Source organism: Tachysurus vachellii, chromosome 10 (genome assembly GCF_030014155.1).
Source record: "Tachysurus vachellii isolate PV-2020 chromosome 10, HZAU_Pvac_v1, whole genome shotgun sequence".
NCBI classification, from domain to species: Eukaryota; Metazoa; Chordata; class Actinopteri; order Siluriformes; family Bagridae; genus Tachysurus; species Tachysurus vachellii.
The window spans coordinates 542,501-595,000 of record NC_083469.1 but is presented as its reverse complement, the minus strand read 5'-3'; the positions used below and the strand labels follow the sequence as shown (position 1 = coordinate 595,000).

General features: G+C 39.4%; 3 protein-coding genes across 3 annotated transcripts in view; 2 read left to right on the top strand and 1 right to left on the bottom strand.

Moving 5' to 3' along the window:
* The window catches only part of exo1 (exonuclease 1), an 8,081-nt gene extending 7,183 nt beyond the window's left edge, over nucleotides 1-898 (top strand). The window contains exon 14 of the mRNA XM_060880343.1: nucleotides 599-898. Coding sequence (XP_060736326.1) covers nucleotides 599-668 — 70 coding nt within the window. The 3' untranslated portion in view covers nucleotides 669-898. The remainder of the gene's footprint in view (nucleotides 1-598) is intronic.
* Nucleotides 899-7,021: 6,123 nt separating this feature from the next.
* Nucleotides 7,022-18,483, top strand: si:ch211-125o16.4 (neuroblast differentiation-associated protein AHNAK). Its single transcript, XM_060879233.1, has 6 exons — nucleotides 7,022-7,036; nucleotides 8,673-8,767; nucleotides 13,783-13,836; nucleotides 13,963-14,041; nucleotides 14,175-14,308; nucleotides 14,449-18,483. The coding sequence occupies exons 3-6, from the start codon at nucleotides 13,834-13,836 to the stop codon at nucleotides 17,908-17,910; spliced, it is 3,678 nt and encodes a 1,225-aa protein (XP_060735216.1). The 5' UTR covers nucleotides 7,022-7,036; nucleotides 8,673-8,767; nucleotides 13,783-13,833; the 3' UTR covers nucleotides 17,911-18,483.
* Nucleotides 18,484-18,613: 130 nt separating this feature from the next.
* edaradd (EDAR-associated death domain) lies at nucleotides 18,614-37,463 on the bottom strand. Its single transcript, XM_060879235.1, has 6 exons — nucleotides 37,262-37,463; nucleotides 29,975-30,033; nucleotides 28,729-28,777; nucleotides 25,891-25,961; nucleotides 21,091-21,142; nucleotides 18,614-20,864 (listed from the first exon to the last, which is right to left on the bottom strand). Exons 1-6 carry the CDS (start codon nucleotides 37,293-37,295, stop codon nucleotides 20,476-20,478), a joined length of 654 nt encoding a protein of 217 aa, XP_060735218.1. The 5' UTR covers nucleotides 37,296-37,463; the 3' UTR covers nucleotides 18,614-20,475.
* Nucleotides 37,464-52,500: the final 15,037 nt, after the last annotated feature.

The window sequence follows — 52,500 nt, the reverse complement described above, 5'->3', positions numbered from 1 at the left end:
AAAGTACAGACTATGATGGACTCTGCGGTAGGGCGATAAAACGATAATGATATGTATCGCGATGGACACGTGATCGATATCAATAAAAAATGTGTTCGATAAAACGTTCGATATTTTTTATTCTTCGTCGGATTTCTTCTTTTTCTTTTTTCTTATTCTTTTTCGGATTTCTTATGACGCAATATGTGTTACACTGTTCTGAAATCCCTGGAAATAAGTGCATCACTCGTTAGAAAACAAAGATTGCGAAGCAAGTTTGGTTGCTTTAACAAAGACATTCACTCTCTGGTAACCTAGCAACGTAGGGAGTGACACGCTAACAGCCAATCATGTAACAGTATCATCTGGGGTGTTGAGGCTGCAGTGTTTAACTCCTGTAAATGTTAAAGTGATAAAATATAAAATCATGTCCAGGATTTTTATATTCGTGTCAGCACCGATGTTTGTGGTGTTTTATTGACGTCAGTCTTTTTAAATTGTATCATTTAAAATAATTTTTACTCATTGGTAAATTAGCTGGATTGTGTTTTTCCCTTTTGCTTAATTTCTCTCTTTGTGTGTGTGTGTGTGTGTGTGTGTGTGTGTGTGTGTGTTTCAGGGAGAACCCAAAGTTAAACCCCTGTAAGAAAGGAGAACCCATGTCTCCGGTGAAGGACAATGTGCAGTAACATGATGGTCACTACCTCAGGATGAGTGTGTGAACTGGTGTCATAGAGCTGTAGAGTGGGCATCCCTTAGTGCTCTCACTTACACTTGTGCTCTCTCACACACACACACACTCTCTCTCTCTCTCTCTCTCACACACACACACACACACACACTGTCTCTCTCTCTCTCTTGCACACTCTCTCACACATACACACACACACACACACACTCTTTCTCTCTCTCTCTCTCTCTCTCTCTCTCTCTCTCTCTCTCTCACACACACACTCACTCTCTCTCTCTCTCTCTCTCTCTCTCTCTCTCTCACTCTTGCACACTCACACACACACACACACAATCTCTCTCTCTCTCTCTCTCTCTCCCTCTCTCTCTCTCTCTCTCTCTCACTCTTGCACACTCACACACACACACACACATTCTCCCCATTAGCGTGGACTCTGATCTTAGCTCTACGCCGATTAAACGTGTTAAACATACCGTGTATGTTGAGGACTACTTTTTACACTTTAATAATGAATAAAATATCTGTACTTTTCTGAGTCTCACATTCTTCTTTAATGTTGTCAGAGTTTGATTAAGTGGGCGGGGCCTATCGGGGCGTGGTAGACGCTCTCAGTATTGATACTTACACAACGGTTTGGTTTGATGTCTCACTTCAGTGTTCCCTGTGTTAAAGACACAAACTGCATTCCTCATGGATGAACAGCACATAGTTTTTAGTTTCATTCAGATCGCAGCTCAGGAATGAAGCCCTGCAGCCAAAAAAAATGCGAATTCAGCTAATAAAAATGCTAACTAACGAGTGTTAGGACACCAAATTCCTGGCTAACAAAGAATGAAGGCTAGCAGTTTCAGAGAGCAGAAATTCATGCTAACGGTCATGTTTATTTATATTATTATATATTCATTGTTTTATTGCCAAAAACATTGAAACCACTAGCAAAGAATGAAGCTTAGCACCCACAGAAATTCATGGTAACTAGCATGATTATATTTTAGTTATTTATTTTTTTTTAATCCCATTAAAGTTATAATGAAGGAAGAGGATCTGATACGATTTATATTTTTATTTATTTATCTTCACAAAGCTTTATCACAGCGGTGGTAATCAGATATGAGTTGCTAGGCTTCTCAGTTAGCATGAGTTAAGCTAACAGGCAGGTTTGTTGTTCTGTCACATTGTTGTCATGTTTCTATATTGTATAGCTGTTTTGTAGATGATTGTGATGCAGTTTAAACTCATTGCGTAAACTTTACACTCAGGTTTTTGTGTGTGTGTGTGTGTGTGTGTGTGTGTGTGTGTGGTGAAACCCAGGCATTGTTTTTCAGAACAGAGTGAATGTGATGAGTGATTGTTATCTGTTGGCATGTTGATGATCTTTTCCTAAAACCAGTAGAATTGCTGCCTTGAGATTCTCCGAGTGCTTTCGTCTCGCTTAACCACAAAAACGAGTGACTTCATTAGCAGAAGAATGTCGACGAGGGAAAGACGGAGAACAAAAAAGGTCATGTTCAGCGGGTACTAGCATGAGAATATGTAGAACTCATTCACACTTCTGCTTGCACATCAAACTAAAGTTATTACGTGGTGAGGGTTTCAACAGAAAACCGTCACTAGTGATCACGACAAGTTTTCACCCATCCAGAGGAACGTAATGGAAATTAATTAGTGAATATTCATTTAAATGGGAAGTGTTTTCTCATGAGCTAAGATTTATTTCACTACACAGTTATTTGAGACATGAGACTGATAACTTGTTAAATTAAAAGGGCTTTTATTATAGCGCTTTAGTAAATATGCTAACTCGTGTGCTTGGGGTTCTCTGCCATCATCAGCAACAAAAACTGAAATATAAACATCTAATTAGCATCTGATTAACATATTAATTGTAGTTCATCTTCATTCTTTTTATATATTTGCATTTTATTACTCTTGGCTGCTGTAACAGGGAAATTTCCCCATTGTAGGACGAATAAAGATATATCTTATATTATTTCATTCTGAATGAAGCACAAAAGTCTGTAGGTCTCAGCTTTACACCCGTCACAAACTTTACACACACACTAACACTCTTTTAACACACTAAAAAATTAGATTAGCATTTGCATGTTTTTTCAGTCAGTCTATCATCAGCGTGTGAGCTGTACACGTCCCTGTGAATGAGCTGTTGCTATGGAAACCGTAACGTATCAGAGCAATTACATTAATATAAAGCTGATTTACAAAACACTGGTGTTATCGTCTTCAGTCAGACCACGCTTGTGTGTATACATCGTTGTTAATACTGTAACGTTCTGAAGCAACGTGTTCTGACGACGTGCCATGTGTGTGTCCGTGTTCCTTGTGCTAGTGTTGGCTAACAGTCGCTCTGAATCACAGGAACGATCTGATCCACAGTGACACTGATGTAAACAAAATGCCTTAAAACACCAAACTGTAACTAAATGCTGATGTTTCTGGATCAGTGGAGCACTGTGTGTGTGTGTGTGTTTGTTCAGAGAAGGAGTCTCAGTATCACAATGCGGCTCAGTAACATTCCTTTGTGTTAGTGCGTTTGCGTTCCTGAGTGTGTGCAGCACCGCGCCCTGAGCACTGAGACACTGAGTGACCCTCAGATTTAATATCTAATACGAGCTGCTGGAGTGTGAGGAAGAACAGTGTGTGTGCGTGTGTGCGTGTGTGTGTGTGTGTGTGTGCATGTGTGTGTGTACTAGCCCCAGGTGTTAATATGTCACATTTAGGATGTATTTCTGCCTCTGTTCCCAGTATTGTTGTGTGTGTGAGCTGTGTGTGTTTAATGTAGGACATTTGTGTAGCTAGCTGTGTGTTTGAAGCAGTAAAGTGTGCAGTGTAATTTATATTTACTGATTTAAACTCCTTTAAAACGGCAGTATAAAATTAGGATCATTTGGTTGCTATGACAACTAGATAAATAATTTAAATTTGACTTTTCTTTGTATTTTTTTCTTGCATTTATTAAAATGATAAGTTATTGATAATGTTAAGGATTTTAAAACGCAAGACTTTTTCAGACTTCAGTGCTGAAGTTGCTCGTTTGGATTGTCTCATAAACATGGTGACACAACTATGCTGTTCTTCACATAATGTTCCCAGAACGTTCTGATAATGTTCTCCAAGGGACAGAGGGAAAGATAAATTCTCTCCATCCACCACAGGAAGTGCAACTTAATCAAAAATCCCTGAAGCAGAAGATAATCTGATAACATGCATGAATACTGAAGGATTTATCAATGATTGTTTCTGTAACTAATGTGTTTTACATTCCTAAAATACTCTCACACACACACACACACACACACACACACAATTTGTAGAATCTGAAAAATTCTAACAATTAGTACATGAGTTATATTTTGTTCTTTTGGAGATTTTATTTCATTCTTGTTAAACTGATAAGTTTGATTGCTCACAACATCAGCTTCCACATGACCAACACTTACTAAAGGGTGGAGCCCAGAAGTATGTGCATAAAATGAAATTTAAATTTGACCCCTGACCCTCGGTCCCGTATATGTGTGTTGAACGTCTGGTTTCAGATTGATTTCTCTGAGGTTCTAATCATCTCCACTCTTCTCTTCTGTTGGGTTTGGACTCATATTTATAATCACACCCCCAGTGTCACCCAGATGAGGATGAGGTTCCCCTTTGAGTCTGGTTCCTCTCAAGGTTCCTTCCTTTACCATCTAATGGAGTTTTTCCTCCCCACAGTCACCTGAGTCACCTCAGACTTGTTCATTGGGAATAAATACAAACACATTTAAATATATTTGTATTATATTAATCTTTGTATAATATTAAACATTTTGTATTATGTTGTTTATGTTCTGTAAAGCTGCTCTGAGACAATGCATTGTTAAAAGCGCTATACAAATAAATTTGACTTGAAATGAATTCAACTAATTGGATATTCCATCAGAATTTGAAGAGATATATAACTAGGTATCGTCAGCGTGTGTGTGAGTGTGTATGTATGTGAGTGTGTGTGTACAGTATGTGTGTGTATGTGTGAGTGTGTGTGTATATGAGTGTGTGTGTGTGTCTGAGTGTGTGTGTGTGTGTGTGTGTGTGTATGTGTGAGTGTGTGTATGTGTGAGTGTGTGTGTATATGAGTGTGTGTGTGTGTGTCTGTGAGTGTGTGTGTGTGTATGTGTGAGTGTGTATGTGTGTGAGTGTGTGTGTGTATGTGTGAGTGTGTGTGTATGTATGTGTGTGTCTGTGAGTGTGTGTATGTATGTGTGAGTGTGTGTATGTATGTGTGAGTGTGTGTGAGTGTGTGTGTGTATATGTGTGAGCGTGTGTATGAGTGTGTGTGTGTGAGTGTGTGTGTGTATATGTGTGAGCGTGTGTATGAGTGTGTGTGTGTGAGTGTGTGTATGTGTATGTGTGAGGGTGTGTGTGTGTATATGTAAATGCGTGTATGTGTGTATGTGTGAGTGTGTGTGTATGTGTGAGCATGTGCGTGTGTGAATGTGTGTGTGAATGTGTGTGAATGTGTGTGTGTGTGTGTGAGTGTGAATGTGTGTGTGAATGTGTGTGAATGTGTGTGTGAGTGTGTGAGTGTGTGTGTGTGTGAATGTGTGTGAATGTGTGTGTGTGTGTGTGTGAGTGTGAATGTGTGTGTGTGTGTGAGTGTGAATGTGTGTGTGAATGTGTGTGAATGTGTGTATGTGTGTGTGAGTGTGAATGTGTGTGTGAATGTGTGTGTGTTTGAGGTTTTTATAAAGTTTAATATAATTATTCTTTTGTTTTATTTGTCTGAGCTGGTGTTAAACTTGTTTGTTCAGAAGATTATAAAAGGTTTCCTGAAAGGTTATTTGTAACTAAAGTAATAAAGTTTAATGATGTCATGTGTCTGCTGTGGGTTTTATGATATTTAGGAAGTGTTTGTTACGGAGCTGTAAACTGAGTGTGTATAAAGACTCATGTGTTAATTATGTCTCCACCTCTACAGTGTTCAGGAAGATCACATGATGTTTGAGAAAGAAGCCGATAGTTTGTTCTGCCACAGTTTTACATCTGATTATATTTTATGTCATGAAAAGTGTGTGTGTGTGCATGTGCACTTGAGTGTGTGTGCACGTGCGTGTGTGTGTGTGTGCATGTGTGTGAGGGCGAGTTGGGACCTGATGGCCAGACACCAGACCTGAAACACAAGATCAATTATGGAGGAAAGAGCTGAAGCTTTGATTCTGACATCGCTGCTGGAGGCTAAAGTACTGCACTGACTGCAGACATGCAGGAACACATCCATCACCTACACACACACACACACACACACACACACACACACCAGTGTTCATTCATTAGGATAAGAGCTCATGCTGCTTCTCAGGGATGAAGCTCTTTGTATGACTGGTGTTTACTCTGGTGTTTGCTGAAGGACGACTTCAGTGTCTTGTGTAAACTTGAGGAGACGAGACGAACGTGAGCGCTCACCTCCACATCACTGATCAAATCAGAGCGGTACATGAGCAGAAAGACACTTCTATCAGACATTTTTCAACATTTTTTAAAGACTCCTCACATGTCTCTGTGCACAAACATGTCACTCCGAGGCACAATGAGATCATTTCCTGTTTTAAACACAGTCCTAATGTTCATCTGCAAAGATTTTGTTTCATTCACAACATTAACTTCCTAATCACAGCTTCCTGCTTTGTAACTTCCTGTGTGGGCTGTGAGTGGTAGAATTTAGAGCGATTCTGATGTTAATCATGGCTATAAAATCGGACTGGTTGGACTTTGGGATTGGACTGTAACGAATGACTAATGAAACCTGAGCTGCAGTCATGAACTTGAAATACAGTTAAAATAAAATCACCCTAAACATTAACGCTCAATTGCTCAGCTGTATAAATGAGATAAATGTAAGTCGCTCTGGATAAGAGCATCTGTCAAATGCCATAAATGTGAATGTATTGAGAAATCAGTCAGAGCAGCGGCTGTGCAGTGATAAAAAGGCTATAAAAAGATTTTATTGCTTATTAAAATATCATGATATGTAAATTCAGTCCATGCAGCAGTGCGGTGATGAGTCATGGGTTCAGTACAGTGAAGCTTTAAAAGTGCTGATCTGTTCAGAAGCTTCCGTAACAGCGAGCAGAAATCACTGCTAATTCACCTGCACTAATTATTACTGTTATTAAATTAAAGCATTTGTGTTAACGATGGGAACAAATGTGTCACAGCCAGGTTCATGAGCTCGACTATGTCTCTTTGTTATTGTTTCAGCTGATGTGACTAAGTGGTTTAAAATGAGGACGATGTGAGACACTCCTAAAGCTCCTGCAGTCCAGATCAACCTCAAGAATGCTGAAAGAAACTCCAGACCATTTCATCGTCAGAAAGGTGTGTGACAGAAACAGGTTTGTTATTGTTAGGGTGTAGTGTAGAGACAGGAGAGTGTGAGTGTTGTAGGAGAGGATGATGTTTGAGTGGATGGAGTGAACAGGACAGAGGGATGAGAGTGAGAGTGACACCATCACACTCCCTCACTGCTGCTATTCACAAGCCATCAGGACGAGACTCCAACACCCCGGACACAGGGAGGACAAACCCTCCTGCCCCGCCCCTGACCAGGCTGTACACACACACACACACACACATACACACACCACCCAGTCCATGGAGACTCAACCACAAACACAGTCACACTCACACTCTTACTAAACACCGCAGTCACAAGCAGGCAGATGCTTCTTTAATTATTATCAGGATTTATTAGGATCACCTGACCTGCTGTCACGAGAGGAGGTCAAAGTTCACACTGACTAAAAACATCAGCCCTTTTAATTTATTACATCATTAAAACTTTAACATTTAACACCAAATTATAGATCAGAAATTCTGAATGAATCACAGCAACACGTTATACAGATCTATAAACAATATGCAAATACACATTAGATTATGTGTTAATGAAAATAATATTTTTACCCTTAATTCATTTAGTCATAAAAATATTTATTATTATTATTTCACCTACGGAAAATATATGTATTTTAAAATATACTGCATTTACAGAAATATAAGAAATCAGTGATAATTTAAAGAAAAAACATCGATCTATAAATCATGTCTGTATTTATGATTGTAAAGAGAAACATTACCAACAATTTCATCTGAAATTCTTTTATTATTTCCAACATGGAGAAGTTGCGTATAATTGATTACATAAGACATAATAATGAAATATGAACACAGACACAATTGTGTTTAGATTATAATATATTATAAATTATGAATTAGATGAAATAAATTGAACGGTTTCTGAAATATTTTCATTTTTAATAAACACATATATAAACATATAACATATAATACTTTTCTAAAAAAATCTCACTACACACTCACACTACTATGCTCAGATTAACTGAGTTAGCAAAGATGCTACAACCCTGATTTAGTCTTTATTTAGTCTTTATTTATACCGTCATCACACTGAAAACCATTAAAGAACCTGACTCTGGGTTCTAGATCTGAAGAACAAAAACATCACAACACTTCTCCACTTCTCACACACACAAACATAAACACACACACACACACACACACACACACACACACACACACACACACACACAAACAGACACACTAACCCTAACCCTAAGTTCTTTGTAATCAGTTAGGGTTCTGTTACTCACTACTGGGAAGGTTCTCTGTTATAGGTCTCTGTTATATTTTGTGTTATTTAAGGGTTCTTAGCCCCTTAAATGGGTTCTGCTTGTGTGATAAGACTGTATCTGTATCCGTAATGTATTTCTGGAGAACCGGAGAACTGAAAGGTTCTAAAGTCTGGAGAATGTCATTTATGAATAATATATTCATAAGTGTGATTTTAGTAAACCTTCTAAAGTCTCTCAGGTTTCGGTGTGTGTGTGTGTGTGTGTGTGTGTGTGTGTGTGTGTGTGTGTGTGTGTGTGTGCACATCCTGCAGAACCTGTTCTGTTGCTCAGTTCTGTGTTTCATTCCGCGGCTCTATTAGTGACTGAGCGAGTGAAGGAGGAATCAGATCCAGTCTGAGTTTAAGTGAGTGAACATCTGAAGAGTGGAAGCTTCTCACCTCAGCATCATCAGCAGGTCAGACTCTCTCTCGCTCTCTTACACACACACACACACACACACACACACACAAACACACACACAGATATAAATCCACAAACACAGTTTGTAGTGTGTACATTTTATTTACATTTACTTCTCGTTTATTTTTAAACTCTACCAAATTAAATCTGTTTTAAATTATAAAACGTAGATTTATTTATTGTAGTAATTTATTACAACATGATCTTGACTATAAGAAAGACACCACATAAATTAAACTTACTGTTGTTAGCATGCTGCTGCTGCTGCTGCTGCTTATTACGTGAAATTTCTCCCTCCATGTTGGTGTGAAGTTTCACACTGTGGCAAAGTCGCTCAGTTAAAGTGTTACAGTGTTAATGTTAAAGTGTTGGTGTTACAGTGTTAGTGTTGTGGTGTTGGTGTTATAGTCTTAGTGTTACAGTGTTAGTGTTGTGGTGTTGGTGTTATAGTCTTAATGTTACAGTGTTAGTGTTACAGTGTTAGTGTTGTGGTGTTGGTGTTACAGTGTTAGTGTTACAGTGTTAGTGTTACAGTGTTAGTGTTGTGGTGTTGGTGTTATAGTCTTAATGTTACAGTGTTAGTGTTACAGTGTTAGTGTTGTGGTGTTGGTGTTACAGTGTTAGTGTTACAGTGTTAGTGTTGTGGTGTTACAGTGTTAGTGTTACAGTGTTAGTGTTACATAAAAATCATCATCAGCTTCACAGAGAAATCTGACATGATGTGTGTAGATGAGAGAAGTTCATGCCTGAAAAAGGGAAAAGTGCAGTTCTGTTTTCTCTGTGATCGAGAGCGAGGGATTAAACCTTCAGTCACTAAACTTCACAATCAGCTGCAGTCAAGTGCAAATCAATTATTTTAATAAATATTACTTAAATAAATTATTTTAATAAATATTACTTAAATAAATTATTTTAATAAATATTACTTAAATAAATTATTTTAATCAATGTTACTTTAATAAATTATTTTAATCAATGTTACTTTAATAAATTATTTTAATCAATATTACTTTAATAAATATTACTTTAATAAATTATTTTAATAAATGTTACTTAAATAAATTATTTTAATAAATGTTACTTTAATAAATATTACTTTAATAAATTATTTTAATAAATATTACTTTAATAAATTATTTTAATAAATGTTACTTTAATAAATTATTTTAATAAATATTACTTTAATCAATATTACTTTTACCAGCAGTGATGAATTCTTGTAAAAACATTTAATGGATGTTGGACGACTCTCTAATTAATAGCAAAAGCACTTTTTGTTTTGCACGTGAAGTCTTGCTGTATAAAAGTCCAGTCCTGTAGTGAAGCTAAAAGAAACAGGAGTTTTCTCAAGAATTAAAGAACTAAAACTTTATTTAAATTAATACTGCATTAAGAACAAAGGGACTACTGTTAGCCACGCCCACTTAATGAGATGTAAATCAGCTCATGAATATAACAAGACTCAATGGAATAGATGAATAGAAGTGAGACCAAATGTGCATGTGTCTGTGTGTGTGTGTGTGTGTGTGTGTGTGTGTGTGAGTAAGTATGCAGCAGGGTCAGGTATGCCAGGCTTCACTCATCTGAACCGACGGGTTTTACACCTTTTACCCCAAACCCAACACCATGCTTTACATTCCAGTGACATGAGCTGGTGTATCACCCACACACATATGCACACACACACACACTCACGCACACACACACGCACACACATACACACAAACACACACACAATCTCACACACACACATGCACATGCACACACATACACACACACACACACACACACATGCACACACATACACACACAATCTCACACACACACACACACACACACATGCACACACATACACACACACACATACACACACACACATGCACACTCACTCACACACACTCACACACACACACACACACACACACACACACACACACACACACACAGTAGATAATGACTGTTATCTAAGTCAGCTAGGTCTTTAATGGCTGTTTGTGTTGTGCAGCTTTGTTTTTTTCCATCACTGGATTTTTATAATCCACTGAAGGAATTCCTCTGAAATTCTTCTGACATTTCACAAGGTCAGATGAGAAAACTACACACTCGCCTTCACACCAGTGACTCATGGGGCAGCAGGTAGCTGTTTATTTTTATATGTCAATTACGAAACAAAAAGTGGAAAAAATAGAACAAAAAGTAAAGTGTCCAGTGTCTCTGGTGTCTCCTGTGTCTCCGGTGTCTCTGGTGTCTCTGCTGAGTGAATGTAGCAGGTCCAGTTAACTTATATCTGATTAGTTCTTTATTTAATTCGTCTTTATGTACCAGGTTTCTCATCAGAACTAAAGTAAACACTGGACAGGCCACGCCCACACGCACGCAACAAGTGACTCATCAGCTGTTATCGCAAACATTCAAAATATTAAATGTAAAGAAATCAACATTTCTTATCAATTGAATTAAAATCACATGAAGTGTGAGCTGGTGTTACAAACGGGTAACTGATTGGTCTGTATTTCTAAACTTCCTCCAGAAATCTATGTGCTGATTGTCTTTATCATCCAAACATCCAAACAAACACAATGTTCACTTCCTAAAGACAGAACAAACATTTTAATACAGAACAACTAAAGAGAACAGAAACTCAACACTGATTATCTCATAAACACAGAACCATAAAAGGTCAAATGGTCACGTTCAGAACACACGGATTTGTACAGCACTCTGTAATGATAGACACTAATACACTCTTATACACACATACAGACACATATACACACATATACACACTTATACACACATACAGACACATATACACACTCATACACACATACAGACACATATACACACATATACAGTACACACATATACACACATACACACACATACACGCATAAACACACTCATACACACATACAGACACATATACACACATATACACACTCATACACACATACAGACACATATACACACATATACACACTCATACACACATACAGACACATATACACACATATACAGTACACACATATACACACATACACACACATATACAGTACACACATATACAGTACTCACATATACACACATACACACACATACACACATAAACACACTTATACACACTTACAGACACATATACACACATATACACACATATACACACATATACACACATACACACACATACACGCATAAACACACTTATACACACATACAGACACATATACACACATATACACACTCATACACACATACAGACACATATACACACATATACAGTACACACATATACACACATACACACACATACACGCATAAACACACTTATACACACATACAGACACATATACACACATATACACACATACACACACATACACGCATAAACACACTTATACACACATACAGACACATATACACACATATACACACATACACACACATACACGCATAAACACACTTATACACACATACAGACACATATACACACATATACACACATATACACACATACACACACATACACGCATAAACACACTTATACACACATACAGACACATATACACACATATACAGACACATATACACACATATACACACTCATACACACATACACACACATACATGCATAAACACACTTATACACACATACAGACACATATACACACATACACACACATACACGCATAAACACACTTATACACTCATACAGACACATATACACACATATACACACACATACACACATACACACATACACGCATAAACACACTTATACACACATACACTCTCATAAACACTCATAAACAACACATATATATATACTTATATTGTGTGTATTATCCTCATTGGGGATAAATACAAACACATTTAAATATATCTGATATTAATCTTTATATTATTCTTTATAATAACCTTTTGTTCTATGTTCATGTTCTGTAAAGCTGCTTTGAGACAATGTCAATTGTTAAAAGTGCTATACAAATAAACTTGAATTGAATTGAACTTATACACACATAAACATACACTTATACACACATAAACATACACATACACACACATTTACACACTCATACACACACAGATACACAGATTATATATATATATATATACACACATATATACACACTCATAAACACACATATACACACTCATACACAAACTTTTTCACTTGACTCATATGTGAATGTTATGAACTGCAGCTTTTTGCATATTGTTTCAAAACAATCAAATAGTATTTATTTTTAAATGAATGTTATGAATGTTATTAGCAGAAAAACATTTCAGTGAATAAAAGTTCACTCACATTCTTACTGACGTTAGAAGTTATAACTTCAGGATTAATTTAGATGTAGAAAGAATTGAGCTTGTAATAAACAGAAATCTTTTAAATAATGAACTTCATTAAATAAACAACACAACAATGAAATTATTTGCAGAATGCAGGATGAACGTAAGCCAAGAACTGAAACTCTAAATATTTTATCAGACTTTTAATCAGATTTTTATTAGTGTTAAGACATTTTAGCTCATTCACTCGCTCCAGTTGGACTCAACACTCCGATGTTGTCATTTTTTACTCAGAATCAGGAGCTTTATTGCCAAGGATGATTTCATATACAAGTAATTAGTTTAACTAATTAAAATATATACATTTCCATGCAAAGTAAATGAAAAGAATGTGACTCGTGACTCAACACATTTCTTCATTAAAGGGACGTCTCAGGGTGAAAAGCAGCACATGCACACAAGGAGATATTTCTTTATTTTTTCTTTATTTTTAACTGGTTGTGCAACATTTCTGAACAATAATGACACCCTGCACTGGGTCGAAAGCATGCTAAGCGTGCGAGTGCGTATGAACCTGTAATGCACATGACAGCAGGGAAAGTTATACAGAGAGAAATGTCCAAAAGCAGAAAAAACTTGACTCTGAATTCCAGATGAATAAGTAGTTATGTTTGTGCACCTTTTAATTAAAGTCGATGTTCTGCCATTTTGTCTTGACAGATTACAGGACCTTTTTTGGTGATATGCAGCTGTAGACATAATTAAGAGATAATGGTGAGTTTCGGTCACAGTGTGAGTGCTTTGAATCACTGTCAGCTGACTCAATGTGAATATGTTGGTTTGACAATGTTACTTTAAACATATATAAATAATCCTGTGTTCTATTAATGATCGTTTCAGAATGGGGAAATAGGGACCTCGGCAGTCAGTGATGTGTTTAACATGGGAATCCAAGAACCTGCAATCAACTTAATGCAAGGTAATGATCACGCTTGGGGTTTATTGTGAACTCACAAGGAACCGGTTTGAGCTTACTGAAATCCACAAAGAAACAATTCGATTGTTCATTGTTAAAAAAATGATTACTAACCGCTCATATTTTCCTTGGATAGATGAGAAGATTGACTGTGCGGTTGTTCACTTGGGTCACCTCAGTAAAGATGAAACATCAAAATTACTCCAGTTTCTTCATACTTATGATGAGAACCTTGAAATTAAGACTAAACGTAGTGCAAATGCTGGATTGGTAAGAAAAGTCTTGAAATAAATATTTATTACACAAAACACAATTGTTTAACTTTGAACATTCAGTTTGAAATGGTTTTTAAATATACTGATGATATACTGCAATGCATTTTTGACTTTTCTTTCTTTTCCTTTCCATAGAGATTTGGTGATTTATTTTTAAAGGGTGACACTCCAAATCTTCAAGCCCCATCTTCTGGCATCCATGGGTTGAATGGGAATTTAAGTCTCCCTGGTTTTAAAGGTGACCTCACAGCTCCATCAGTGAATGGAGATCTGAAGGGTTCCACACCAGAGCTGACAGTCGGGGACAGGGGCAAGTTCATCATGCCAACCATTGGCATGACAGGGCCAAAACTTAAAGGTGCTAATCTAGATGGCAGCATCTCTTCTCCAACACTGAACACTCCAGAGGTTGCTGCAGATCTCAAGACGCCAGAACTGTGCTCAACAATGCCTAAGTTCCAGATGCCAAAATTTCAGGGCAGTTCCCTTGATTTAGACCAGATTGAACCTGATGTGAATTTGCCAAATGCTGAACTGAAAGGCTCAAATCTTAATGCAGATCTCCCAGATGCTGACATTGAAGGAAGTTCCAAAATTAAATGGCCTAAATTCAAGAAACCCAAAGGAAAAGTGAAAGGCCAGTTGGGAGACATTGATGCAGATCTGAATATTTCAGACCCCAATATGACAGCACCCAAAGTGAATGCAGACATCAATGCAGGAAATGTTGATATTGATGGCCCTGATGTTGATATTAATGCTCCAAAAGTAAATGTTGGTGCACCGTCTGCAAAATCCAAGTTCCCCACTCTCAAGCTACCAAAGTTCAACTTAAACAAACCAAAGTTGGAAGGGCCCAATCTTGATGCAGACATTAAGAGACCAGACATGGATGTAGGTGTGAACCTGCCCAAAACTAAACTTGAAGGACCAACCATAGATGCCAAAGCACCAAATCTCAAACTCTCTGCACCAAAAGTAGAAGGTGATATTGGTAAAACAGACCTAAACATTAACACTCCAGGCGTAGACATGAAAGCTCCTAAAATTGATGCTGAAGCTCCAGCCGCTAAATTCAAGCTACCCAAGTTGCCCAAATTTACTGCCCCCAGTGCAAAAGTAAAAGGACCAAATGTAGATGCTGATCTTAATGTCCCAGATGTTGATGTCAATGGAGATGTGAACCTGAAAACTCCCACAATTGATGCCCCATCTGCAAAACTCAAAAAGCCACATATTAAGAAGCCTAAATTTAGTCTCACTGCCCCGAGAGTAAAAGTACCAAATGTTAATTCAAATCTGCAAACACCAGATGTAGATGTGAAAATACCATCAGGTGAGCTCAAAGGGCCAAATCTGGACCTAAAAGCACCCAAGATTGATGGTTCTCTGGTGGTTCCAGATGTAGAATTGCCCAAAGCTGAGCTGAAGAATCCAAATCTTAACCTTCATGCAAAATCACCAGATCTCAACCTCACTGCTCCAAATGTAGATCTGAACCTACCAACAGGAGAAATCCATGGCCCTAATGTGGATCTAAATGCCCCGAAAGTTGATGCACCATCTGGAAAATTAAAGATGCCACACTTCAAGATGCCTAAATTCAACCTCTCTGCACCAAAGGTCAAAGGACCAAATGCTGATGTAGACCTAAATGCACCAAACATAGACCTGGATCTACCTAAAGCAGACATGAAAGGACCTGATCTTAACTTCAGTGCACCAAAGGTTGATCTTTCTAGTCCAGATGTAGACCTGAATTTGCCAAAGGGAAGTCTTCAAGGCCCCGATGTAGATCTGAAGGTCCCAGATGCCAACATTGATGCACCTTCTGGAAAATTAAAAGTGCCACACTTCAAGATGCCTAAATTCAACCTCTCTGCACCAAAGGCCAAAGGACCAAATATAGATGCAGACCTGAATGCACCAAACATAGACCTGGATCTACCTAAAGCAGATCTCAAAGGACCTGATTTTAATTTAAGTGCACCAAAGGTTGATCTTTCTAGTCCAGATGTAGACCTGAACTTGCCAAAGGGACGTCTTCAAGGCCCTGATGTAGATCTGAAGGTCCCGGATGCCAACATTGAAGCACCATCTGGAAAATTAAAGATGCCTAACCTGAAGATGCCCAAATTCAACCTCTCTGGACAAAAGGTCAAAGGACCAAATGCTGATGTAGACCTAAATGCACCAAACATAGACCTGGATCTACCTAAAGCAGACATGAAAGGACCTGATCTTAACCTTAGTGCACCAAAGGTTGATCTTTCTAGTCCAGATGTAGACCTGAACTTGCCAAAGGGACGTCTTCAAGGCCCTGATGTAGATCTGAAGGTCCCGGATGCCAACATTGAAGCACCATCTGGAAAATTAAAGATGCCTAACCTGAAGATGCCCAAATTCAACCTCTCTGGTCAAAACATTAATGAGCCTAACCTGAACGCAGATCTGGATGCTTCTTTTCCTAAGATTGATGGAGAACTCCACAAACCAGATGTTGACCTACATCTACCAAATGCTAAATTCAGTGCACCTGATGTTGATGTGAAATTACCAAAAGCTGATGTTAAGGTTCCTGATGTGGATGTTAAGACTCCAGAATTAGAGGCCCCTTCTGGAAAGTTTAAATTATTCAATCTCAAAAAACCCAAAACTGGCGTATCTGTTCCTAAAGTAAAGACACCAGAAATCGATGTCAACGCCTCAGTCAAAAATGCAGACCTCAGCATGTCAGCACCAACAATTGATGCAGACCTTAAAGCTCCAAATGCCAGTGTGAACCTGCCTACAGCTGATCTGAACAGTCCCAATGTTGATGTAGATGCCCCTAAAGGAAAGATCAAATTTCCAACCATGAAACGGTTTAATTTTTCTGGTCCCAAAGTAAAATCACCTGATTTTGATGGACCGGATGTTAGCTTGTCAGCCCCCAAAGTTGAGAGTCCTAATGTCAATCTGAACTCACCCAAAGCAGAGGTTAATGTTGAATCTCCAGATATCAATGTTGATGGGACTAAGAGTAAATTTAAGTGGCCTTTCAAACGGTCAAATAATGGATCCATAGGAGCAACAATAGATACCGTTGATGCAAACATTGCTGACAGTGAGATCAGTGCTGATGCAGATATGAAACTTCCAAAAAGTTTACTCATGTTTAAAACACACCGACTTCCCAACAGCAGATTTGATGAACCCCTGCAAGAAGCTACTGGAGCTGTTGACCTGAACACCAACACTACTAAAGTAGAACCACAGTCTGGGACCTTCTCAGTTCCCACTCTCCCAAGGATCAAAGGTGGGTGGAAATCATCCACAGGAACTCTTGACTCCAACGGACATACACCAACAGTTGACATTAAAGAAAGGCTCCGACTGTTTGCAGCACGTTCCACCAGTGATCTCTCAGTGCCTTCCAGGAGCAACGTTGACCTCCCAGACAATTCCACAAAAGTGAAACGAGGAACGTTTAAAGTAACAAGTCCTGACACAGACAAGGACTATCCTGTAGTGAACTCAAACAGCAAAGAAAAGAAACTTTCTCTGAGTCTCAACAACATGCTTGGGTTGAGCACCAGTTCAGATGCAGAAGATTAGCTTCAAGGCTTAAAACTTTAACCCTCTAAAATTATAAAATTATTATTTTATTATTTCTTTTTTTTATATTATTATTATTATTATTATTATGGCAGTTTTTTCTATATACTATCACTTGACATAAATATAAAGAAATTGTTTATGAGCAGAAGACTTTTACAGAATTATGTAAGAAATAAAGATTTTTTTTAATTTTGTATTTACATGGGTGAAGTTTAATATATTGTAAGATGTAATAACTAATTACAAAACCTCTAATTATTTTGTATAAAGTGCCACTATGTCAATTATTATATAGTTACAAGAATTATGATATGAAGGAAAACATTGTGCATTTTATTTACAACATAAACCACTTTGTGTGCAATTAAAACTAATAGAATTTTGATCTTAAATTACTTAACACATTTTTTCTTCATATATTATTTATCAAAATTGTCATTAATGGGGCAAAATCCTGTTTATTTACAATGATATGACTTTGTTTGTAACAAACCTCACTCTTCTTTAACTGTAAAATATTCACAGATTCACCACTATATAAAGTTTTCAATAAATTAATTTTAAGGTGAATTTCTGTTCATTATTCTCTCATCACCACATCACCATGTTTTCTTTTTCTATTTTTGCTTTCAAGTCACAACAACACGGCTCTAATGTGAACCAACACATTTATTTATGAAAATTGAAACACACTTGTGAATATACAAACACACACAACGTGGCCCACGTGTACAACCGTCTCATTGTTGTAAAGCTGTTAGGATCATATCCAGAATTTCTGACTTGACTTTTGAGTTAAAAAACAAAACAAAACAAAAACAAAATCAGGGTTAAGTGCAATTCAAATGACACCAAAGGACAATTTTACACAACTATTGTGTCAAGAGTAATGGACTTACAGTTTACTCAGTACTGATAATGATTATTTCTATTATTTTTGAAAACATTTTCTATGGTCTGGAACCTGTTTACATATTAAAGTGTTTCAAAATATAAAAGATTATAAAAGTCAAACTGATTGTAATAATCATGAAATTCTCCATGACAAGACATTATCCTGTCAGCATGGTCCAGGTCACATGGTCCAGGTCACATGATCCAGGTCACATGGTCCAGGTCACATGATCCAGGTCACATGATCCAGGTCACATGATCCAGGTCACATGATCCAGGTCACATGATCCAGGTCACATTTAGCCTCTGCATTTTAGTAAAACTTCCTGAAGAAAACGCAAAATTAAAAATAAAAAAATTCTTTCATTTTACCAATTTTATATGACAAATGAAACTGATGATTTATTTCCAAAATGAACTCAAAAGATCCAGTGCAGGATGAAAGGTTCCATCTGGACTCTGCAGGAACACAGCCAGACCCAGACCCAGACCCTAACCCTAACCCTAACCCTAACACATGAAATCTGAATACACATTTATGGAATTCTATGACAATCAAGTGTGAAGCAGTAAAGTAACAAATCCAAACTGTCTGGACGATTCCTCAGCTAATCTGTCCAGGTCCCATTCAAGACTGAGTGTGGTTTCATCTTCTCCTGTTGTACACAAGCTCTCATTAAACATGTACAGGGACTTTAGGAAGAAAAGTAAAGCAGTTACAGAATTCTCTGGAGCCTCTGGTGAGTGAACGTAGCTATAAATGTTAGCTTACTTTGTTAATCTAATGCTGACATGAAGCTGAAGACATACCATGACTCACACAACCGATTTTCACACCGATTAGTGTGTTATTTAATGTGTTGAACTCAATAATTTCTTCTATAACTTCTGTACGAAACACAGCAGGTTTTCTCACCATGACAAATGAAGTGTGAAGAACCATACAGTCCTTCTGAGGTTCTATGAAGAGGCTTCTGATTAGAGTGAACCTTTCAGTATCAAAAGAACCACAGAGGAACTGACCTATAAAATATTGCATGTAGTGTTCTAAATAGAACATTGAGAGATCTTTCAAATCGTCCCTGTAAAGTTTAGGCATAATTCCATAAATCTAGTTCTTCTCTAGGATCCTTTGATGTTCTGTGCAGAACCTTGATTCCTGGAATTGTTTCCTTATCTGAGTCTGACTATCCTGAGAAGAACCTGAGAGAAACCCTTATTTCTAGGAACCTCAGAAGAATCATGTCAGCCTTAGTGTTTGAATAAAATGTTTCATGTTGTATTTTTGTTGTATTTATACTTAATACTGCTCCTTCATTGTATTACCCAGAATGCACTCTGTTATCTGTAGGGGTCTCTCATGGTCAGTGTTCAGTAATAACTGGCAGTCCGTAAATATCTGTGGCATTGTTGTAAGAGGAGGTTCTTTATGAATGGATTTTTACTCATTATTTACAGCATGCCTTCCATTCCCTGATTTACTGATCAACATCACCATGGCAACAGGGGATCATTTGCTGTTAATGTTCATTTAAAAAGATTAAACAAAGAAATAAAATTAGGTTGTGTAATATAGACACTCCAGAAAGCAGCATGTCCATCTCTGGTTCCAGAAAGCACAAGTTTCATGTCAGTCTTTTATTATTATCTGTCCTTTGTTGTATTTTACTAATGCACTCTCTTCCAGCGTGAGGGCCAGTCGTTCTCCACCCACTGCTGAAGAAGCCGTAGTACATCAATACGCTGGTAGAACTGGCAGAGTTTGGTGAGCTCCGTCACTGGTTTCTGGCTGAAGCGGAACAGGAACTCCTGAGTGGGACTGTGGTAGGCGGAGCCACGTGTCTGCTGCTCGAGCATCATTAGCTCATCGTAACTCATGCCCCAGCGGCTGGCAAAGTTCTTCCAGTTCTTGACGGTGTAGTGTGCAGGGTCGAGCTTCAGCCGCAGTGTGTAGAGGAGATCTTCATCGTCCAGCAGGTCGCTGATTTTGGGAGGTGGTATGGAGCAGAGGCACTTCTCACAGGAGCTCGACAAGCACTGGAAATCTGGGGTGAACTCTGAGGTGGAGAAGTTTTAACTGTCATTATGTAATAAATCCATTGGTGGTGGTAATAATAATAATAATAATAATAATAATAATAAACAATAACAATAATAATAATAGTAACAATAATAACAATAATAGTAACAATAATAATAACAACAACAACAACAACAACAATAATAATAGTAACAATAATAATAGTAATTAGCAACACAAGGAGGTAAAAGTGTAACTCGTACCTGCAGTAATGGAACCAGGACAGATTAATGCACTTGCTTCATTTTCAACAGGCTGCCACACAAGAGAACGGAGACAAACTCATATTTAATTAAAAAAATTAAAAATAAATCAACAAACTGTCATGTGACACCATTGACCTGTGGTGAGCAGTGTTAAATTCTCCATCCACTGTAAGCTCTCATGAACATCATGTGTACAATAGTAGAAAGACTTAATGATGGAACTGTTCCATCACCAGGTAACGTTCCACAGCCCTGATTTGAATCATGTGACTAGATCACTGATCTTCTGAGATACAAAACAAATCACAGCTTATTTTCAGAAACCTGTAGATCAAGAAAAAACTGAACATTCAATTCTGAGAGGAATCTCTTTAGGATCTTCACCATTTATTATTCAAGAACTTTATCATATGGATGATTTCTGGACAATGAAATTATGGGTTTATAAAGTTCTTAAAGATGCTGCAGTAAAAAATAAAAGGAATTAAAACAAAGAAAATAACAACAATGTTGAGAAATGATGTTTCATCTAGGGTTCCTCTGGGTTCTAAAATGGTTCTGAGTCCATGTAGAAACCTGCACATAGCTTCCTTTTCTGAAAATGTCCTAAGTAGAAATGATGAAAAGCAAGACCTTGCAAAGAACCTTTGAGGAACCTGTTTTTCCTCAAGTTTTTACGTTTAATGCTGAAGCTTCATGCTGATTTTCACATCACTCCTCAGAAGGGACCCCCACAGAACCCTTCAGGAACCTGTTTTCCTCAGTCTGTAAGCTTATGCTGAAGCCTCAGGTGAAGGAGCACGAGTCACAGTTCAAACTCAAAGCTCTAATGAACACACGCTGTTGCTAACCATCTGTTGTGATGCAGGACGAAGGCGAGCGAGGATCCATTTGCAGACAAACGGTTTAATCATCCAAACACAGGACACAGAAAAACAGACAGAACACAGAGCAGACAGGAAACAGAGCACGGACAGGCAGAACTATAGACATATAGACAACGACTAGCAACAGGGAAGTGAGCAAACAGAGTATATATAGCTGACAGGAACCAATAACAAAGCAGAGACAATCAGAGACAAAGACAACACACCTGAGGGGATGAATGAGTTCAATCAGTGTCCGTGGGAACAAACGAGTGGGCGGAGCAAACAATTAACAGGGAAAGACAGCAGACAGAAACAGGGCAAAAACACAGACAGACTCGTTACAACACCTTAATGATCTCGAAAATTGTTGGAAATTGCATGAATTTCTCTTTAATTTCACAACTCTTTAAGAACGTTTCATCTTTCATCGTGTGCCTTGTTTAAAACTTGGTTCATTTCCATCTCAAAAATGCAGCGGTGAAATAAGTGAAACACAAGAAACAAAACTCCAACTAGATGGAAAACCACCAGAGAATTCTGATTGAAGCAGATTATTATTACAAAATCACACTGAGATTCATTTACACACCAGTAATATCACACGTCTGTGAACGCAAGCAGACCAAATGGCGTAGAAGTTTCTCTGATCCAAAGTGACACAAACATTTGCACGTGACCTCGTTAAGATGTTTAGACCTAATAATATTCAGTCACGTAGCTACAAGCTCAGAAAAATTCTCCATTCTGTTTCTTAGATGTTATTTTTCTCAGTTCTGTGTGGAACCGTGGACCTGAGAGTTTCTCTTTCAGAGCCCCTTTTTTCCGTATTGTGTCCTTTCACCTGTGTTTAGTTATCTGTTGATTTCAGCAATTTCTTTGACATACTGATGAGTTTTCTAAATTTAGCTCAATATAACTCAAAGGTTTTTAGATCTAAAGTGATCATAACTGAACAGTGGATGAAAACAACAGCTGTTCCTGAATAATAAAAAAGGTTCTTCAGAAGATCTGCCACATTACTCAGGTGTTCTCTAACATCAGAGTCACACAATCTTCACTACGTACAGACGTATGTGGTGTTGTTCTGGTTTATAAGTCAAATAACACCTGAACTGATCAGATCACCTGACACCAATCAGCCGGCAGCTTGTTGTTCTTTCATGTCCACGTTAACCATTGTGTTGTCTGTAGCAGGTCATTTCTGAGATCAGGGTTAGGGTTAAACCTTTCTTGTAAATATGCACCATCTCTCCTCCACGACCGCTCACATGAAGTTCGCAGATAAAACAAAAACCATTTCAGACACATTACACATCTGACCTCTGATTTGATCAGATGTTCAGTAGGAACAAAGAGATTTAAGGTGTTTTCACGTTTTGGAGCATTTCTTTCAGAACCTTGTGCGTTTTTCTCCCTGGGTTCAGTTTAGACTCTTATGAACACGGCATTCACACTCGACACATTCACACTCGACACATCCACACTCGACACATCCACACTCGACACATCCACACTCGACACATCCACACTCGACACATCCACACTCGACACATTCACACTCGACACATTCACACTCGACACATCCACACTCGACACATCCACACTCGACACATCCACACTCGACACATCCACACTCGACACATCCACACTCGACACATCCACACTCGACACATTCACACTCGACACATCCACACTCGACACATCCACACTCGACACATTCACACTCGACACATTCACACTCGACACATTCACACTCGACACGTCCACACTCGACACGTCCACACTCGACACGTCCACACTCGACACGTCCACACTCGACACGTTCACACTCGACACGTCCACACTCGACACGTCCACACTCGACACATCCACACTCGACACATCCACACTCGACACATCCACACTCGACACATTCACACTCGACACATCCACACTCGACACATCCACACTCGACACATTCACACTCGACACATTCACACTCGACACATCCACACTCGACACATCCACACTCGACACATTCACACTCGACACATTCACACTCGACACATTCACACTCGACACATTCACACTCGACACATCCACACTCGACACATCCACACTCGACACATCCACACTCGACACATTCACACTCGACACTCGTTCTGAGACAGCCTGGACGAGACCTTCTCCACCCGCATGATAACAAACTTTTATTAGCTAATGAACAACAGCTCAAACATATACAGGTCAACGTGTCTGGAAGATCTTTAACAATGAGGAATTCTGTGTGAGCAGGTTATGGTAATTAAAATCACACCTCCTCGTTTTTAAAACCTATAGACGAGCCCACACAGAGATCTACCCCCCGCCCCCCGCCCCCCTCTTTAATTTAATTCTCTATTGTTGGCAGATAACAAATTTTATGAATTTCAGTCTAATTCTATTGATGAGTTTCTCCTTTTTAATCAGAACGACCTTACATCATCGTCTTTACTTTGGGAGTCACTGAAGGCTTTCCTCAGGGGCAGATCATTTCGTACTCTTCACATTATAATAAAAAACATAAGGCCAAGCTTTACAGAACTCACTTCTGCTATTTGACTTGTGTTTGTTTGCAATAAAAAGACTTTACAAAAAAATAAATAAAACAAATGAACATAAATGACTGAAAGGATAAAAAGGCTGAAGTGTGAGACAGAAATGAGCAGAAGGTTCAGTCTGACGTGCACATACACGCACACACATTACACCCAGAGAAAGTAATTGCAGAGCGAGGTTTTGGCACGTTGGAGGATAAACTTCCTGCAGGAAATGAAGTGGAGTAAACAGTGTGTGTGATCACACGGCTCTGATGAAGAGGAGGAGGAGGAAGAGGAGGAGGAGGAACAAACCTCACCGCCCACAAAGACTAATTAAACCAGAGAAAAACATCATACATACATGTAGAAATGTGTAGAAGGTGTGTGTGTGTGTGTGCATGTATGTGTGTGTATGTGTGTGGGTGTGTGTGGGTGTGTGCGTGTGTGGGATGTGGTAGCTCATTGGTTAAGGTGTTGGGCTACTGATCGAAAGGTCATGAACCCCAGGTCCACCAAGCTGCCACTGCTGGGCCCCTGAGCAAGGCCCTTAACCCTCAGTTTCTCAGTTGTAAGTCACTCTGGAGAAGGGGGTCTGCTAAATGCCGTAAATGTAAATGTGTGTGCGTGTGTGTGTGTGTGTGTGTGTGTGCATGCATGTGCGTGTGTGTGTGTGTGTGTGTGTGTGTGTGTGTGTGTGTGCATGCATGTGCGTGTGTGTGCGTGTGCGCGTGTGTGTGCGCGTGCGTGTGTGTGCGTGCGTGTGCTTTCGTGCGTGCGTGTGTGTGTTCGTGTGTCTGTGTGTGTGTGTGTGTGTGTGTGTGTACACTGCTTGTATCTGATCAGCACAATGTACAGATTTATAAATTGAACTTTAGCACAAATCTCCATAAAGTTCACACAGAAATGACAACATGGTGACTGAGAATCTTCTCTTCTGATATTCACATGTTTATTTTTTAGATTTGCTAAAAAAAATTCCTTAAAGAACTGAATAATAAACAGTTTCTTCTAAGTGAGTTATACACAAACACATCACTATAAACCCTCCTCATCAGTCACTGGACCGTATTTCCTCTTATAAAGAGTTATATTGTGTTATTATATATAATAAAGAGTTATATGGTGTTATTATATAATAAAGAGTTATATGGTGTTATTATATAATAAAGAGTTATATGGTGTTATTATATAATAAAGAGTTATATTGTGTTATTATATATAATAAAGAGTTATATTGTGTTATTATATATAAGACTTTTGTTCTAAATACTGAAGTATGTACTTAAGGATTACATCATTTACTTAACATCAGACAACATTAATCAACATCAGACTTTTTATCCCTTTGTGGTACAGTTGATGTTCCTCACCTGCTGTATTCGGTCCATCAGAGGTGTGAGGTATCCTGGAGGCACTGAACTGAGCTGTAAGGTCACGTTATCTACAGAAAGGAGAATAAACAAAAGCACTTACTCACAAACTAATGTCACGTCACTAACTGATCACATGTGTATGTTAATGAACACTAATCTGTTGGTCACCACGTGTCCACGGATCATTTATGTTAAGCCACGCCCACAAATCTCCATAAAGCTAACAGAGCAAAAGAATAACATGGTGACTGAGCAACGAAAGAACGTCTCCTGTGACCAAAATGTCCCAGTAATGTAGCTCAGCTCTCTCTCACACACACATACACACACTCACACATACACACACTCAAACACAATTACACTCACACACTCAAACACACTAAAACTCTCTCAGACACACTCACACACACTCAACTCTCTCTCACACACACTCAGACACAATCACACTCACACATACTCTCTCTCACATACACACACACACGCAGACACACTCAAACTCTCACACACACTCTCACACACTGACACACTCTCTTTCACACACACACTCTCTCTCTCTCTCACACACACACACACAGACCCACTCACACACACAAACACACACACACACAATCACTCTCTCTCTCTCACACACAAACACACACAGACATACTGACACACACTCAGATATACTCACACCCTCTCACACACACACTCACGCACACGCACATACACACAATCAAACACACACACGCACACACACTTACTCACTCACAAACTGAATGGCTAAAATGATTTATCTTAAAAGCTTTTATCCTTTCATGAACTATGAATTATTTTGATCGGACTTTTTTAAATAAATTTCATTGTTAAAGAAAATCTGTGCTTGGTTTCCACTTTCGGTTCCTTTGATGATCTTTTCAAGTCCCAAAAGGCTTAAGATCCTCCATGAAAGAAGGATTGGAAAGAATAATTACAGGAGCAACCTGTCATACCCCCTCACCCTCACACAGCCCCCACCGCCCTCCCCTCTATGGGGTATTTAGTTGCTCAATAGTTGATGTGTGTTAAGATTAACAACAGAAAGAAACGGATCTGAGTAGCAGAGGGAGGAACCGCCGTGTGTCAACAACAACCACCGTCTACATGTCTGAGACAGGTCCTGGATCCGAGAGCAGGCCTTCAGAGCTGAGTTGAGTTCTAATAAACATCAGAGTTATTAGACTCAGTCTTCTTTATTCAGTGTTGTAAATCAGTGTAAAAAACTATTATTACATGAATAAATATTCCAGAAAATGGTTTATTAATTGGATTAATCACCTAAATGATTTTTAGTAATTGAAATATAAAAATGTATTTGTATTTATTACTTAAAAAATAATTGTTGTAATTAAAAAAAAAAAAAAATTTATTCTTTAGTTTTATTTAAAATCCCCCAAATTATTTAATTATATCTTCATTCTAAAATGTAATTTTTATTTAAATATTATTTAAGTTCCCAAATGGATTTTTAAACATTTGTGTAATAAAATGTATTAATTTGTGTAATAACAGAAATGGTTATTGATTAATTTCAGCTGATTTCATGCAGATCAAATCTAAGACTCGTAATCCACAGTACTGTATAATTATAGCGTAATATATTCATCCTTTCGTCATTAACAGGTTTGTGATCAGTACAATGAACTGATGAGGTTTAGAAATGATCTGCGAGATAATTGAGCAAACATCTGGTTCAAAATCAAACTCACTGATTTAAGACACTGAAGCAGAATTTAAACTCCTACCACCTTCACTGCTAGCTTGGAAGCTGTTATGCTAATCCTTTAAAGTCGTTAGCTTCATAATGAGGTGAAAAATGTACGTAAATGTTGGTGTTCAGTCAGAAACACCAACAAACCAACTAGCTGTAAATATTTATCTTCTAGCAGATGAGTATTAGAGAATAACCTCAAAGATCTAGCTAAGATCGGAGATTAGCCTTTAAGCCCTAAACAAAGCTAGTTATTCAAACACAGCCAGCTAATTTTAATACACACCTTCAGCAACTAATATTAGAGAAAACCTACAAAGCTAGCTAGCAAAATCTAGCCAGTAAGCCACCTAGCATGTAACATTGTCATGCTGTATATTTAGAATTTCAGACAAAACGACTCAAAACATGAGCATTTTTTTTTTATAATAACATCAGTGTACTTAAGCTACTGAGGCAATTTTCCTTGTCACTGCTGCCTGAGTCACCTCAGACTTGCTCATTGGAGATAAATACATACACATTGTGAACTAATATATATATATATATATATATATATATATATATATATATATATATATATATATATATATATATATATATAAATAATCTTGAATTTTTTATTATATTAATTCTTTATATTATTCCTTATGTTTACCTTCGGTTCTATGTTTATGTTCTGTAAAGCTGCTGTGAGACAATGTCTATTGTAAAAAGCGCTATACAAATAAACTTGAATTGAACTGAATTGCCTGTAGTGCAGCTAGCTAGTTTGAGCTAAGTGTATATTTAAAGCAGTGCTTCAACAAAGTATAACTTCTGCTCAGACATTTTTTAAGAATAAGAAAGTCTAACTTTATTTAGTAACATTAGCTAAGCTAGCCATTAGCCTAAACCTAGCATTGTGAACATGTGTTTTAGTATTTAGCTTAGCTTCTTATTTCTTTAGCTAGACAATTTTACCTTCATGTTAGTCTAAGTGGTATATCTCATGTGCAGGCACTAGTGTGCTAGCTAGCACTAGCAGTGTGTAATATCTGTCTGAGATCAGACTGAGGTGGAGATGAGAAGAGGCTGTGGGTTAAACGTGTAGAATCCTGCGTTACCGTGTGGATCAGTGACTTGGACCGGGTAGTTGGACTTCAGAGAGCGAGACTGAGGGAGAGAAAAGACAAGAGTCACAATTTTTATACATCTCTCTCTCTGTCTCACACACACACACACACACACACACACACACACACACACACACACACACACACACACACACACAGACACACACGCACACATGTGCACACACACACACACGTGCACACCCACACAACTACACACACACACACACATGTGCACACACACACCCACACACACATGTGCACACACACACCCACACACCTACACACACACACACACACACACATACACACGCACATGCGCACACCCACACACCTACACACACACACACACACGCACACACACACCCACACACCTACACACACGCACACATATGCACACACACGCACACACGCACACCCACACAACTACACACACGCACACATGTGCACACACACGCACACCCACACACCTACACACACACATACACACACACATGTGCACACACACGCACATGCGCACACCCACACACCTACACACACACACACACGCGCACACCCACACACCTACACACCCACACACCTACACACACGCACACATGTGCACACACACACACCCACACACACGCACACATGTGCACACACACACCCACACACACGCACACATGTGCGCACACACACACACACACACATACACACACACACATGTGCACACACACGCATAAGCGCACACCCACACACCTACACACACACGCGCACACCCACACACCTACACGCCTACACACACACGCACACATGTGCACACACTCGCACACACACACACACCTACACACCCACACCCACACCCACACACACCCCTGACACTGACTCTGTATTTCTCTTATCCCTCTTTTTTCCCTGAGGTGTATTTGAACAGATAAGAGAGTGAGATGAACAAACACTTTCAGGTTAATGAGGTGAGGACAAGCTGAAACACAGCTCCATTCCAGTGCAGCATAAAGAAAGACCTGACTCACTGCCTCCAACCGACTCCACTCACTGCCTGCTCACACTGCCTCTACTCACCACCTCCACCCACAACTGATCATCTGTACTAACCGTCTCCACTCACCTCCTCCACTCACCTTCACTAACCACCATCATCATCCTCTCACACACACACACACCCCTCCAACAAACCCCCCCCCCCACTCTATTTATTAAAGCTTTTTTATGAATAAATAAATTAAGTAAAACTTTATACCGTGTCTGTAATAAAGCTGCTGGGATCAACATCTTCGACTGGTTCAGAGATGATCCTCCCTGTGAATGACAACACACACACACACACACAGTAGTTTCACTTCAGCTCCATCCTGAGACTTTGTGACCATTGTGAGAAATTATGAAAAGAAAAATGTTCTCTAACATTGAAACTAAGAGCTGTAAGAGCTCAGAGTATATCAGCTAGCATATCAGCTGGGGTCCACCCTCAGGTTTCTGTCATGGTGCAGATTCTCTACAGGTTCCTCTGGGTTTTCCAGTTTTTTCCAACTTTATAAAAACAAGACTGCAGGTGGAGTAGTGGCTCTACAGGTTGTGTATGAGTGTGTGACGATGGATCAGAGTCACATAACGTTCAATATAACATTAACACACCGTACAGTTCCTCCATCATCATGAACTTTCGTCTCTCTGTACTGTGCAGTGTGGATGCATCACTCATTCATCTTATCAGGTGTTATGTCTTTGATTTGTTCTTCCATGAGTTTAATCTACAGATGAACCGATTAGATTTTAGAGGCGATTCAAACAGGGTCAAGGTTACAGCAAGGTCACATGTCTGACATCCAGTAGCTTCCTTCCTGTTCCGTTGTACACAGAACTAAGAAGAAGGTGTAGATGTGTCAGTGATGGAGATGTTTCTGCCCACACACTGGAACTGCTCGTTCACACTCAGCTTAACTCCAGTTTAAACCCTGCTTCTGCTCCGAAGCAGGTTCAGTATATACACAAATGTATAAATAAGAAGGAGGCTGATCCAAGCTTTAGGAATGTACAGTGTGAAGCATCAGATTATGAAGATCCAGGTTTAACTGTGAACCCCAGTAAAGACGTAGGAGCAGTATTTTGTGTATGCTGTGCAGGAAACAGCTTCAGTCTTTTAATCAAGCTTCAACTTTCCACCAGGTCCAACCTTCAGGTCTGATGTGTATCACCTGGAATACTAACAGCTCATTAAAATAACCCTTTAACATGGCGGATCACAAGAGTCCAGTCTGACCATCTGGGGAAAATTACACTGATGACACAAGAAACACTGTGCTCCATCTTATACAACTGGAACATCAGCATTTTAATCAAAATTAGAACTTTCTGAAAGATGATCGATTGATTCCTAACCCATCAGTGCTGCTCAGATGATGATGATGTATACTGGAGACATGAACATGGGTGGAGTCCATGGAACACTCCACTCTGAAAATCCACTCAGACTCACTGTCCTGTCTCGACTACCTGTGTTTACAATAAACTCTTACGTGCTGTCAGTTAATTTCATTTTAAGTTTGCACAGTGTATGTGTGTGTGTCTGTGTGGGTGTGTGTGTATGTGTAATATATATGTGTGTGTGTCTGTGTGTATAGTTCATTACATTATATTCTACATATCGTCGCTGTCAGACGGAATCCTCGTATCTCCAAAACCGTTATTTTTCAGGACATTAAAAAAACGCCGTACCTTATCTGCAGTACACAGGGTTTAGTCCGCGTTGCAGTGGATTGTCTTGCACTAAATTCCTGTCCTCAGACGAGCACCAGAACTAGCGGGGGTCAAGATTTTTTTTTCTTTGAGCCCAGTGTTTTGAAGACATTTACCTCAGAAGACGTGTTGATTCGTTGCGACTCTTCTTGAGGAGAAATATGACGTGAAGCTCTCCCACGGAGTGAGGAAGAGGTGGACAGTTGAAGTGTCCAATGGAGTTATGAGATTTGCGCTCAAGCTATTTTCAAGACTTTAGATTGGTTAATAACTTGTAAAAATAACAGACCACGTGGGGACTGACCAATAGCATCGATATGTGAAAAAATATGAAATTGACAAAATTTGGACATACGAGGTTTCCGCCCGACAGCCGATAAACATTAAATGAATATGCAAATGAGCTGAGAATGTGAATTGTGGTGACTTCTCATAAAATTCTGAGTTTATACGACACCAGAGACAGCAAACACACACAGACGCAACTTGTTTTTTCTCTGATATGAGAGAGAGATGATCTAGTCATTTTTTTCTCTCCTTTTTAAAGAAAGTCTCTCAGATGAATCGTGACTCCTGAAATCAGGCCGTCATTGTTTCTCTGAGGTGGAGGGAATGTAGCGGCGTGTAGCAGCACGTTCAGGATGAACTTGAGGAGATGAAATGAAAACCACATCATAATATACGACTGCAGGGCTGCCTGTGTGCGCGCACACACACACACACACACACACACACACACACACACACACGGCCACCCATACACACAGTTACAAGAAAATATTTCTGCATTAATAATTGATTTTGTTAATGATTATAGAAAATGTTGAAAGTTGAGTGTGAGTCGTTTCTGAAGTATGTCACTATTCTGATCCTATTCTCACTATTAACCAATAGACCCAACACACACAATCACACTCACTAACACAAGCACACACACACACACTCACACTCACACTCACTCACACACACACTCACACACACTCACACACACACTCACTCACTCACACACACTCACTCACTAACACAAGCACACACACACTCACTCACACACACACTCACACTCACTCACACACACACACTCACTCACTCACACACACACACTCACTCACTCACACACACACACACTCACTCACTCACACACACACACTCACTCACTCACACACTCACACTCACTCACACACACTCACACACACACTCACACACACTCACTCACACACACACTCACTCACACTCACACACACACACACTCTCTCTCTCACACACACACACTCTCTCATACACACTCCCACACACACACTCACACACACGCACAAACTCTCACACACACGCACACACACACTCACACACACACACACACACACACACACACACACTCTCTCTCTCTCTCACACACACACTCACTCACACACACACACTCTCTCTCTCTCTCTCTCTCTCTCTCTCTCTCTCTCTCTCTCTCTCTCTCTCTCACACACACACACACACACACACTATCTCTCATACACACACACACACTCACACACTCACACACACACACACACACTATCTCTCATACACACACACACACACTCACACACTCCCACACACACACACACACACTCTCACACACACTCACACTCACTCACACTCACACACACACACACACTCACTCACACACACTCTCTCTCTCACACACACACACTCTCTCATACACACTCCCACACACACGCACATACTCTCACACACGCACACACACTCACTCCCTCACTCTCACACACACACCCTCAGGAAAGTGACCCATTTACATTAAACACAGATTCATAAAAAATATCTCTTGTTCTCAACCCTACACATAATTTTTTATTTTTATTTTTATTTCTAATAATAAAACTTGCTGTGGTTTTATAACACACTCGTTGTTTATTCAGGGGTTTCCTTCCTTTTTAATGCACAAAGGGACAATTTGTCATTTTCTCCAGACCTGGAGCTTTTTTTTTTTTCCTTTTTCTTTATAAATCTCAGTGACGTTTTAAAGCTCTAGGAGGAACAGAGAGTTTTCTCTAAAAAGATTTATTTTCAAAAGCAAGTGAACATGTGAGAGAAAGAAATATTCTGAGAACGAATCTCTGACAGAAACAAGAAGAGATCAGAAACTAAAACTCTTATAACGGGTGTCGGGTTTCTAGATCAGAACCTGGAGATGGCTAGAACATGTTTTTAAGATAAACTAAAACAAAGCTCCTTTATAAAGACACAGAAGACGAAGAAGAAGACGACAGAAGACAGAAGTACAGAACGTTTGTGCTGACTTTCATCCTGTGATGCAGAGTCACGATGTATCTACATGTCGTACAGAGACGACGTGAGGATCACTGGAGTGAATGTGAGAACCACACAAAGGACCCAATCTGTCATTAAAGCCCTCAGGTTTCCTCTGTGACCTTCTGACTCTGAGCAAAATGGGTTTGTCTGATCCTGTGATAAAAACCAACACTTCCTAAAGGTCAAACTGCACTGGGTAGATGATAAAGATTAAAGTTTTAAACATTAATTTTTTTTTCCCTGATCGCATCTCATAAAGAAAAATAAGGTGTAAGTTCATTAACTCACTCCGTCTGACAGAGTTAATGATGTTCTGCTGTTCTATTCACACATTTATAAACCCATACTGAGCTCATGTTGGGCGGAGCTTTTAATCACGGGAGAAAAAACATTACACATTACTACAGAAACCACAAGTTCCACCAGCTTTACCTCTGAAGAACAGAAACAACACGAAGTCATTAGGAAACAGAATCAGAACCTAGTCTTACACACGTGTGTGAACCAGAGAAAAAAACCCCCAATGAACTGAATCCCGTCCTGACGATCACCAGCATTAACATCAGTGTAAAGTTTTCAGTCAATGAACATAGAGAGCTGGAGTTAGCTCCATATGTGTGTGATGTCAGCTAAGCATAGCTAAGTGTAACACACTGACAGATCTTATTTCACATGAAAGTAATCATTCATTCATTCATTCATTCATCTTCTACCGCTTATCCGAACTACCTCGGGTCACGGGGAGCCTGTGCCTATCTCAGGCGTCATCGGGCATCAAGGCAGGATACACCCTGGACGGAGTGCCAACCCATCACAGGGCACACACACACACACACACACACACTCTCATTCACTCACGCACTCACACACTTTCCAGAGATGCACACACACACACAAGGCGGAGGCGGGAATCAAACCCCGACCCTGGAGGTGTGAGGCGAATGTGCTAACCACTAAGCCACCGTGTCCCCTATGAAAGTAATCAAACATTGTTAATTTACTCTGACGGAAAGTGAGAGAAGGCGGGGCTTCAGAAGCTCAGGTAATATCACACATTCACCTGTCAATCATTCCAGACTGACATGCTGATTGGCTCATGAGTTGTTTTTATTATGGAGAAGAGAAGACGGATCATCTGGTGTGTTTCTGAGGCAGAACTTGGTATATAATATAATATAATATAATATAATATAATATAATATAATATAATATAATATAATATAATATAATATAATATAATTATTATTAGACTTTACTGCCTGCAATCAGTGTTGAATTTTTTATCTCTATAAAGTTCAGAACTTTTTCATGTTAGTAATGAACAAAAAGCCTCCTCTGTCTCTCTAAACCTTTCAGATGATTATAACTTGTGCTCTTGTGTTAGCGCTGATGTCTCCAGCAGAACATTTACACTACACACAACCCTGTAACTATAAGATGGCACACAAAACCATTTTAATAAGATAAGAACTTTTACCTACAGATAGATCAGTGTGTCAGGAGGTTTAAGTAGAACCTTAACTATAAATAAGAGAACTAGACATAAGGATCAGTAGAGGTGAGGAATCTGAACCTGATGTTCTCTTGAGTTCTGAAGACATGAAGAGGCGAATACTTCAGGTGTCAGCTTTCACCCAGACCTCATAATAACCATTCTGTGTTCAGTCTAGACCTACTTCAGAGTGTTGTGTACACTGTGTGTGTGTGTGTGTGTATCATAACATGACATCCTTGTTTAACAGTTTTGATGCCACGTACAAGTTAATTCACTAAATTAATAAATTGAAAACCTTTGAGACAGAAATGGAGCTTTATAAAACGCTCACTCAAGAGGATCCATGTGAAAATGGCCTTTCTGTGTTGCAGAGTGAAAACAGAAACGTTCAAAGACAAGGACGGATTTTAAGTCATGTGACCTGTTTAACCCGTAGCCAAGACTCTTCATCTGTCTTTATAAACTGTCGAGCTTCTCCTCGATGTCCGTGTCTCAATTCAGAGACAGACAGTAAATAAAATCCTGATGGAAGTTTAACACGTTTTTATGCACACACACACACACACACACACACACACACACACACACACACACACACACACACATATACACACACACACACACACACATACACACACACACATACACACACACACTGTAGATATGTAAAGGTTTTTTCATTGAGGAGACGAAGTGTTTTATAATGAAAATGTGTTTTTCAGATCTATCAGGATAAATCACACGTAGCCTCTGTAGTAGGTAGGGGGCATGTAGTAGGGAGACGTTCGTGTATGACGTGTATGAGATGAGATGAAGCTGGGAGTTTTCTCACATCTTCAGGACAAAGGAGTTTAGAGAGAAACTTCTTCAGAGAGAATAAAGAGAGACTGCTGAAGGAAACACTGTTTACAGCCGAGAGAACACAAGAAGTAAGAACAGGAAGTTACTTGATTCGTAATGCACCTAGAGACCAAACATAGGAACTACAACTAATAAGTGCTGATAGAAGGCCTTTAGGGCAGGAATCTCGATGCCCTGGGGTAAAAGCAGAGGGCAGGACTGTGTATCACAGGGTTGCCAGATTTACTCCATATCAAAGATGTTTAAAAAAAATTCATTCACCATAGATCATATTTTATAGCAAATAATCAGAATAAATTAATATTTTTATATAAATGTATTTGTTTATACACACAAAACCTAATTACTACATTGCACAGATACACAACAGCTCCACTCTTACTTATAGAGGAAGTGTCAAGTGTCATTCAGACCTGAGAGAAAATATGGTTATAATAATGATACTGATAGTTTTAGCTTTATACTCTTTACTGTCATGGTGTGAAGAAACATGGCGATCTAAATATATAGAATAAAAACATTTATTTTATCATGTCACAAGTCACTATCAAAATTGTTTAAAAAGGTTGAATACCAGTCACCATAATTACACACTGGTATTACTGTTTAACTGCACTTTTGAAAAACGTGCGATATGTCTGTTAGTGTAACTACTTACTCGTGGTCATCTGTATTGTGTTGTGTTTATACTGTATATAATATTATGTCTTTATTTATTTATTTTATATATATATATATATATATATATATATATGAATTTCTTTCTCTTTGCTGCTGTAACAGAGAAATTTCCCCATTGTAAGATAAATAAAGGTTTATCTCATCTTAATATAAATTCTGTTTAAAATACAAAAATAATCAGCAGTATTACAATAGTAGAAATATTATTATTATTATTGTTATTATTATTGTTATTATTATTATTATGTGTTATTATTAATGATATTGATGTTATTAATGTTATTAATTTAGTAACTAACTTCATTCATTAATAATAAATTAATTAATAAATAATCATTAATTCAATAATAATAATAATAATAATAATAATAATAATAATAATAATAATAATTTCTGCATGTATCCAGTCATCACTGTGCACGTGAAAAGGTGAAGTAGGAGTTAGTGACTCACCGAGCGGCTCGTGCAGCGCCTGTAAACTGCTCATCTTCAGAGAGTGAGAGAGTGAGAGAGAGAGAGAGAGAGAGAGAGAGAGAGAGAGAGAGAGAGAGAGAGAGAGAGAGAGAGATCCGGTACCGAGTCCTTCCTCACTCAACTCTAACGAGCACTCCAGCAGGAGCAGAACCACAACACCGAGGGGCGTGAAGAGCAAACACTCCATCACTTCCTGTGGGTTACCGGTGAATGGTGAGTCACCAAAAGAATCGGTTCTTTTTAAAAGACTCGTTAAATGAGAATCAGACTTTGTGAGTCATTTTTTTCACACTGAGAGAAATGTAGATTTTCTGTTCAAATAATAATAATAATAATAATAATAATAATAATAATAATAATAATAATAATATTAATAATAATAATAATAATAATAATAATAATAATAATAATAAATATGTGTGTGTAAATGTGTGTGTATGTGAGTGTGTGTGTGAGTATGTGAGTGTGCGAGTGTTTTGTGTAAGTGTGTGTGTTCCTCGTCTGTGTGTGTGTCTGTGTGAGTGTGAGTGTCTGTGTGTGTCTGTGTGTGAGTGTCTGTGTGTGTCTGTGTGTGAGTGTGATTGTCTGTGTGTGTCTGTGTGTGTGAGTGTGTCTGTGTGAGTGTGTGTGTGTGTGTGAGTGCGTGTGTGTGTCTGTGTGTGAGTGTGAGTGTGTGTGAGTGTGAGTGAGTGTCTGTGTGTGTTTGTCTGTGTGTGTGTGTGAGAGTCTGTGTGTGTGAGTATGTGAGTGTGCGAGTGTGAGTATGTTTTCGATTGTGAGTAAGTGTGTGTGTGTAAATGTGTGTGTAAATGTGTGTGTAAGTGTATGTGTGTGTGTGTGTGTGAGTGTGTGTGTCTGTGTGTGTGTGTGAGTGTGAGTGTGTGTGAGAGTGTGTGTGAGAGTGTGTGTGTGTGAGAGAGTGTGTGTGTGTAAATGTGTGTGTATGTGAGTGTGTGTGAGTATGTGAGTGTGCAAGTGTGTGTGTAAATGTGTGTGTAAGTGTGTGTCTTCCTCGTCTGTGTGAGTGTGTGTGTCTTTGTGAGTGTGAGTGTCTGTCTGTGTGTGTGTGTGTCTGTGTGTGTGTGAGAGGGTATGTGTGTGTGTGAGAGGGTGTGTGTGTGTGAGTGTGTGTGAGTGTCTGTGTGTGTCTGTGTGTCTGTGTGTGTGTGTGTGAGTGTGTGTGTGAGTGCGTGTGTGAGTGTGTCTGTGTGAGTGTGTGTGTGTGTGTGAGTGTGTGTGTGAGTGTCTGTGTGTGTCTGTGAGTGTGTGTGTGTGTGTGTGAGAGTGTGTGTGTGTGAGTATGTGAGTGTGCGAGTGTGAGTAAGTGTGTGTGTGTAAATGTGTGTGTAAATGTGTGTGTAAGTGTGTGTGTCCCTCATAAAGACCTTTCTGATTCTGGTTCTGATTCTGATTTTGCAATAATTTTGCCTCTAGGCCTTACGATTCAGCACAAAATTGGGTTTTTGGACTGTTGGTGGCGCTAGACGGTTTGAGCTAGACACACCAAAGTTGCTACAGTAACTTCTTAGACTGGCCTCTACATGTGTGCCAAATTTCATAACTTTCCTACGTACGGTTCTATGGGCTGCCATTGACTTCAATGACGGATGGAATAATAATAATAATAATAATAATAATAAAACTAACGATAACAATAAGTATCTACGCCCCTTCGGGGCTTGACCCCTAATAATAATAATAATAATAATAATAATAATAATAATAATAATAATAATAATAATAATAAAACTAACGATAACAATAAGTATCTACGCCCCTTCGGGGCTTGACCCCTAATAATAATAATAATAATAATAATGATGATGATTATGATGATGATAATAATAATAATAATAATAATAATAATAATAATAATAATAATAATAATAATAATAATGATGATTATGATGGCACAGTGTCTTAGTGGTTAGCACGTTCGCCTCACACCTCCAGGGTTGGGGGTTCGATTCCCACCTCCACCTTGTGTGTGTGTGGAGTTTGCATGTTCTCCCTGTGCCTCGGGGGTTTCCTCCGGGTACTCCGGTTTCCTCCCCCGGTCCAAAGACATGCATGGTAGGTTGATTGGCATCTCTGGAAAATTGTCCGTAGTGTGTGATTGCGTGAGTGAATGAGAGTGTGTGTGTGTGCCCTGTGATGGGTTGGCACTTCGTCCAGGGTGTATCCTGCCTTGATGCCCGATGACACCTGAGATTGGCACAGGCTCCCCGTGACCCGAGGTAGTTCGGATAAGTGGTAGAAGATGAATGAATGAATGAATGAATGATTATGATGATGATGATAATAATAATGATGATGATGATGATGATGATGATGATGATGATAATAATAATAATAATAATAATAATAATAATAATAATAATAATAAAGTAGATGAAGAATTACGAACTTTACTGTACCACAGATTTTACATGACTGGATTTATGAATGCTCGCTGTATCACTGTTGCTTTCTGTTTAATGAGCTTTGATGAATTCTTCCGTAATCAGCTGGTGTTTACTTTACTGACCTTTAACAAGCTTTAGTAAATGCTGCACAGCTCCAGCTCTATAATCAAATAGCAGAGATGGATTTTATGGAGATGCTTTCTGATCATTTGCTGTTCTCTTTTTCTTCCCTCTCTTCACTGCTCTGTGCTATTAAACATATCCATGCAGAAAGAGAACATTCATCCTCCTCCAGCTGGATCATTCACTGTGAGCCTGAAGCTAAAGTGCCACTGCTGCTGTTTGAGGTGCCACATCGTGGTGTAGATGATCTATAGCTCTCTACTGCTGCGTTTATTTTTCCTTTTCTTTTCCTCTCTTTATGATTAATGAAGTGATTCAGGAGGAACCAAAAAGAGGAGAAAACAACAACAATCAAGCAATTTAGTGCTTCATTAGATCAGATCCTTCCTGATCATCGCTTGCAAGTGGAATAGAGAGAGACAGAGAGGAGGGGGGGGGGGGGGCGAGAGGGGGGGGCAAGAGATACAGAGAAGGGGGGCGAGAGAGAGATACAGAGAGAAAGAGAGAGAGAGAGAGAGAGAGAAAGCGAGAGAGAGAGAGAGAGAAAGAGAGAGAGAGAGAGAGAGAGAGAGAGAGAGAGAGAGAGAGAGGGAGGAAACGAAAGAGACAGAGACAGAGAGAGAGAGAGACAGAGAGAGAGACAGAGTTAGAGAGGAAACGAGAGAGAGAGACAGAGAGAGAGAGAGAGAGAGAGAGAGAGAGAGAGAGAGAGAGAGAGAGAGAGAGATAATAACAGGTTGTATTTTAGTGAATGTCCAGCAGAAGGTGCTGTGACACTAGAGACTGGAGAGAGAGAGAGAGAGAGAGAGAGAGAGAGAGAGAGAGAGAGAGAGAGAGAGAGAGAGAGAGAGAGAGAGAGAGAGAGAGAGAGGAAACGAAAGAGACAGAGACAGAGAGAGAGAGAGACAGAGAGAGAGACAGAGTTAGAGAGGAAACGAGAGAGAGAGAGAGAGAGAGAGAGAGAGAGAGAGAGATAATAACAGGTTGTATTTTAGTGAATGTCCAGCAGAAGGCGCTGTGACACTAGAGACTAGAGAGAGAGAGAGAGAGAGAGAGAGAGAGAGAGAGAGAGAGAGAGAGAGAGAGAGAGAGAGAGAAACCTGGTTCCCACAAATACACAATACAAGAATGTGTGTAAATTACAGTGCTGGCATTTTAACCCAAGTGCTTCCTCTTCTCTCTGTAATCCCTCACCCCAACACCCCCAGCCTCCTCTCTTTGTCGCTCTCTGTCTCTCTCTCTCTCTCTCTCTCTCTCTCTCTCTCTCTCTCTCTCTCTCTCTCTCTCTCTCTCTCTCTCTCTCTCTCTCTCTCTGAAAGTCCCTGAACACCTAGATGCAGCACTCAGTGGAGCAATAACTTCAGAAGAGCTTCTTAAAGCCCTACAAAGTACAGAGAGTGGAAAAACACCAGATATAGATGGACTTCCAGCAGAGTTCTACAAGTGCTTCTGGGCCGTTGTGGGGGAAGACTTGCTGGAAGTCCTCAACAACAGTTTAACTGGAGGGTCGCTTCCACTGAGTTGCAGGAGGGCAGTCCTCACACTACTCCCCAAAAAAGAGACTTAACAAGCATAAAAAATAAAAGACCTAATAAGAGACCTGTGTCCCTATTATGCAGCAACTATAAACTGCTCTCTAAGGTTTTAGCCACCAGACTCGGAAGCGTTCTGGAAGAGGTCATTCACCCTGATCAGACATACTCTGTCGCTGGTTCGAGATCTTATAAGTGCCTTAAAATTAATCGGGCTGAAAATGGGTCTGGTCTCCATAGACCAAGAGAAAGCGTTCGAAAGAGTGGAACATAATTTTTTATGGATAACTCTTAAAGGTTTTGGTTTTAGCTCTGATTTTATAAACAAAATAAGAGTTTTATATTGTGACATTGAAAGTGTACTGAAAGTTAATGGTGGCTTATGTGTTCCTTTTAAAGTGTACAGGGGTGTAAGACAAGATTGCTCTCTGTCAGGAATGCTTTACGCCCTAGCCATAGAACCTGGTTGTGGGACCACTCTCCGTTTGTCAGCATATGCTGACGACATAGCAGTATTTATAGACCAACAGAATGACATCAACACACTGAATAGAGTCTCCTTGGACTATGGCACAATATCCTCGGCCCTTCTGGTCGGGCGTTGGTCATCTAGTGTGCCCAAACCCCTTTGGAAAAAAGGTTTTAAATATCTAGGAGTTTACCTGGGAGAAGAGACCTTCATGCACAAGAACTGGGAAGGGACAGTTTTGAAAATAAAAGGTTGCTTAGATAAATGGAAATGGCTGTTACCAAAGATGTCTTACAGGGGACGCATGCTAATTATAAACAACCTGGCAGCGTCCTAGCTTTGGCACAAAGTATCATGTGTAGACCCACCTGTAACACTTTTATCAAGAATTCAGTCTATGTTTTTAAATTTTTTCTGGGACAAGTTACACTGGGTGCTGCAAAGTGTCTTATACCGTTTTTAAGCGGCTCAATGTCTTTAGGTTGGAAATGTGTGACCAGTACTATTTTAAAATCTTTTGGAGATCTGGGACTTGACAAACCGTTGTTTTTAATGGACCCTCGAAAGCTGAACACTTTGAGACTACCTGTTTTTTTATCACAATGTTTTTAAAGTGTGGAGACTTTTTAGGACAGAGAGAGCCACAGGCATGAACTCACTACACTGGCTACTTCAGGAGCCCCTCATCTACGGAGCTCGCCTGGACATTGCAGACAGTGTCCTCACCCAGACTCTACAAACATCTGGTCTCATCACACTGGGACACCTGGTGGACCTGGTTGGACCAGAGCTCAAGAACACCAGTGGAGTAGCTGCCCGGCTGGGATCGAGATCGGTACGGATCGTGGCACGGCTACTTCAGAGGTGGAACTTTGCTCTCTCACCAGAGGAACAACAAATGTTAGTGATGTACTGTGAAGGAACTGAACAGCCGGACGATGAGGACCCTTTTCCTGAGCTTTCTCTGTCTCCAGACTTAGAGTGAAGTACTGGTCACCTTTTAGAATGTAAAAATGTCACAAATATGGATTTTTTCATGGTCTCTGGGAAAATGTTTTTATAAAACCTGTGTTAAGGTTTCTGACAAGAACAGTCTTAATGGTAGAGTGGACACACCGTGGCGCCCTGTCCTCGGGCTGAGGGAGGAAGAGCGACCACAGTGGAGGTCACTCTACAAGCCACCATTAACAAAAAAAACTGGAGATATACAATGGAGAATCCTGCACAGAATCATTGCTGTTTTAACAAATCCTTCTCGGTCCAAACTTTTATCCTGGGGGTAAAATATACTCAGAGAAGGCAAGCAGAATGTCAGCTTTTAAACTTTGTTGTGGGACAGACAAAGATGGGCATTTTCATCAGCCGGATCGGGAGTAAATCTGACCGGGCTAAGCATGTGGCGTCATTTAGAAGGTTCACTTACATGATCCTGAACAGTACCATCACCGAGCTGGAGCGTACGTTAAGTAAGAATGCCGTCGACTGGACACAAGCATGGGCCGGCGTCTCCTGCATGAGCCACAACACCTCCACTAGTGCAGGAGTGGCAATTTTATTTTCAAAAAGTTTCACACCAGTCTTATACAGCACAGAGGAGATAGTAAAAGGCAGACTGTTAAAAGTCCGAACCCAGTCTGAAAATCATTTTCTTGTTTTTATCTGTGTCTATGCTCCATCCTCACCTATAGAGAGACTGGGTTTTTTAGATAAATTATTCAAAACCATAGAGACCTGTAACAGTGAAGAAGTTTTATTTGTTGGTGGAGATTTTAATTGTACAACAGACAATAGCGACCGTAACCATATAGAACCTCACACACCTTCACGTACACGGCTAACTCACATCATCAAGAAACATGAGATAATTGATGTTTGGAGATCTCTTCACCCCTCTGATAGACAGTACACATTGGCTCATGTATGTAATCAATTTATTTCTCTTTCGAGGTTGGACAGGTTTTATGGATTTAAGCATAATTTAAGCACGATTAAGAGTTGTTTTATTAGCTCTGTTGGTCTTTCAGACCACAGTTTTACGTCCTTACGGCAGTGGTTGGACCTGGGCAAAATTAAAAACCCAGCACTTGTGTCAGCAGCACACTCTCAGTGTCACGAGGGATTTGGCTCAATCTTTAAAAACGATTGAACATGAAACCACAGAACTACAATCCTTTATAGAGTCAACTAATGCACAAGAGCACATCCAGACACTTACAGTTAAAAACATTTTAAAGTATAAGGTGCACTGGTAAGATCACGCTTCCAGAACGCAGACCAAATGGATGCACCTTCAAAATTCTTTTTTAACCTTCAGACAAAGAATGGTCAGAAACCTTTTATCCACAGCTTCAAATTTGAAAACGGAGACATTTTATCTGAGCCTGCATAAATACGTGAGCGAGCTGTTAGTTTTTATAAAAAAAAACTCTATACCTGCAAGTGTAAGGAGGACCAAGTCACAGAGCAGATCTTCTTAAGAGGACTGCCAAAAGTCCCACAAAACCTGGATACAGCACTCAGTGGGGCAATAACCTTAGAGGAGCTTCAGAAAGCTTCATAGGGCATGGAGGGTGGAAAAGCTCCTGGAATAGATAGACTTCCAGCAGAGTTCTACAAGTTCTTTTGGGCCGTAGTTGGTGAGTACCTGCTGTAGGTCCTAAATGATATTTTACGGGGAGGGCTGCTGCCACTGAGTTGCAGGAGAGCAGTTTTCACTCACTCACTCACTCACTCACTCACTCATCTTCTACCGCTTATCCGAACTACCTCGGGTCACGGGGAGCCTGTGCCTATCTCAGGCGTCATCGGGCATCAAGGCAGGATACACCCTGGACGGAGTGCCAACCCATCACAGGGCACCCACACACACACTCTCATTCACTCAAGCAATCACACACTACGGACAATTTTCCAGAGATGCCAATCAACCTACCATGCATGTCTTTGGACCGGGGGAGGAAACCGGAGTACCCGGAGGAAACCCCCGAGGCACAGGGAGAACATGCAAACTCCACACACACAAGGTGGAGGAGGGAATCGAACCCCAACCCTGGAGGTGTGAGGCGAACGTGCTAACCACTAAGCCACCGTGACCCCCAGCAGTTTTCACATTAATACCAAAAAAGGAGATCTAGCTGACATTAAAAACTGGAGACCTGTGTCCCTATTATGATGTGACTATAAACTCCTCTCTAAAGTTTTAGCAACCAGATTAGGAAGCGTTCTGGAAGACGTCGTTCATCCTGATCAAACCTACTGCTTACCTGGGAGGTCCATATTTGACAACATCTCGCTGGTTCGAGACCTTTTAAGTGTTAGTTTTTAAGATAGGTTTACTCTCTATAGATCGGGGAAAGCATTCGACTGAGTAGAAGATGATTATTTATGGAAAACTCTTAAGGCTTTTGGTTTAAACCCCGAATTTATCGACAAAATACATGTTTTATACTGTGACATTGAGAGTTTTAAAGTATGCAGGGGTGTAAGACAGGGTTGGTCTCTGTCAGGTACAGTATGCGCTACACCTTAGCCATAGAACCTTTTTTAAATAGATTAACTTGAACTGAAAGGTCTCGTGATTCCTGGATGTCAGAATACTTTCCGCCCGTCAGCTTATGCTGACGATATAGTGATAATGGTGGATGAACAGAGTGACATCGACACAGTGCACAATATCACTAGAGACTTTGGTTTTATATCCTCAGCCAAAATTAATTTGAACAAACGTGAGGCCCTTTTAGTAGGGCAGTTGTCTTAATGTGCCAAATCTCCCAGGGGGACTCCTTTGGAATAAAGGAGGTTTTAGGTATTTAGGTGTGTATCTGGGAGAAGATTCAGTCGTGCAACAAAACTGGGAAGAGACAGCTGAGAAAATAAAAGGTCACTTAGATTGATGGCGATGGCTAATAAACCAAAATGTCCTACAGAGTTCGCATGCTAATTATTAACAACCTTGTAGCTTTCTCACTTTGGCACAAATTATCATGTTTAGACCCGCCGATCACACTTTTAACCAAAATCCAGTCAATTTTACTAGTTTACTTGTTTTACTAGTACAAAGTTAAAGTGGGTCAAAGTGTTTTATATTTACCTAAAGAAGAAGGTGGGCAAGGCCTTAGTGCACCTACAGAGCAGAACTGCTGCTTTTCCTTTACAGTTTTTACAGAAGTTTTTAACTAGTTCTATGAGTTTTAGTTGGAAACCTGTGACCAGTACTATTTTAAAAACTTACGGTGACATGAAACTGGACAAACCTTTGTTTTTAATGAACCCTCGAAGCTTGACTACCTCCAAATTACCTGTTTTTTATCGCAATCTTTTTAAAGTGTGGAGACTTTTTAAGATAGAGAGAACCATCACCACAGACTATTTTTACTGGCTGCTAGAAGAACCCCTCATACACGGAGCTTGCCTACACATTACAGACAGCACCCTCACGCAACTCTCATCACATCTGGTGTCTTCACGGTGGGGCACCTGGTGGATCTGGCTGGACCAGACCTCAAAAACACTGAGAAAGTAACTGCACATCTTAAAGTGAGATCTAAATGCATTGTGGCACAACTACACCACAGGTGGAGTAATGCTAAGGGAGTTCTGTGGAGGTACTGAGCAGCCATCTGAAAATGATCCCTTTCCTGAACTGACTTTGTCTCTGACCTAAAGTGAAGTACTGATCACTTTTTAGACTGTAATGAATATGAATTTTTATGAGGTTTCTGGAAAATGTTTTAATAAAACGTGTGAAGGTTTTTAATAAAAAAGGTCTCCATGGCAGAGTCGACACACCATGGCGCGCTGTCCTCGAGGGTGAGGGCGAGGGCGAGGTGGGCGAGGAAGAGCGACCATAGTGGAGAGCACTGTACAAGCCGCCATTAACCAAGAGATCTGGAGACCTACAGTGGAGAATCCTGCATGGAATCATTGCTGTCAACGCTTTTGAGTCATGAGTGTCCTTTCTGCCTCCAGAGGGAGACAATTTTTCATACTTTTACACAATGCTCCAGATTAAAACCCCTTTTTAACCTCCTGCAGACTGTTTTTAACATTTTTAATAGACATTTTTTAGTGCAAACTTTTATTCTGGGAGTAAAATACACACAGAGAAAGCAAGCAAAATGTCAACTTTTAAATTTCACTGTGGGCCAAACAAAAATTCAATTCAATTCAAGTTTATTTATATAGTTCTTTTACAATTAACATGGTCTCAAAGCAGCTTTACGGAACCAGAACATAAACATAGAACAAAAGGTTATTATAAAGAATAATATAAAGATTAATATAAAGATTAATAGAATACAAAAATTCAAGATTAATATTAGATATATTTAAATGTATATGTATTTATCCCCAATGATCAAGTCTGAGGTGACTCAGGTGACTGTGGGGAGGAAAAACTCCCTTAGATGGTAAAGGAAGAAACCTTGAGAGGAACCAGACTCAAAGGGGAACCTCATCCTCATCTGGGTGACACTGGGGGTGTGATTATAAATATACAGTCTGATAAATGTTGTAGTGATGTAAAAGACCACATGGAGTTCACATCTCCTCTTTAGTATCGCAGAGTCTAACTGGAGCTGGTAGATCTGTAGATGTCTCAGGATCCTCACAGAGTCGCCCTCATCTCAGTGGAGGTCCAAAATCTTCATGGCACGGAAGAAGATCTGAGCTGGTACAGTTTCTGGATGCCTCGGGATGGGTAGAAAGAGAGAAGCAGTGGAGAGGAATTAACGTATCTGCTGTTCATAATATTTGCAAGTCTGATGTAATAGAGCACAATATTATGGGATGTAATATGTATGCAAGAAAACGCTCTACCACCTTTAGTAGACTTAGATATTCTGGGAACTACCAGAAGTCCTGAGTTTTGTGATCTCAGAGAGCGTGAAGGATTGTAACGTGTTAGAAGACTAGTTAGATACATGGGAGCTAAACCATTAAGAGCCTTGTACGTAAGTAGCAGCAGTTTGTAATCAATTCTAAACTTAACAGGTAGCCAGTGTAGAGATGATAAAATTGGGGTTATATGGTCATACTTTCTTGTCCTAGTGAGAACTCTGGCAGCTGCATTTTGGACTAACTGTAGCCTATTTATTAAAGATGCAGGACAACCACCTAGTAATGCATTACAATAGTCCAGTCTAGAGGTCATGAAAGCATGAACTAGCTTCTCAGCATCAGATACAGACAGGATGTTTCTCAGCTTGGCAATATTTCTAAGGTGAAGAAGGCTGTGTTTGTAATATGGTGATATGATTTTAAAGACAAGTTACTGTCTAATAAACACCAGGTCTTTCACTGTCGAGCTACTAGTAACAGTACATCCCTCTAAATGGAAGCTGAAGTGTGAGAGCTTCTATGTACTAGTTTATGGATCGATAAGTAATATTTCTGTCTTATCAGAGTTTAATAACAGAAAATTACAGATCATTTAATCTTTTATCTCTCTAACGCACTCGGTTAATTTGGACATTTTAGTTATTTCATCTGGTTTTGATGACATATATAACTGTGTCATCAGCATAACAGTGGAAGCTAATCCCATGTCTTCTAATAATGTTCCCTAATGGAAGCATGTATATCGAGAAAAGCAGAGGACCTAGAACTGATCCTTGAGGGACCCCATAATTAACTGGTAATAAACTGGATTCACCATTTAATTCTACAAAATGGTATCGATCAGACAGGTAGGATCTAAACCAACTTAAAGCTTGTCCATGAATACCTGTGGAATTTTGTAAGTGACCTAGGAGAACAGTTTCTGTGCTATGATGGGACCTGAAACCTGATTGAAACTCTTCGAGGATATTGTTCTCCTGTAAGAAGAACTACAGTAGTAATTCCTCAGCATGTGGGACGTCTTCCAGATTGTGTGAGAAGCAGCTCAGATTCTTCACTAAGCTCCTGAGAGACACTCCATCAACCCTCAAACTGGGGAACAGAAAGGAGAACGTTTCATTAGAAAAGTGACTGGGTGAAAAAAACATACACAACATACACAACACACAACACACAACATACACAACATACACAACACACAACATACACAACATACACAACACACAACACACAACATACACAACACACAACACACAACATACACAACACACACAACATACACAACACACAACATACACAACACACAACATACACAACATACACAACATACACAACACACAACATACACAACATACACAACACACAACACACAACATACACAACACACAACACACAACATACACAACACACAACACACAACATACACAACACACACAACATACACAACACACAACATACACAACACACAACATACACAACAGACACAACATATACAACATACACAACACACAACATACACAACACACAACATACACAACACACAACACACAACATACACAACACACAACACACAACAGACACAACATACACAACATACACAACAGACACAACATACACAACACACAACATACACAACACACAACATACACAACACACAACATACACAACACACAACACACAACATACACAACAGACACAACATACACAACATACAACATACACAACAGACACAACATACACAACACACAACATACACAACACACAACATACAACATACACAACACACAACATACACAACACACAACATACACAACACACAACACACAACATACACAACACACAACATACACAACACACACAACACACAACATACACAACACACAACATACACAACACACAACATACACAACACACAACATACACAACACACAACATACAACATACACAACACACAACATACACAACACACAACACACAACATACACAACACACAACACACAACACACAACACACACAACATACACAACACACAACATACACAACACACACAACATACACAACACACAACATACACAACAGACACAACATACACAACACACAACATACACAACACACAACATACACAACACACAACACACAACATACACAACATACACAACAGACACAACACACACAACACACACAACATACACAACACACAACATACACAACACACAACATACACAACACACAACATACACAACACACAACACACAACATACACAACACACAACATACACAACACACAACACACAACATACACAACACACACAACATACACAACACACAACATACACAACACACAACATACACAACACACAACACACACAACATACACAACACACACACAACACACAACATACACAACACACACAACAGACGACACACATGGTATACACAACACTCAACACAACACACATAACAGACAACAGACACAACACACAACATACACAACATACACAACATACACAACAGACACAACACACAACATACACAACACACACAACAGACAACATACACAACACACAACATACACAACACACAACATACACAACAGACACAACACACAACATACACAACACACACAACAGACAACACACACAACACACACAACAGACAACAGACACAACAGACAACAGGCACAACACACAACATACACAACATACACAACACACAACATACACAACACACACAATACACAACATACGCAACACACACAACACACAACAGACACAACACACAACATACAGAACACACAACATACACAACAGACACAACACACAACATACACAACACACAACACACACAACATACAATACACACAACATACACAACACACATAACACACAACACACACAACATACAACATACACAACATTCACAACACACAGAACACACACAACACACAACATACACAACACACAGAACACACAGAACACACACAACACACAACATACACAACACACAGAACACACAGAACACACAAATCAAACACTGAAAAAAGTTTGATTTTACTTTAATTGTTTAAAACATTATTTTTAAAAAAGCATAAATTCTTTAAATAAATTCTTTAAATGAACACTTAATCAGCACTAATTCCATGTGACGTCGCCTGTCACCTGAGACACACCCACTTTCACCTCGGAGACCAACTGCTCAGCAAGTGAGACGGCAGGAAACTTCAGCCTTATTAACTACGATTAGAGAGTCGTTTACAACAAAATAGAAAGAAGAGATGACAACTGAGTGAAGAGAGAGAGAGAGATAGAGAGATAGAGAGACAGAGAGAGAGAGAGAGACAGAGAGAGAGAGACAGAGAGAGAGAGAGAGAGAGAGAGAGAGAGACAGAGAGAGAGAGAGAGAGAGAGAGAGAGAGAGAGAGAGAGAGAGAGAGAGAGAGAGAGATTGTGCTGATTATCTTCTGAACAGTTATCACAGTTTATACACAAGAGTAAATATTTCAGATGAAGAATATTTTACATGGACTATAAACATTTGCCTTTAAATACATGGAGCTACTTAACACTTTAACACCTGAACTCTTACTTAAAATTCTGATATAAACACAAACCCATGAGCAAGAAAACTCCACATTCCCACACACATCATACACATACACACACAAATAGACACACGTGCACACACACGCACACACACCAACACATACATGTACATCATACACATACACACAAACACACACAAATAGACACACACGTGCACACACACACACACACACACACCAACACATACATGCACATCATACACATACTGTACACACAAATGGACACACACTCAAAACTCACACTCGCTGTTTTCATTCCGCTACAGTGACTCCTTTTTTCTTTTCCAGATCTTTAAACAAAGATGAAGATGTGTTCAGGCTTCACCTCTGACTGGTACACAGAGCTTGCACTGGAGACACCACACACACACTGGAGACTCCTTCATCACATCATACACACACACCACAGTAATGTCTCTTTTAAGAAAATTTTAAAACCTTTTTAAGTCTGTTCATGTGGAGTGTGTGCTGTGCTGTACATGTGAATAAACACTGACTCACTGAATCATTTAATTACTGACTCATTTACTCACTGACTTCCTGAGTTGTTTTATCGAAACTAGCAAGTATGCTACATGTTACCATGCTCACTACCTAGATTGCTAAGATGCTAGATTGTTATGTTTTTGGTTGATAACTAGCTAAGAGAATTTCTAGAATTCTAGCATAACGTTTTCCTATTAATCTTTCCTATTTTTTAAAAGTTAAGGTGAAGAGTGGGCATGTCACAACAAACTAGAATGCAAAACAAACTCACTAGAAAGAGTTTAAATACAGGACTGAAGCAGCTATAAGAGTAAAGAATTAATATTATTTTAATATGTGATGAAGAAAACACAAAGGGTGTACAAACTTTTGCACTTGATATTGTTAGTTTGGTTTTCACTGAAAGAAAGTTAGGTGTATGTGTGTGTGTGTGTGAGTGTGTGTGTTAATAAAGACACACAGCAGTCAGTGAGCTCTAAACAGGATTTCCCAAACTTTATTTCCTGTCTAGAGGTTGTAACATGGGGCAATCACAGTTAGTGGACTTCCTTGTTATTATTCTGAGTGCAAACATAAAGATCAGCAAAAAAAAAATCACAATTTCAAATTGTTCATCATCAAAGTAAAAGGTAAATGTTGGAGCTTCGAGAGGAACCAGAGAAAGATGGAGAGTGAGGGAGAGAACAGATAAGTGATTAGCGACACCTTGAGACTGAATAATAAAACAATGGTGTGATTCATCACGAGTCTAATCTCCATTACAG

Bases quoted from the DNA above. Each gene is read 5' to 3' on its own strand.
- si:ch211-125o16.4 (XM_060879233.1), top strand. The intron at 14,042-14,174 runs GTAATGATCACG...TTCCTTGGATAG, and splicing joins TGCAATCAACTTAATGCAAG to ATGAGAAGATTGACTGTGCG. The intron at 14,309-14,448 runs GTAAGAAAAGTC...TCCTTTCCATAG, and splicing joins GTAGTGCAAATGCTGGATTG to AGATTTGGTGATTTATTTTT.
- edaradd (XM_060879235.1), bottom strand. From the start codon at position 37,295: ATGAGCAGTTTACAGGCGCTGCACGAGCCGCTCG. The intron at 25,962-28,728 runs GTAACGCAGGAT...TCCTTTCTGTAG, and splicing joins CCAAGTCACTGATCCACACG to ATAACGTGACCTTACAGCTC. The intron at 20,865-21,090 runs GTACGAGTTACA...TCTCCACCTCAG, and splicing joins TCCTGGTTCCATTACTGCAG to AGTTCACCCCAGATTTCCAG.